At 44.7% G+C, this 72,089-nt stretch overlaps 2 long non-coding RNA genes across 4 annotated transcripts; one reads left to right on the top strand and one right to left on the bottom strand.

Annotated features, from left to right (window-relative positions):
• Positions 1 to 24,058: 24,058 nt before the first annotated feature.
• LOC118350481 (uncharacterized) lies at positions 24,059 to 31,494 on the bottom strand. The gene is made up of 3 exons (XR_004804349.2): positions 27,366 to 31,494; positions 25,268 to 25,584; positions 24,059 to 24,381 (listed from the first exon to the last, which is right to left on the bottom strand). It is a non-coding gene; the product is annotated as an uncharacterized LOC118350481 (long non-coding RNA).
• On the top strand, positions 31,438 to 53,174 carry LOC112658542 (uncharacterized). Of its 3 annotated transcripts, XR_003135770.3 has the most exons (6): positions 31,438 to 32,602; positions 44,140 to 44,248; positions 44,598 to 44,732; positions 45,354 to 45,505; positions 46,787 to 46,929; positions 52,976 to 53,174. It is a non-coding gene; the product is annotated as an uncharacterized LOC112658542 (long non-coding RNA). The 3 variants fall into 3 exon arrangements; XR_004804348.2 differs by lacking the exon at positions 44,140 to 44,248 and having other exon boundaries at positions 31,443 to 32,602; XR_007401401.1 differs by lacking the exon at positions 31,438 to 32,602 and having other exon boundaries at positions 41,820 to 44,248.
• Positions 53,175 to 72,089: the final 18,915 nt, after the last annotated feature.

The raw sequence follows: 72,089 nt of genomic DNA, 5'->3' as shown, positions 1-72,089 counted from the left end.
CATCCGCTGTTTGCAAGTGGTGGCAGGTGTGGGCAGGCCTTCTCAAAGCCTGGGAGGTTTTAATTACCTTGAGGGTAATGTTGAGAGTGTCACTGGTCAGATGTCTTGTCTAACGCTCGCGGAGGACGTGGAGCCAAGTACGAGCACAAGTCCAGAAAATGTTTTCTGATCGTCTGTGTTGGATTCCTGCGGCGGCCGTAAGGGCTCGCCCAGGACGTGGCGCATAAAGCAACAGGAGTTTCTGCTGTCCCAGCTGTAGGGGCCCGAAGCCCGAGTCAAGGTGTCCCAGGACCGTGGCCCCGAGGCTCTGGGAGAGAACTGGCTCGTCTCCTCCTCTAGCTGCCGGCGCTGACCCCGCGCTCCTGGGGCTAGAGCTGCACCTCGCGGGCCGCCTGCGTCTCGGGCCTCCTCCCCTCCTCTGCTCCCCAAACTCCCTCCACCCTCCTCGCAGGGGATGCGCGGGACGGTGCTCGGGGCCCACCTGCCTGATCCAGGAGAGCCCCTTCCACTCTACAGGAAAGATGAAGTGCCCCTTCTTAGAAAGCAATAGCCACCGTCTAGCTATAGAAGGTAATATCCAAAGGTTCCATAAATTAGAAAGGGAATATATTTCTTGGGGACGGGGCTCTGTTTAACCCCTTATACCCTCCCCCCCCACCCCACACTGGTTCTGTCTCAAAAATCCCTGGATAATTGCAAACGTCCGGGAAGATCCGTCAGTTACTGTGAGTGGAGAGTCGAGTATCCGTCTTACACACCCAAGCGTCTCACTGTTCTGGCTCGAGGTTTGTGTCCTGGCACCGAGACCCTCTGCCAGACACGCAGAGGCCAGGATGAGCTTACGGCGTGGGAACAGAGATGTGGCACTGGCCTACGCACCTGGGACGGCCTAGGACCCCGGGTTTTACACATGTCGACATCCACATGGAGAGCCTAACGCGGAGCTACAAGGGTCTTGGGGAAAGAGTAGCCACTAGTTACAGTCTGGTACGCAGCTCGGTTTATTATTTATAAAAGAATGTTTACCACTAAAGTAGTACATCATGCATGACTTAAAGGGCTTTGTTTGGGGGCGTCTTCCTAAGTGAGGTCTGAAAACTGCTCCCCCCCATGTCTTTGGACAAATCGGATATGATGGGTAGCGTGCGTGGCTCCCGAGTGGGTTGTGTTTCACGTATTGACCAGAGAAGGGTTAGGTGAGGAGAGCTGTACATATTCTGTCTCAGAGGCCCCCCCAGGTGCACCCGGACCGCATCCAGTCGCGAAGTGTATGCCATCTGGGTTAGCAAAGTGCTACCTACGGGGAAAGAGAGAGCTCGGCCGAGAGCCTTGGGCTGTTCCTGATTGTGACTTGCATTTCCTCATTCTCTTTGCTGGTGTCCCCAGATGAGGGGGGAGGGAATGGAGAGAGGGAATGCAGGGCACTGTGGGATGAGTCCCAGCTGCAGCCACTTAGCAGGACGAAAAGGACCCCCGGTAGGGTAGGGAGAAAGGGGTTTTCCAACCTCAGGAGAGTCTGCTCTGTAAATGGACAGAAATATCACCAGTCACTAGTGAAGTGTGTGTGTGGTGTTGCTGCGGATGTAGGTTTTCTTGTCTTAGACAAAATGCTGTAGGTGCTGCATTAGACTTGGGGCTTTTGGAGAAGGGATGGAGGCCAGAGAAAATCAGAGAGATGTTTTTCCTCTAACCCAAGAAGGTAAATGAAAGGAGTTCAAGCAAAATATGTTACCTGTACCCAACATCTTCAGCCACGCTTATTGTTCTGCAAATCAGTGTCCTTAAAAATGACTCACCCATGGGGATCCCCGGGGGCTCAGCGGTTTAGCACCACCTTCAGCCCAGGGCCTGGTCCTGGAGACCTGGGATTGAGTCTCGGGTCGGGGTCCCTGCGTGGAGCCTGCTTCTCCCTCTGCCTGGGTCTCTGCCTCTCTCTCTCTCTGTGTCTCTCATGAATAAATAAATAAAATCTTTAAAAAAAAAAGACTCACCCACATTCTACTTCTTTCTCTAAAACTAGACATTCAAGCTATGTTGAGTGAAATAAGTCAATGGAAAAAAGACAATTATCATATGGTTTCACTCGTACGTGAAATACAAGAAATAGTAAAAGGGACCCTAATGGAGGGAGGGGAAACTGAATGCAGAAAAGCCAGAGAAAAAGGCAAATCATGAGAGACTCTTAACTCTGGGAAACAAACTAAGGGCTGCTGGATGGGAAGTGGGTGGGAGGATGGGGTAACTGGGTCATGGGCGTTAAGGAGGCCTTGTGATATGATGAGCACTGGTTGTTATACGCTGGCAACTTGAAATTAAATTAAAAAAATTAAAAGAATAAAAGTAGACATACAGGATATGAACATTGCTGGTAATAGGCCACTTTACATGTTATATCAGAGAACTTTCCATCCAGATAGAAAACATGACTACGTGAGTCCTGGGAAAACCTCTCAGTTACATACGATTTGCTCAGATCCAGAAAATGTCCTGATCAGATCTGTTCTAAACAAAGGAGAAAATTGGAAAGTAAGTTACTGTAGGAAATTATTTCATTTGACAAAACTCATCAAAGTGTCTTAGAAATTTGGCAGAATTGTTAAACTCTGAAGGGTTGGATGATTATCTAATAGTTGAACTAAGTACATGCTTGTGCCACCAGCAAAGTGAAAACACAAAAATGATTTAGAAAACAAAAAATGGGTCAGAATAATACTAATGGAGAAATAAGATTAAATTGAGCTTTATTTGGTATGAACTTAACATTTTTATTTTGACTTCCAAATGGGCACTCCCACAACCCTTTTGGTGCGTAAGCCTCGTATTTTCTGGACTGCAGAAGTCAAGATGCCATTAGAAATGGGCAAATTACGCGGCCTTCCTGCGTCTTGCATACAAGCCCATGAGTGTAATGCTACCAATTTCCCTCCTTGCTTATTGATAGTTAAGGTAGATCCCAAGACGCTCATTGGCCAACAGGGGAGGCCAAGTGGAGAGTTTTAACAGTTATGCAGTTAAAATGAGGAGAAATATTCAAATTGCTCGATACCATTGGAAACAGCACAGGAGGCTCAGCCTAACCTTGTACTAGTGAAGCCACCTTAACTCAGTGACACGCACGGAGACGCCATCCAGAGACCGGTTCAGTCTAAGACTGAACATCTTAGACGTTCGTGGTCGATAAAAGCTGGTGGACCATGGAAGTGGCTTCTAGTTAGTGGTGAAGGAGGTAAGACTCTTATTAGTTCATAACGTGGAACGGTCCCTCGGAGCTGAAGCTGGCGAGTAATGGGTTCTAAGGCCATTTATAGATGAGGTGACTTGGGGCGAGGCGGTGGTGGCGGCGGAGGTGACCGCGGTGGCGGCTGCCGTCCGCTGCCGCCTCCTGACAGTGATGCTCATGACATGCTATAGCATGTTACCACAAATTTAGTGGCTTAAAACAACACAAATATGTCATCTTCCAGTTTTGTAGGCCAGAAGCCCAACCCACCCAGGCCTTGCTGGGCTAAAACCCCGCGGTTGGCAAGGACGTGTTCTTCCTGGAGGTTCCAAGGGTGGAACTGCTTCCTTGCCCTTTCTAGTTTTTTTTTTTCCCCCCTTCCTGGTTTCTGAAGGTCACCCTCACTCCTTGGCTCATGACCTCTCTCTCCATATTCAAAACCGGTTAGCATCAGTCCCTCTGTCCTTTCGTCCATCATTACACCCCCTCTTCTTAACTCAGCCAGACGAAGTTGTCCGCTCTGAGGACTCTGGTGATTGCACGGGGCCCGCTAGGATTTGCGGCATCGTCTCTCTATCTGAAGGTTCATACCCTTAATCACATCTGCAGAGCCCTCTTGCCATGTAAAGGAGCGTATTTACAGGCTCCCGGGATCGGGGAGTGGAAATCCTCGGGGGAGGGGAGATTATTCCGCCTGACATAGCGATTAATCCTCATAGTGTGTCTTGAAGAGATGACTTAATAGATCCAGACGCCAGATACCAGAAGCTGCCTGGTTCCTGTTTATTCTGAAAGCTACTGCTCAGTCATTCCTTCAGTTTTATGAATCACCACCCACCATCCAATAAAGTCCTCCCCCCCACCCTTAAATGAATCAGACTTCGTTTTATTTGCCTACGTAGGAAATTTATGTCACCAGTTGGGAAGGGATACTGAGTTTGAAGCAAAATAATAAATAAAATATAAAAATAAAAGAGCTGCTCTCCATGAGGCTGGTTGGTCAGGTTTGTCACGCAGCCCGGAGCGGAGACGGAGCCGTGCTGCACGGCTGGGTGCCACCCAGTAGATGCGGGGGACTGAGCGAGTGGGTAATGCCCCTTGCCGAGGGTGCTGGGTGGCGGGAGGGCTACATCATGCTCAGTTTGGTCCATGTGGGGACCTGAGAGCCAAGGAACGTATCCCCGAACCGTGACCCTCATGGCAGTGTCGTGTAAAAGATGGAGGTAACAGATTCCTTTGATGCAAAACAAGGTTGTCTCAGAAACGGAAGGGCCAGAGGGCAGAGCAAGACCCCCTGGAAACACAAAAGCTAATGGGAAGCAAACAGGGAGCACGTTTCAGACACGTCCTGGGGCTGGACGTGTTCTGGGCTTGGACTTCGGCAGGAGAGGCTTGCGCAGTCCACACACCCACAGCCGGGCCGCAGGGCAGATACAGGGCCCCACGCACGGGACTTCGCTTTGCACCTGAAAATTTAGATCCTGTTGCAAAACGTGCTGGTGTCTGCAGGGGTGAGAGTTCTTGATATATTGACGAGGCATCTTCTCGTGGGTCCCTGGAAAGGGCTGGGCGGGCGGCCTGCAAGTGACTGATGTGGAAGCAATAAATTAAGGATGAACGAGATAAGCTAGAAAGCAAAGGCTTTTTGAAGACCTCCCCTGCCCGAGCCCTTGGGCAGGTGCTTCCCGTCAGAGCAGCTGACGAGGACGACATCCACGTGCGTGCTTACGTCGACAGGCTTTTCCTACGTGCACCATCACTGTGAGTGAATGCACACACGTAGGTAAGTGTCATGCAGCGAAAACGTCATTCTGCACTCATTGGAATGACTTGCTGTAGGTGTTCTTTTTTTCTGAGTTGATGATTCCACCTGGTTTTAACTGCCAGTCTCTTCCAGCAGTGACCCTGACCTTCGGCCCGACCTGGGCTAGATCCCTTTACTATTTTAGATTTCGTGTTTCACATCCGTAAACAAAAAGACTATTAGATGGACTCCACAGTTCATTCACTCAACAAATATTTATCGGGCATCGTGGCTAGGGGTGCACAGATAAAAACACGTCCGTATCCCTGTATCCCCATGATGGAGACAAGTAGGAATTTAATTTTGTAGAGTGTGATTAGGTTCTGCACACGGGCAATCAAAGGGAACTGAGGAGGTGCCGGGGGCTCAGAGCTGAGCGGTGAAAAGGACAAGGGAAACAGTCTGTCCTTGAAGGTCCTCAGCATGTGTGGTAGCTTTCCTGAGTCCAAGGATTCAGGAGGGAGTTGGGCGGAGTGGGCTTCCTGTTGGGAAGCCTTAGGGCCACTGTGGGCAGGACGCCACCAAAGGAAGAGCACTTGCAGCCTCAGGGTGAGATGCTGGCCGTTGGTGCTGGATGAGAGCTTGAACACTGGCCTAGGGAAGCTGTTGAGCTGACCATCGCTTCTCCCCAAAAACATCCAGTGCAAGCATTTCAAGGTCTGACCTCCGGAAGGCTCCAGAACCCACAAATCTAAAAATAGATATGCCCATGACCTCGCCCCGCTCTGCTCTTGCTCAAAGGTCGACTCTTTTGGGAGGCCTCTGCCACTTAGTCACTTAATTATTTCTTCAACTTAAAATTGGAACTGCCATCCTGCCTTCCTGACATCACCAATGTCTCTTCTTCTGCCTCCCCCCCCTTTTTATGAAGGAGTTAGCATATTCTAAAAATGTTATATAATTTACTTCTCTGTTATGTGCACTATTTATTAAGCATCTCTCGTGCTGGAATGGAAAGCTCCATAAAGACAGGGATTTCCTTTTCCTTCTTTTTTTTCCGATTTGCTCTAAGCCGTACCTGGCACATTGCAGGTGCTCAGTAAATATTTATTGAGTGAACAAGTCAGGGAGGATTTTAAAATGAAAGGCCATGCTGTGTTTAGAGAACAGACCTACAAGAATCTCAGAGGCAGACGCATGGAGATGGTTGAGCACTCGGGCAGGGAGCCGCAGGAGCTGGAAATGCAGGCTGAGGCCTTGGTTGCCTGGCTGAGACGGTGGCACTGCACCGAAATCCATGCTGTGATGGGTAAGAAAGAATCTAGATAGAGATTGAAAACCGGGCTTCTGGCAAGACATCGAAGATCTATGTGTTTAACAGGAACGCTGAGATACCAGTGCGTAGAGGAGACCCTTCCAGAATTCTGAATATTTCATAATCTTCTTGCAGTGTCTGGTCAAAAGGAAAGAGATGCAAAAGGAGAAGATGAAAATGTGACCCGGCTGATGCTACCAAACCAAAATAAAATGTTTAGGGAAAAAGGAAAGGACATATAGGCATTTAACATCATTTTAGAGAAAAGATGAAAGTAAAACAAGAGCTGGAGAAAACCTCATCACTGAACAAAGGAAGAAAAGAAGAGGTTTTAAGGCACGCAGGCTTTGATGGGCCGTGGAACAGGGAATGAGAAATCTAGTGAAGGTTGGAGGATGTCTGACATTAACAGCACCACAAATCCTACAAGGCAAATCTGATTAAAAATATTTTGAAAGCCATTTTTATTCCATTTCATCCATCCCCCCCACCCCCTGTTATACTCACTGGAAAAAAAAAATCACTTTCCTTGTTCTTGGAATTATAAAGCCCTGGGGTGACGGAGCTCATTCCGCCCTTTCTCACTGCAATGCAAAGTGCAATGCAAAGGGCACCCTGGCAAAAAGCACAGGAGATCCCCTCACTAGTCACGGTCATGACGTCAGCTGGAAGGAGCTGGAATAATGACCTAGGAGATGGGTCACTAGCCCGGAATCCGTGAGTGGGTCAACGACCTTCTGAAATTTAATGGAACCTTCCGTGGACACGTATGCCCGTCTCTCCGAGGGAAGGGCCCACGCTTTTCATCATTTTCAAGGAAGCCGTGACAGCACAGGATGCTCACGATGCCTAGTTGCACGTACAGTCCGAGTCCATGGTTCATCGTCTCCGCCTGGGACCCAGGGTCTTCCCCGGACGCGGCACGTTCAGTTTTAAATCAAGGAAACGTCCCAGGGAAAGCGGAGCAGGTTGGTCCCCCTCGTGACTCGTGTGATCATTTATAGACATGGAAACACACCCAGAAGCGAGGCAACGATCTCCAGAGATTCCACATTTGCTGGAAAAGCTGAGGCCTCTGGGTTCCTGCCTTTTCCACGTGAACAGGCAATCCTCAGGTCACAACCCTTGTTCTCTATAGTGATTCCGTTTCTTCCTCCGAACTGTTGAATATGAACTAGCTACCCCGGGCAAAAATATATGGTCTACATTTGTCCATATAACTTCTCTCTATAAGAACATATGTTTTCCATATAAATATAGAACCATAAGTATTTAGAAGGAAATCGGGCCTAAAGCAATAGATGTGCAGAAACGTGGTTTGAAAAGAAGCTTTCGGCAAGGTTCTATCCTGTTTACTTCTTCGGATTCAGCCTTCTAAGTACTGGATCACCGCGAGGTTAATCACGGATGAACTAAAAAAAAAAAAAAATGTATCCTCTACTTTGCTATTAAAAGAGAATAAAATGCCTCCTTTGACTGGATTTTATTGCAGGAACTAATTTTCAACTATAATGTGAGTTTTTTGAGCAAGTTTGAGCACTGTGTAATTTATTGCTGCTGATGGACTCGTCTACAATGGCATCCTCTAAATCACATTTAATGGGATATCGTCTACGTTTTTCAACATGTGGGTTTTTTTTTTTATTCACAGAGAAGCTGTATCATGATAAATATTATCTTAGAGTAGTAGTTTGGTTGTTAGGCTGACATGCATGTGACAGTACTGAGGTTTCAATTATCCACTTGCATCAATCAATCTTTTAGTTTTCAACACTGTTGCCTGCAGTAATGTCACAGCTTTTCTGTCAGACAGAAGAACTTTGCGGGAAATGTTATTCATTACAGCTGCAAATCTGTCACCGTGCCTGGCACGGCTTGTTAATGACAACATTTATTTCAAAGGGCCATGTTTCGCTTTGTTGCAGGAGAGTTGACTTTGTGATCGTAAAGTATAATGAAATGCCAGAAAGATGAAGTGAACAAAGTTTTCCAAAAATATACTAAAGGGATCCAAATCTGTTTTTAAAAAAAGAGAAGACTACATTTGCATTCATAGTTTTATGTCCTTCCTCGTATTTGCAAATGAGCGCCCTTGGAAACGGGAAGGCTGCGTGTGGGTGGCTGCAGAAACATCCCACGATGGTTCTGCTCTCGCGTTGGGATACGATTTCAGGTGGACACCGCTTAAGTGGCCAGGCTTTGGATGAAACACAGAAAACGTTTAGACACTTTGCATGTCTTCTGAAAGCCTTTCACGAAAGCTGTACAAGGACAATAGCAGGGCATAAGGATTCGTGAAAACTAATTCTCACTAATTTGAGTGTAGTATTTTTTAAAACTGTGAGATAAAAAGGGATACGGGTTAGCAAGGTGAGGGACAGAAACGGGAGGGATCTAACTCAGCTTAAATAAAAAAAAAGTGGGTGTTTGATTTCTTAAGGGTTAGACTGATGTATAAGTTGTTTTGAGGTAAAAAAACAAAAACAAAAACAAAAACAAAAAACACGGCTGGTCATAAAACTTCCTGTTGGGCAGGTAGAAAAAAGCCATAGTTCTTTGCATCTTCTTCCATCCAGGGATGGGAAGTGGAGCTTTTTGTCACCTGTTTGGACCAACAGGATGGGAGAAGCAAAGTTGAACTGGTCCCAGGTGTGGGCCGCAGGAGGCCTTGCACACTTCCTCTCGGGGCCCAGCCACAAACCCAGGCCGACATGCTGAGAGACCCTGTGGATCCGAGACGGGCCGTAGTGCCAGCGACTGACGGTGGGTTAGCCAGCTCCCATCCCCGCTGGCAGCCGACCCCGGAGCCGAGTGACGCCAGCCCAGGGCAGCAGACAGAGCAGAGGGGCGGCCAGCCCCAGACGCCTGGATTAAATAACCCCAGACGCCTGCTGTGCGTCACCGTCACCGGCCTGGAGGTGGTTCATTGTTCAGTTTCTTTATCTGGAAGGTGACAGTATTGAGCCAAATGATCTTTTAATTTGTTTCAAGACCTATTTTTTTTGCGGATCGTGTGAACCAAGATGAAAAGACCGTGCAGGAAGATCAAGATTGTAGGTATGAGGTAAACATTTTGTAAGATCTTTGTAAGAAAGATCTACGTGCGTACACATGCTATTACCTAGTCCATCCACTTTTCAGCTGATTTATTTCCCTGTGTACACCTCTGCATGTCACCCATTTTCTAAAAATCTTTATTGCTTTCCCCTCTGCTTGCAGCATAAATTCTCAGCAATTTAGCAGGTGAATTTTGGTTTCTTCTAATTTTTTTAAATTTATTTTAAAAATTTATTAATTTATTATTTTTTATTATTTTATTTTTATTTTTTTGGTTTTGGTTTCTTCTAATTTTATTGAGATGAATTGACATATAAAATTGTATACATTTAAGGTATATAGCAGAATGATTTCACACAGGTAGGTATTGCGATGCCTATTTGTGCTCCCCCCACCCTGAAAATCAAATGTTGGAACCCTCTTCTCCAATGTGATGATATCGAGAAGTAGGGCCTTAAAACCAAGGGGTTTGGGAGGTAATTCGGATTAGATGAGGTAATGGGGGGGATGCTCTTGTGAATGGCCTCAGGGCTCTCATATGAGACACAGAGAGCTTGCTTTCCCTCTCTACGCTCCAGGATGTAAGGATACAACGAGAAATCAGCCATTTGCAATGTGGAAGAGGTCGCAGCCAGAATAACCCAACCATGCTGGCATCCTGATCTGGGACTTCTGGCCTCCAGAGCTACGAAGAAAAAAATGTCCATGGTACTTTGTCATAGTAGCCCAGACTGGCTGAGACATCAGGACATATCGACCACCCGGATACCGGTTCCTTTCTGAATATGCCAAGTCGTCATCCCTTTTTTGCATGTACCTCTACGTCGTTAGCTGTATCCTTCTCTCTATGCTTCACCTGGTGAACAATTACTCATTCCTCAAAGATCACGTTGATCTGCGATCTCCTCGATGAAACCTCTCCTAAGTGTCCAAGTTGGAGATATTTGTCACATGAACGCTTTGGTTGTGGCTTCTACTGCATTGGATTGCGATTTTTTTTTTTGCTTATATGGTTGTGTCTACTCTTAGATTTTGCAATTGTGGAGAGACTTCAGATATGAGGGAGAACAAACAATTACCACCCGCTGTCTAACAAAGAAATACATCTTAATAATCAAATGGGAAGAAAAGAGAAGGAGTTATTGATTTGCCTTTTAGATCCCATATAATTTTGTCAGTATAGATAAGATTCATTTACTCCCTTTTTTCAATGATTTCATTGGTTTGCCTTAAATTACCGAAGGTAAGAGCTAGGAACAAAACAATATATGAAAGGAACAGTTCATTTGGATGTAGAGAATAACTTATTCACGTGGAGAGTAACTTATTCTCCACATGCTTACATGCCAAATATTCTTCCTATCAGTAGAAATATATTAAAGGCTGAAAGAAATCTAAGGTACCTCTTGGTAGTAGTAGGTGTATACACGCAGAGGGTACCTTGAAGCCATTTAAAGCCGGAAGACTATTATTGATCAATTTGTCATCTTCCGAGAGCCTGAGTTACCAAAGCTCCTGAAGCTTCCCTTGCAAAAGAAGTGGACAAGCTGCATAATTGTTGCTTGTTAATTTTCTTGGGAGAAAAACATGAACTCGTGTTGTCTAGACACGCTGATTGTAATCCATCAAGCAATGATTAAAGAGTAATACTATTCTTCATTATACAGAATGTTAAAGAGACCCTTGAATAATAATTAGTATTCTTGAAACACAGAACATAAAGGGTCCCAACCTGTAATGTATTTTCTGTGAAACAAAGGATTCATAGGAACTCAGTGCAAAAGAAAAGTGAGGATAAATTTTTCGTTCTTAAGAAAAAGACAAGGAAGCGACAATCATGTTACAAGGGCCTGATTTCAAGGAATTTAAAATTAGAAATCACGCAATCCAGTCTCGGGAATAGTTCAAATGTAAATATTTCAGGTATAAAACATACACACAAATATATGTACATACATGTGTGGGAACACACACACATAAAATACAACTCAACCCCGGGTGGGTTGACCACACCAACTGCTCCACGACTGAGATCACACGTTCCTTACAGATGCACGGATTTTTATGTAACTATTATCTCACCTTTAGTTCTTTTTTTTTAAATTTTTATTTATTTATTTATGATAGTCACAGAGAGAGAGAGAGAGGCAGAGACACAGGCAGAGGGAGCAGCAGGCTCCATGCACCGGGAGCCCAACGTAGGATTCGATCCCGGGTCTCCAGGATCGCGCCCTGGGCCAAAGGCAGACGCTCAACCGCTGAGCCCCCCAGGGATCCCCTCACCTTTAGTTCTATTCGCATGCCTTTCTATATGTATGTCTTTGGTCTCGTCTACTGGGTTTTTCCCTGTTTAGAGGGCAGTATATTTCTTTTTCTAGGCCTTTTCTTGTCACTGCAGCTGAATGAATTATCAATTTTAATCAATACTTTATTGATGGAAGAAGGAATGTTAGCGAACATAAATTATTGGTTTCTATCATTCCTCACTTACATAGCTTATCCTCTTATGAAGCTAAGCAGCCCCCTCCAAACCTTGCTCAAGTAGTTCCTTCCCATAAAAATGTTCGCATCTGCATCTTGTCGATGTTAATCAACCTCCAGCCCCTCGATTCCTTACATGAACCCTCTGTGAATCTCCTCTGACTGTTAATTTTGTGCCAAACATCACATATTGTTATATGTTTTGTGTTTTCCTTCATTTGTCATTAACTTAATAAGTGCTTATCTCTCCTCTCTTTAAGTAGAGTGGAAAACTCTTGAGTGCAGGTTATAAATCTTATTTATCTATTGTCCTCAGTGCCTTCTTGAAATCCTCTCAGATGCCATGAATGATGCTTAGAAAAATCTATTGATTCTAATACCAAATAGCAGTAGCTGATCTATCAATTTTCCACTAAGATTTTCATAAATCCTGACCATGTTTATTTCTTTCAACCCTCTCCTAATTGTCCCTCTTTCTCTACTACCTTTGTGGAAGTAGGTTTAATATCGTCTGTACGGGGTGAAAAAGGCTTCTCTTCCCATAAAATGAGCAGAAGCCTGTCTGGGAGGAGGCAAAAGTCACAGCACCAAATACAAGGATTGTATTATTAACAGAAAGCTGAAATTTGAAAATATCTATCATATAGTAGTGAGTGGTATACATTGGATTAATATGTACCCAGTGATACCAAGAGTAAGAGCCAGGATAAATAATTTGTTCGGGCCTCCTCCGGATATATCCAAGAGTCTGTTGGCTGGTTCCATTGCCTCATATTTGAAAACGCCTCCCGTTAAGACAGGACTGCATCAGGATCTGACTGAATGACAGTTATCAACTGTCACCAGACCATTTAAAAGTGAAGTACACTTGCTGCCAACTGTCAGTGCCAGATGCAACAGCAAAGCACTTTACAGAGTGCTGACAAACTGCATTGATATGATTTCTGAAGAGTCTCAATAATTTACGCTAATTAGGAGTGGGCCAGTCTGAAAAGTGAGACGTCTGAGTTACTACGGAATCTTTATAAAAAATGCAGTCGCTTGGGTTTTAGGCTCAGAGAGTGGTGCAGACTTGGCTAAAGAAGTCATCCAGGGTCGTTGATGAGCAGACGGAGGATTCGTTAGCATATTCACCGTGTGCTAAAAACAAATGGAGAAGCGAAGATGCGGAAGTGACCAATATAACAGAACCAGAAACTTCAGTGATCTTCCATAGGTTGAAATATTGGGCTACTTCAGGAAAATGAAATCCTCTAGGCCCACATCCATAGCTTTTTATATAAATATGCTCTTTGTAAGAGATGCCGAAATATTGGCCATGTAGGGATTGGGTAGGCCACAGTCAGATGGTGAGGCTACTAACAAAGGAGGACAAAAAAGATAAAACCAAACAAACTTCCGGCTTTTCTTACCCAGAAGCTTAATGTGAAGTAACAGTATCGTAAGGCCGTCTCCTGGGAAATGGGACTGAGTTATGGGAACAGCAGAGTACTGTCTTCTTCCATATGGAGGTAACGGTCTTAGCCTCAGCACTGGGGAGACCTTGGAACTAGAACACTGAGACTGGTTTGGGCTGCCGGGGAGCGGGAGAGACTCTGGCCCAAGAGCGTAGGCCCGGAGGACAGGACCCGACAAATGAGAGGCAGGAAACCACGGTCTACAGCGCAGAACCTGGAGACATGTCGTCTAGGCCTGAACAAGTCTAGGGCTGATCATCTCTCCCGTGTGGGAGAGTCAGTCTGATGTCTTATCGTCGTCTCCCCAGGACAGAAGCGGGACAACCGAGTGAAAGCAAATGAGGGACAGATACCATCAAAATATAAAGAACTCTCTAATCGTTTGAGCCATTTGAAGTCGCAGTAGGATGCCTTGGGGAACAGTGAATTGTCGACGATTGCGGTCATTCAACAGGAATGCTGGGGATATTACAGAGGACGTCCCGTCACGGGCTTCGATCCTGTCTGCCTACGAGTTAGAGTTGTTACAATAGTCTCCATGCTTAACCCATTAGCCAAACACGCACGTGGCAGGGTTCTCTTGGTCACTCTATGTTTACCCCAGCCCTAGAGCAGGAGCGTCTGGCTTCATAGTCTCAGTTTCTCCTACTTTGCCTGCACTTTTTACTCCTCTCCTGCCTGTGGGTGAGCTTAGCCCACCTCTCAGAGCCCGTCCTACTGCAAACTCCTCTACCTGGTAGCTGATGTAGGTTCGTTGAGGAAACTAGAAATCCCATTTCAGAATCCAGTACCAAGATGTTGCTCAATTCAGCTTTACTCATAATGTCCTTGTTATTTTATTTTTGAGCTTCTACCGAGCAGGAGAACCGCATGTGGTTGAGTGTCAGCTCTGTTGCTGGAGTGGCTTGTTTAGACTCCTGTGACATTGGGCAAGTTACTTAACATCCCTGTACTTGTTTTTATTTTTGTTTTTGTTCTTTTCACCTGTAAATAGGGCGTAATAGAAGTACTTATCTCACGGCTTGTTGTGATTATAGAATGACTTAATTTATGTAAATCACACTGAATCAACTGTCACATGCTAAGCGTTAGCTATTATTAGTATGAGTTGGACTCAAAAATTCAAATTTGAGGAGAAACTGTTGTAGGTAGAAATAAAAGAGACTGTGCTTCAGGTGTGGTGTGAGAGGCCAGGGTTCACGGAGAAAATAGCAGTGTCCCAGGCAGACAAAGGTGGGCTGGGGAATGCGAGTTCCGTACAGAATGGAAACAGTTCCGCCGTTTTTCCATTCTGGGAACTATTTTCAAAGACATGGGTGCAAAGGGACGCGGCATATTCGAGATGAGAGCACAGGGCACAGGGTTGACGAGAGCGTGAGATGAGGCTGGGGAGGCCCAGCAGTACCGGTCCCCGGAGGACTTGCCACACTTGGTCTTTGGGGAGGTTGGTTGGTTGTTAGCTGTCCCAGTAACACAGCAAGAAGGTGTGGAGACCGTAGCTTGGCACACTTTCTCTGTACAAAGCTAGACATTAATAACTTCAGGCTCTGCAGGCCGCTTAGGTCTCTGTTGCATATACTTTCCCCCCAACAATTAAAATTCTAAAAATCATTCTTATTCAAAGGCTGGACATAAGCAAGCATCGGGCTGGATCTGCTGATCCTTAGAGTGAGACCTTTGAGTCCCCATGGTGTATCTACCCTCGGAAAAGCTGCCCGCGGCAGAACGTGCATGCTGGGAAAGGCCTCGAGCTGGACCATACGCCAGGTAACACTGATGCTGGCAAATTGAGGGCGCTGGAAGGATTTTATAGCAACGCTCTAGTTTGAGAAAGGAGACGCTGACCGCAGCGTCAAAGATGGACTAGATGATGAAGGACCATTTGGGGGGCACTGAAGAGTTTGGATGACGTCATCAGCCCGTTCAAGAAAGTCAATACCCCTGGGACTCTGACTAAGAGGAAACAGGTGTCAGGAGCTAAGCAGGTCAGTCCTCTTCTTTCCTTCCTCCTGCCCGCTGCTCCGAGGGCGATTTCTTCTCTCGGCCTTCCCGGAGTCCAGCTTGCTGAGTCAATGCATCTATTGAGCAAACTATTTTTTAACTTCATTGCTCAGTAAGGCTTTTCTTTTTTTTTTTTTTTTTTCATCTCTCTTTCTGACTGGGCTTGCATCATCTAATAAAGTACTCACACTTCATATTTATTTATTTATTTATTTATTTAAAGATTTTATTTATTTATGCATGAGAGACACACACACACAGAGAGGCAGAGACACAGGCAGAGGGAGAAGCAGGCTCCATGCAGGGAGCCCGACGTAGGACTCGATCCTGGGACTCCAGGATCATGCCCTGGGCTGAAGGCAGGTGCTAAACGCTGAGCCACCCAGGGATCCCCATTAAATCTTGCCTCAGTTCCCTTTTCCAGAGAACCCAGGTGAAGAGACACATGGATGATGAAAGAAAAGCTTGCAAAGAAGTCTGAGAAGAAGGTCAGCATGAAGGGAGGAGTAGGAGAACATGTGTGGGAGTTGCGGAGAGAACTTCAACGAGGAAGGGATGGTTGGTGACAAAGGACACAGGTTTTAAGGGAAGTTCGGGCAGTTGGGTAGTTGGGAGGTCACTGATGATCTCGGTGGAACAGCTTCCTTGGTGCGGCGGGGAGAGTCACACTGCAGAGGTTTGAGGCTGAACAGGAAGTGAGGAAATGGACACCAATGGCCTGTGGACCTTTCTTGATAAAACCTAGCTTTGAAGGAAAAGAGAGAAAGGGACAATAGACAGTAGTTTTGAGGAAATGGAGTTTAGACATATATTTTTGTTTAGAGTTTTTAATGGTAAAGAGTAAATGTGTTTGACTCTGGGAAATGAACGAGGGGTGGTGGAAGGGGAGGTGGGCGGGGGTGGGGGTGACTGGGTGACGGGCACTGAGGGGGGCACTTGACGGGATGAGCACTGGGTGTTATTCTGTATGTTGGCAAATTGAACACCAATAAAAAATAAATTTATTATTTTAAAAAAAGAGTAAATGTGTTTATACTTAAGGATCAACACAACTAGGAAAATCGTGCAGCCACTCTTAACCCATCAGTGGCCATCCAGGTCCAGGCCAGCCTGAACTTTGGCTCTTCCTGTCGCCTTTTCCCTGCTTTATTTTTTTCCACTTTACTTCTCTAGATATAAGCTATATGTATTTAAAAGAATATATTTTTATTCTATGTCTCTGCCCTTTCAAATGTAAGCTCTCTTGGGGCAAGGACTCTGGCTTATTTGTTTGTCTTGTTTATCCCCAACGCCTAGAAGAGTGTTGACCTGCAGGAGGTACACGGCATTATTTTTGTGTAATAAATGAATCTGGCACGTGTGAGATGTACGACTGAAAAAAATGAAACGTCAAAAAAATAAGGTGAATCAATTTTTTTTTAAAAGTAGAAATAACTAGGACAAATGCTAAAATATTAGATGAATATGAGATTTATTGAGCTAAGCCTGACCTTCAGGATTCCAGAAAATGAAGGCCAGATTGCTAAGAAGATTCTTATAACTGGATGTCAGAGTCAGTAAACGCACCTTTGTACAGTCTGCGTGACTTGGCTGGTTTTATTGCCCAAGCGCGTTTGCCACTCCAGGGTCTCCATGAGCTCCTTAAAATGCGAAAGCCCATGCACCTAATTTTTAACTAAGAAAGTAAGGAATTGGGATCCCTGGGTGGCGCAGCGGTTTGGCGCCTGCCTTTAGCCCAGGGCACGATCCTGGAGACTCAGGATCGAATCCCATTTCGGGCTCCTGGTGCATGGAGCCTGCTTCTCCCTCTGCCTCTGTCTCTGCCTCTCTCTCTCTCTCTGTGTGTGACTATCGTAAATAAATAAAAATTAAAAAAAAAAAAGAAAGTAAGGAATTTTGGGGAGTGCTGTATAGTGGGGAAAAAAGGGAGAGGTGGGGAGGGCAGGTCAAAAAGCCCGTCCACCTATGCATTTTGCTCGCAAAATTATTTTGCAGGCTGTGCGTTGAGCAATGGACTCCACCTCGGCTTCAGGGCTGGGGGGCAGTTGGGGTCACTGTCCAATAAAGGGCTGAGAAACCCAAGGGGGAAGGCGCGTGGGGCATGTAAATAAAGAAACAGGTGTACAATCCCTGGCCTTACAACTTCGAATTCAATGAGTGGGCAAACATTCCACGGGGAGAGAGAGGTCGTGAGGTACAGTCTTCCTCAGAGTGGATGAGGCAAGGACGACCTCCCCCCCTTCCCGAGCTCCGGCGCTGCTGGAATCCCGTTCACCGGTGGGTGGTGATCGTATCAGCTGTCAGCACTGGCTTCTTACTTACCTGCCAGGCCGGTGCTGCTCCCCCATCTGAGGACAGAGCGCAGGTGACCCGTGGCCCAGGGGTCGCGGAGCGTTGGCGGCTCGGCCTTGATGCAGCGTTATTCATACGTGGGGATCACTTTTTCTCCTCTTATATACAGATTCATTTTGAAAATGAAGGAAAGGTATAAGAAGCAGATCCTCATTTGCGTTCCCCACCGAAATGTGGGGTGTACCCTGCTGGGGTGCCTCTGAGCGCGCGTGCACGAGCACTTGCCCCCCACGCCCAGCACACTCACCTTGCGGGGTCAGGCTCGAAGTGCTACGGGGTCAACCCGGTTTTTACTTTGGGGTATTGGTCGGGGATGCGGAATGCGGGGAAACAGAGCTTCCCACTGGGAGTTAAAACTTAGGCGCGCACGCAACAAATGAAGAGGCGAGATAATCTGCATCAGCGGGGATAATTGTATTATAATAGGGAGATATTGATGGGTCGATTAATATTTTGGCAAGTGGACTTTCTAGGCTGTTCTGTAGGTGGCCATATGTGTTAGGGAATATATTAACTTTTATGTTTCGGTGTACAAAAGGGACAGGGTTGAATTGGTAGAATAATTAAAAAAGAAAAAAAAAGGACCAAGAGCTTGATCATCAAGAAGACACTGGTCATTAAGAAAAGAGTTTTCGGTCAACAAGCTCTTTGGGAATGATATGGTAAATGGGAAGATGAACAGACGTGGAATTCGGGAGACTATGAGAGAGGGGGGGCGATTAGAGTAACGTGGGAGGGTCTGTGCAGAGGTCCCGTGGGCAAGGATTCAGGTCAGAGGTGCCAGGGCGGTGACGTCGTGAGCACTGGCTTGCCTGCTGTTGTCACCTGGTACTTTTCCTGATCGGCATAAATAAAGCAAGCATTCCCTTACCTGCCTTTCTTACTGACCTAACTACTTGGAAGACATCCAGGAGCGGCAGATGAGGGAGTTCGCGTGGACTAGCACTTGATCACGTAAATCTCTCGATGTTGCAAGCTTTTTTATTTTTAACGGTTGCCAAGAAACTCACTGTGAGATTAAACCATAGTGTATTAAGTCCAACCGTTATTGATTGTCATTAAAAAGCGTGGTAGGCAGATAACGGGCCTCCAAGGAGGTCTGCATCCTCCTCCCGGGAACCTGTCAACGTGGGAGGTTCCACGGCGAAGGGAAGGTAGGCTTGCAGAGGAGATTACCCGGGATCATCAGGCTAAGGCCCAGTGTAATCATCAGGGTCATTGACAGTGGAAGGGGGGGTGGGGGGGTCTGACGAACAGGTCGGAGTCCGTTGGCCGGGTGGTCTGAAGATGAGGGAACGGGGCCTAAGCCAAGGAAACCAGGCAACCTCTGGAAAATGGGAAAGGCAAAGACAGGGTTTTGCTCTTAGAGCCTTCAGAAAGGGCCCCGCGTCTTGACCTTGGCCCAGTGAGCTCTGGAGGTGGTCACACGTGTTAGGGAACATGCTATTTCCACGTTTATGTTTTGGTGTACAAAAGGGGAAACGGTTAAATTGGTAGAATGAAGAAAAAAAAAAAAAACAAAAACCATGAGCTTGATATTTAAGAAAACACTGGTCATTAAGGGAAGTGTATTTTGGTCAACGAGCTATGGGATGCTGACCTGCGGAACTGCAGGATCAGAAGTGTGTGCTATTTTTTTTCTTTCAATATTTTATTTATTTATTCATGGGCAACATAGAGAGGTAGAGACACAGTGAGAAGCAGGCTCCATGCAGGGAGCCCGATGTGGGACTCGATCCCGGGTCTCCAGGATCAGGCCCTGGGCCAAAGGCGGTGCTAAACCTCTGAGCCACCCGGGCCGCCCCAAGTGTGTGCTATTTAAGCACCAAGGTGCTGCTCGTGCGTCAGAGCAGCAACAGAAAACAAATATAAGGTCGAATTTCAGGTATCCGGGCGGCTTTCCAGACTGCGGTTTAGATGGATCCAATTCAATTCTCACCCGTCTTTTAAAATGTAAATTGTTCCACTTTACAGCTCTTCTTAAAACTCGCAAGAGGCTCCAAATTGCCCTTCAAGGATAGAATTTAAACGTTTGCAAAAAACGTACAAAGCCCTGCATGGTCGTGTCCCTGCTCACATAGTCTGTAGTTCCTGCTCCTAGTCCGGCCTATCCTTGGCCAAGTTCCTTCAACGAGCCAACTCTCCCCCCCCCCTTTTTTTTTTTTTTTTAAGATGTTATTCATTTATTCATGAGAGAGGCAGAGACCCAGGCAGAGGGAGAAGCAGGCTCCGTGCGGGGACCCCGATGCAGGACTCGATCCCGGGACCCCGGGGTCACGCCCTGGGCTGAGAGCAGACACTGGAGCACTGAGTCCCCGGCGACCCCCAGCCCACTCCTCCGACCAGGCAGGTGCCTGTGATGGGGCACGAGGACATGAGGCCCCAAGAGCCGAGGCTGCGTCCTCGGTCCACTGCTGGGCTCGGTGGCCTTTGGCAACCACGCTGCCTCTTCCCCTTCCTCCCTCCGCTAGGAAATGGGGTTGAAGACGGTTTCCTACCAGAGCCCGTGGCACAAGCAGCTGCTGGGCGCAGCCACCCGGAGTGTGGGTCCCAGCCCTGTCCTGGGCGCCCCTGCACCTGCCCCTGCACCTGCGCAGGTGGCGTCGCTCCTCTGTGAGGCCTCACCCAGCACGTCCTCCAGGGTGCTTGCGGGATCTATCTCGGGAGCCGCGGCCTGAGGGAGAGGGCCCCCCTGGAGCTGCGGGCCAGGCCCTGCGGGCGCCTTGGATCAGGGAGGGGGGGATGCGGGGGTGAGTAGGGTGGGGGGTGGGGGAGAGCTGCACAGCCACGGCCTGGAGCGTGGCCAGGGCGGCGGACTGCGTGGGGGGACCCCCGCCTGCACTCCAACTTGGGGACCAAGCGCTGCCCCAGGCGCTCCCGATGACAAGTGGTGATGGAGGCGACAATTCTGAAGCCACAGGTTGTGCCTTTTGAGGGCAAAGGAAGGACCTGCTGCCCACGTGGCTGGAGGCTGATGTCTGCGCAGGTGTGGGCTCCCCGCTCGTGCCCACCTGTGCCTCCTGAGCCCCCCGGCGCCTGCATCTGGCATCAAGCACCTGGCGTCAGGGCACCTGGCACCGGGGCACCTTGCACCGGGGCACCTTGCATTGCGGCACCTGGCATCAGGCACCTGGCAGTTGGGGCACCTGGCATCAGGCACCTGGCATTGGGCACCTGGTGTTGGGGCACCTGGTAGTCGGGGCACCTGGCATTGGAGCACCTGGCGTCGGACACCTAGCGTCGGGCACCTGGTGTCGGGGCACCAGGTATCAGGCACCTGGCATTGGGCACCTGGCATGGGCACCTTGCATTGCGGCACCTGGCATCAGGCACCTGGCACCGGGGCACCTGGCAGTCGGGGCACCTGGCATCAGGCACCTGGCATTGGACACCTGGCGTTGGGGCACCTGGCAGTCGAGGCACCTGACATCGGGCACCTGGCACCGGGACACCTTGCATCGGGGCACTTGGCATCAGGCACCTGGCATTGGGGCACCTGGCATCAGGCCCACAGCGTACCTGCACCAGCGCCTAGGAACTGGACCCCTTTGGGCGGCAGCGATCGCGTTTCTAAATGTAGCCCTGGGGCAGCCCGGGTGGCTCAGTGGTTTAGCGCCACCTTCAGCCCAGGGCCTGATCCTGGAGTCCCGGGATCGAGTCCACGTCGGGCTCCCTGCATGGAGCCTGCTTCTCCCTCTGCCTGTGTCTCTGCTTCTCTCTGTCTGTCTGAATAAATAAATAAATACATATTTAAAAATAAATAAATGAATGAACGAATGCAGCACTGGGGGCTCCGCCACCCGAGCCTGGGACAGGCCGCGGGCGAGTCTCTCACTGCTGACTCGGGACCCACCCCGAATGGGGGAGCGATCTTAAGACTTACATGTATTTTTATTGGAGTTGCATTTGCCCACACAGTGTCCCACCCAGTGCTCGTCCCGTCCAGCGCCGCCCTCAGGGCCCGTCCCCCTGCCACCCTGTCCCCCCACCCCACCTCCCCTGCCCCCACCCCTTGTTCCTTTCCCAGAGCTACGAGTCTCTCATTGAACCCGGTTCCTATCTGGGGACAGTTTGGGACGGGAAGATCAAGTGACGGGGCAGCAGATCGAGGGCCAGGGGTTCAATCCCGCGCCAGAGCCACCTTTGCAGACTGGAGGAGGTGACGCCGACGGCGGGCCCTAACCCTAGAGCTCTTCTGGGTCCTTCCTCCGGCCCCAGTCTGTAGCCCACAGTCTGCTCAGCAGTCGGCCGGGGGGTGTGGAGCCCATTTAAGCTGAGGTTGTCGCTGCGGCCTGCAGCGGGTCCTGCGCAACCCGGACCCGGTCCTGCCTGGTCCCCCGGGGTTACATCCCTGCTCCTGGGTACAGCTTGTTGTCTCGGGGCCGATGTGACCACGTAATGGGGAAGTCCACGTGGGTGATGCTCAGCAAGGGGGGATTTTGTGTGCTGGGGGCGTTTGGCTAAGTCTGGGCCCACCTTGCCTGGCCCCGCTGGGATGCAGCGCCTGACCCCGAGGCGCCGCTTGGGGCGGCTGACTAGCTCCACTCCGCACCCCGGCCTCCAGCACAGCCGAGCCGCACGCCCAGCGGTGGGACTGGCATCGTGAAGATGGCGAGTGACTGCGGGCAGCCTGGTGTGGGGTCCCCGGAGTCTCTTCCTTGTAAGGCGGGGGTTGGAGAGGGAGCGCAGGTGCATCGACGCCCATCGACGCCCATCGACGCCCATCCACCTGACCCCCGCGCCGATCGGTGACTCATTTGGAAAACCAGCAAATCCTAGAGTGGTTGTGATAACCCCGGAGGCAGTAGCTAGGATTGTTGAGGATGTAAGCTTTTTAGGGGACGTGGCTTGTGTTCAAACCCCTGCCCAACAACCCCTAGATTTCACGACTTTGGTAAACCCGTTTAGGGTCTGGGAGCCCCAGTCGTTGCGTTACCAAAACGTAGATGAGACTACGTAGCAGCAGGGTGCAAACGGGACCGACGTGTACGAAAACCTTAGCTCGTAAAAAACACGAGTTGGTTTAATCTTCATAACTAGATTAATGAAGACACTAAGTAAACGCTAACTGTATTAGTGATGATAATAGTAATTGCTGTTGTCAAAATAGTGTGGCGTATCAAAAACCCTACAGAATCTGTCAGAAAACTTCAGTGTTCGCCTATGTAACATCGGGCTCACACAGTTACAGGGGGTATGAAAACCAATAATAATGCCAGAAGTAACGTCAAAATCATGATACATGGGGATCCCTGGGAGACTTGGCGGTTTAGTACCTGCCTTCGGCCCGGGGTGTGATCCTGGAGACCCGGGATTGAGTCCCACGTCGGGCTCCCTGGATGGAGCCTGCTTCTCCCTCTGCCTGTGTCTCTGCCTCTCTCTCTCTCTCTATCATGAATAAATAAATAAAATCTTAAAAAAAAATCATGATACATGATAATATTGTATGTAGCAGGTAGTGTTTCAGATCCTTTGCAAGTTTAAACTGCTTTAATTCTCCCCACAATCCTGTGGTGTGGGTAATAATCTTATCACTGTTTTGCAGCAAAAGAAGGGTAAAGGTGCGTTGCAAACTGTACACCCCACAGGAATGTTAATTGCTATCACTAGTCGCATATTTCAAAGTTTCCTCCCTACTCTTTTTATTTTTTTATTCTTCCAATAACTTAAAAAAGTAATTAATTAATTAATTAATTGGAGTTCGATTTGCCAACATACAGTATGACCCCCAGCGCTCATCCCGACTCTTAGGTCTTTAGCTCCCTGTGATAGCCCACGTCCTTGGTGGTACTTGCTGGTGTATTCACACCAGCTGTCCACGATAAAAAAACATGCATCGATTATTTCACCGAAGCAGAAACACCACCCAAAATTTCCCCGCCACTGACTCTCTTGCAGGTGTCAGGTGGCACCGGCTCTTTGCCGTCTTCCCCTGGCGCAGGCCCCGGCCCAGGCCCACGGGATGGGAATGGCCCCTGCTGACTGACGGGAAGCACAGCCAGGCCTCAGCTGTCCTTTGCCATGTGTCACGCAGGTGGGGTCCAGGCAGGGCAGTGTCAGTCACAACAGGGGGTTCCGTGGTGCTGCGGTCACTGCAGTCGGGGATGTCCACCAGGGCGAAGACTCTCACCCCCGACTTGGTTGGGAGGCTCCGGGGCTGGGAGGAGGAGAGGGGGGAATGCATGCAGGCCGCGTCCCCACGGCTCTCTCGCGCCGCGGACGGGTGACGCCGGGACCGGGTCCTGGGTTCCTCGTGGGTGACGGGCTCTGGGCCCGCAGCCGCCGCGCCACAACCTCTGCTGCCACCTGTTACGTGCGGCTCGTCCAGGATCCGCTTGGCGAGTGACTTCTGGGACTTGGCGAGCAATTGGGCCGGCTCTGGGCAAGCAGCCTCGATCTTCATGGAGTGGCAAGACGGACCCCGGCCCCACCTCTCGGCTCAGAAGAGAGGGTCGTCTACACCCTCTCTGAAAGCTCAGAGGACCCTTATGTTGACGTCATTTGAAAAGTACCGTGAGTTAAATAAATGATGCTTGGACAAGACCGGGAGAAAACGCTTATTATGATAAATTTTACTACTCTTTGGACACTCTAATTTGATAATATTTCCTTAATTGCTTAATGTTGCAATAATGCACTTCCTCCTCTCATTTTCTCATTCGAACGGCAACCACGGATTGGAAAACATTTCTGGGAATCCACTTGCATGATCACGTATTGTCTCCGACTGTAGATGCTGTTTTTAGCAAGATGGCTATTAGGAAAGGAAATATTTTGAAATGAAAGGAAAATATATAGGTACACTACCCCTAAATCTAGAAAGGTACGTGTGCTTTACTCTTCTAGTAACATCAGAAATTCTTGTACTTTCTCTGATACACATTATCGCCTTTTTTTTTTTTTTTTGGCTTATTTTTGATGCCAAATTTCTCGTTTTATCTAAGAGTGATTTTTCCCATTCACAAGTTAGGACGGCAACTGCTAACGGGGTGGGCGCAAACGGTTTTAAATAAACGATTTTTACAAAGCCTTTTTGAAGGCTTTTCTTCAATTCTAAAAAAACATACTGATTTTCCAAATGTAACTTGCAATTCTGTGTCAATGTTTAAGTAAGAGAGTTGATCATTTTTTCTTTGAATTAATAGTTCCTATTGTCATTTTATGGTCTGTTGGTTTAACGGTGATTTTCTAAACCTTATCTTTGGTGAACGGATATTGTACAAATGATTTTTTTTCCTTTGCCTATAATTTGTTCCAGATATTAATCCCTGATACCACACCAGGAAATTTCTGTGTAATGTAAATTTCAGTGTTAAATTATTTATTGCATATAAATTTTCTATCAGACGGGGATCAGCACACTGAATCCCCTAATGCTGGTCTAATAGAAAGTTAATGGCTTATTCCAACTGATTTCGCGAGAACAAAGGGACGTGCTAACCTCGACGACAGTGTGCAATTAGCCAAACACCCAGGGAGAGGTTTTCTATGGTCCGCATGGAGTCTGCAGAACTACAAAGGTAGCAACTCCTTTCTAAGCCGTATCCTTATTGGATTATCACCATTAAGCCCGTGGAGAGCTCGAGCTGAACGTCAGTAACACGGCGGGGGGACAGTGTCTTCTGAGACGGGCTGCCCACCTGGGAGAGGGTGCTGCGCTCCCCGGGAGTGCACCCGACGTGACTCCTCACGGGTAACCTTGCTCTACCTTTCTGGTTTAAAGACTAGGCCGGAGGAGGCAGCACGACGACGACGACCAGCGACGCAGATTCAGATTATTGGCTCTCGACTATGATTTTGGCAGGGACTCCCCGGCCTTCGGGTGAGTGGAAACGCCGGCAGCTGCTTAGGGGGCAGGATTTGAGCCCCGACTCTGACTTCGTCCAAATGAAAGGCTTCTGCCCTTCAGAAGACATCGTTAGGAGAACGAAAGGCAAAGAACAGACCCATGTCCCTCCTGGAAGAAACAATTCAACGATATGTGATTTAAAATTAAAACAACAACAACAAAACACAGTCTTCCACTCCATGCATTTTCCTCTTATCTTACCAGTTATCGCCGTTTTCTTGCCTTATCGGTCTCATTACCTTCCATCTCCTAGTTGAGTCTTGATGTTTCCTCGTTCAGTGATGTGACAGAGGCTTACCGAGCGTGTTTCCCGTGCCAGGCACTGTTCCCGGCAGGTAGGTCAGGGACCAGAGCACCAGGACCTCCCTTTGGAGGCTGGCGTTCTTGAGGAAGACGGACCCTGCTCCGTTCCGAAACGAATGGCAAAGGGACTGCGTGGAAGGTGCTGCGAGAGACAAGTGTGGGGCGCTGGGGAGAGCCGCAGAGCGCGGACTTGGTCTACAGGGGTTGGGGTCTCACGGAGGCGGTGACGCTCCACGTCGACTTCCAGAAGGGGCATCCTGGACTCAAAGTACGCTGCCTGTCTCTACACAGATGCTCTAAACATGTTTCCGAATTAAGGGGAGCATTTCCTTGCCTTAAATACGTTAAATATGCTGTTAATAGTTGTTTCCCCACCCCTCAAGGTAACTTCCGAATACTTAAAGCACTATAGGTAAATGAAGCAGATCTGATCAGATTGAAATTACGTTTTTCTTTTTACTTTTGGGTGTGTCTTTCTCTCTCTCTCTCTCTCTCTCTCTTTTAAAGATTTTATTTATTTATTCATGAGAGAGACACAGAGAGAGAGAGAGAGGCAGAGAACCAGGCAGGGGGAGAAGCAGGCTCCACGCAGGGAACCCGACAGGGGACTCGATCCCAGGACCCTAGGGTCACGCCCTGAGCCGAAGGCAGATGCTCCACCGCTGAGCCACCCAGGGGCCCCTGTGTGTCTTTTTCTTAGTTGAAATATATGTCTCTTTATTTTTTTTCTTTTAAAATCACCATAAACCCATGACAGATGATAGTTGAAGACCGATAATTGAGGGAGAAATGTTCAGGGATTTACTTTATTAAGGAGAATGCCTAAATTGCGTGTTCACTTTCCATGGTTGTGCTGATTAATTTTAACTTATTATTATTATTATTATTTTTTTTTTGAGACTGGCATATTCTTTTCTTATGCATTTTCCCCTAGAGCCCAAGAAAGGTGGGGCTGGAGAATCAAAGTGATCATAGGACATGGAAGACTCCTAACTCTGGGAAACAAACTAGGGGTGGGGAAAGGGGAGGTGAGCGGGGGGTGGGGGTGACTGGGTGATGGGCACTGAGGGGGGCACTTGACGGGATGAGCACTGGGTATTATTCTGTATGTTGGCAAATTGAACACCAATAAAAAATAAATTTATTATTAAAAAAAAAACCAAAGTGATCATAGGAGCTTAGCCTCTGTGGACACCATTATTCTTCCCAAACTCACACTTTTAGGACCAGCTGATTTCTTCCTCCAGCCAATGGGCCTACATTTGGAGGCTCCATGGAGCAGGTCTTATGTATATACATTTTCTTCCCCTCACTTATATGCCTTGTTCCATTTCAGATATTTTTCAAATAGATTTCATCTCATATTTACTCAAGATCAATATTCCACTCAGAAAAGTTAGTTGTCTCTTGCCTAATACAGACATAAATACATTTAAGAGGTTATCTTTCTGAAATGGCTGTTTGAAAACCAGAACTAAAGCTATTTTAGATACGGCAATAATGATTTATTTTAAACATTGCTTCCAGAATGCTACATTTTCTTTTCTCTAGCATACTTAAGTGCTCAGTCCCACGCCGTAACTCACTTGGAAGATCAGATTACAGAGACTTTTGCTGTGTAAATTCTGAAAGAGCCTTTGGCCAAAAGCAATAAGACCGGACTCGATCTGGAAAGGGCATCAAGAAAAACAAGGAGGCTTATTTAATACTTTTCTGCACCACAGCCTGGAGCAAGGTGAGACGGCATTAGATGTTGCTTCCATTTTACCAAGAAGGAAGAGAAAAATCTTGGGAAGGTCTATGGCCATCAGGGAGGTTGGAGGGGCGCCACGTTTCTTTGCCTCCCTCCCTCCCTGATGAGACTGACATGCTTTCCTACAAGACACCCCCCTCCCATCGCCCTCACAAACAACCCCTGTGCTCCCACCCATGCTTTAGGGAGCCCTTGTTGCTGAAAGAGGTAACTTTATTTAAAAAAAAAAGATTCCGTTATTGAAGTGTAGTTGAAATGCAATGATGGGATGAGCCCTGGGGGTTATACTATATGTTGGCAAATTGAACTTTAATAACAAACAACAACAAAAAAGAAATGCATGTTAGTTCCCTGGTGATCGCACAGCTTCTATGTAGGACACACCCTGGAAGGGCTAAGTGAGTCGCCCTCTGCGCCACATAACATTAGTACGTTCCGTACACGTCTTTACAATATTACTGACTATATTCCATATGTTGTACTTCTCATCTCTGTGACTACTTCATACCTGAAAGTTCACACCTCTTAATCCCTGTTACCTATTTTACCCACCCTGCCTCCCTCTCCCGTTCCCTCTGACAACCGCCAGCTTATTCTCTGTATTTATGAACCTATTTTTGCTTTTGGTTTCTTCGTTCATCTGTTTTCTTGTCTAGATTCCAAGGGTAAGTGAAATCATATGGTATTTGTCTTTCTCTGTCTGGTTTATTTCACTTATTATGATACCCTCCAGGTCCATCCATGGATCCTGTTGCAAATGGGAAGATCTCATTCTTTTTTTTTTTTTTTTTTGTATGGCTGTGCAATATTCTATTGCATATGTGTATCACATCTGGATCCATTCATCTATTGGTTATTTAGGTTATTTCCATATCTTGGCTATTGCAAATAATACTGTACTAAGCTTTTTTGTTTGTTTGTTTGTTTTCAAATTAGTGTTTTTTTGTTTTCTTTGGGTAAATACCCAGTAGTGGAATTGCTGGCTCTTATGATAATCCCATTTTCAATTTTTTGACGAACCCCCAAACTGCTTTTCCACAGTGATTGCACCGATTCACATTCCCACCAGAGGGGCACCAGGGGTCCCTTTTCTCCACATCTTTGCCAACGCTCATTATTTCTTCTTTTTTGTTACTAGCCATTCTGACTGTGTGAGATGATATCTCATCATGGTTTTGATTTGCATTCCTGTGATGATTAGTGATACTAATCACTTTTTCTTGTGTCTTCTGGACATCTGTATTTCTTCTTTGGAAAAATATTATTCATGTTTTTTAAACATTTTTAAATTGTTTAAATTTAAACTGTAAAATGTAAATCTTAAAAAAAAATCCCATTTTTAAATTGGATGATGATGATGACGATGACTTTGGTGTCAAGTTGTGTAAGTTCTCATGTCTTTTTAAATATTAACCCTTTATCAGATATATCATTTTCAAATATCTTCCATCAAGTAGGTTGCCTTTACATTTCCTTGATGGTTTCCTTTGCTGTGCAGAAGCTTTTTATTTTGGTGTAGTCACAATGGTTTATTTTTGCTTTTGTTTCCCTTGCCTCAGGAGACCTATCTAGAAAAATGTTGCTTTGGCCAATGTCAGGGAACTTTCTGCCTCTGCTCACTTCTGGAATTTTTATGTTTCAGATTTCATAGTTAGATCTTTAATCCATTTTGAGTTTATTTTTGTGTCTGGTGTAAGAAAGTGGCTCAATTTCTTTTTCTTTTTCTTTCTTTCTTTCTTTTTTTTTTTTTTTTGTAAGTAGCTGTCCACTTTCCCCAACATCACTTATTGGAAAGACTGTCTTTTCTCCATTATATGTTTTTGTCCCTTTTTTCCCCATAGATTAATTGACCACATAGGTGTGAGTTTATTCCTGGACTCTCTGTCCTGTTCCACTGATCTATGTGTCTATTTTTGCGTCAACACCATACTGACAAGATTACTACATCTGTTAGTATATCTTGAAGTCTGGGATTGTGGGACCTCCAGCTTTGTTCTTCTAAAAGAAGTAACTTTCCTAGCCCTTTGGCATGCAGGCTGCTGGAAAAAAAAAAAAAAAAGACATTGAGAACATCTGGACTAGGGCACCAGCATAGAGGAATCAGAAATGTGTAACAGCTCTCTCGGCTCTGGCTGCATATTAGGATTCTCCGAGGAGGTTTTAAAAGATGGTAATGCCCCCTAGAAATTTTGAGTTAAATGATGTGGAGTGGGCCAGCTATTGGTACTTTTAGGAGTCCGCTTGTAATTTCCACTCTGTGAGCAGGGTTGAGGAATCAGTGATAGATGCTCATCATTATCCTGTCATTTAGATTTTCCATAGTCTTTGTGACCAGTAGTCTTCTAAGCAAGATACTCCTTCTAAACATCCCCCCTGCTCAATTCTGCTCATTGATCAGATTCATACTAGACCCAAGGAAATAATTTAGTGAGTCATTTGCCACCTCTATGGACCCTGGCATAACAACCGCTCTGATTATAATTGCTACGGGGCTGGACAAGTGATGAGCCAAGACGCTACATCCCCCGTTAACACCATTGAAAGGGCTGCATTGTAAGGGATGCCAAGCAGTGAGGCCCAGCTCAGGGTTTTTGTCTGAATGATCAGCTTTTTTCAAAGACTTTTGCTTATCGAAGAAAAGTTTTTCTTCTCTCATAGCTTGAAGATGCTTGGGAACTTGGGGTGGAGCTGCTTAAGATTTGTGCCTGATAAGGCTGTAGCTCTGGATGCTAATGAGAAAGAAATCTTAGCATCTTTTATGGACATCTTTGAGTTAGGAGTCCAGTTAGTGAAGCAGGATGGAGACAGTAGTGGCAATCAGCTCAGAGGGATCATAGGATGGTGAGTGTGGAGAGTATTAGATTGTAAAAAATAAGACCTGGGTTCTAATGATTTCTGCCACAGACGAGCCTTGCTGCCTTGAGAAGTTCCTTTGGGTTTGGGGGCTTTCTTTTCCTTCACCAAGAAGGACCTGGGATGATTAGATGATATCTAAGATTTTTTTTATAGCTCTAGTATTATATAATTCTCCAAGTTCTATTGGTGGATGTTTATCTATTTACACATATAAGGGGAGATGTTAGAGGAATAGACCCTCTTCAGCTCTTTTAAGGTGGTCAGAGCACATTTCGAGCTTGCATTTAGTCACACGTTTACTGAGCATCTACTGTGAGCAGAGGGTTGTGTGAGGGTTAGGGATTGAGCATCCAAGGAAGCCATTTATGGTTCCTGCCTTTCCCAGACTGGCATGGCATGGAAAGACAGAGGAAACCACACAAAAGGCTGATAGAAAGCCAGCTCAGATGAACGATTTGATAGCGGTGCAAAGATCAATAGGGGATGTCAGAGGGAGAAATGAAGATCATCCAACTTCATCACGGTAATTAAGGATGGCTTTACAAAATCCCCTTTTGTTCCTTGGAGGTATTGGAAGACAGCAGTGGCTGTAGACTCCTCTGGGAGAGGCCCGTGTGCTCCTTGTTGGTAAGCCCTGCGGTGTCAGCCGGGCACCTGTGTTGGCTGGGGGCTCAGTACACGCTCCTCTTGACTGATCACAGAAGAGAAGTTATTGCCTGCATTGTCGTCAAAGCTACTCCGTCCAAGAGCAGCATTAGCAGTGGCCTGGCACCCGCTGTATAGATTTGTCATCATATTATAAGGAGCAAAGCCATTTGGCAGCACCTCGATCTAGGCCTCTCTGCGGCTCTGCGCTGGTTCTCAAATTAGACGTGAATAATCGAGCCAGCGTGTTCCGATGGTGCTGTCACAGGTCGTGTGGGCCGGAACGAGGGTGAGCTGATCATCAGCCTGGAGTCTGGGTGAGCAGCCTCCCGTACCTCACACAGCTTCTCTCCTGCGGCGGCCGTCACGGAACACCGGGGCATCGAGCTCCGTCACGGGCCGAGCTCACAGTGCCAGGAAGGATTCTGAACAGAATGTACCCGAAGAAGCTGGTGGTGCCTGTGAGCGCCAAGACGAACAGATTGTGCTGCAGAGGGTGTTTAGGAAGGGCCATTAAGACAACTTAAGTTATCGAAAGGCTGTGACAGGAGATTCGTGATGCGTGACAGGAATAGGCTTAGGTGGTGGAAGGACAAAGAAAGGAAGTTGGGTCCAAAGTCAAGTAAAGATAGCAGAAGGGCGGATTCTGTGCTTGGGGTATCTGGAAGAGTCTGAAACTCAGGGAAATGGGATATAGTGCTCACAGGCCACTTTTCTTTGGGGCTGAAAGGACTGGGCCTACAGGACGTCTGCATCAGAAGTCCCCTTTCCCAGCAGGTGCTGTGTGGGTTCCAGCTCATGGGGAGGGCTGGGTGTGGCCAGCGGGGGGGGGGGTGGGCATCACATGCAAGAGAGTGAGCATGGAGAAGGCTCACTGTAGACCGGGAGCTGGGGAGGTGTGGTCCACAGGGGAGGACCAGAGGTCAGAGGACAAGGTCTGGACATTCTGGATATTAGCTCCAGAGGGCCCAGTTGGGGTCTTATTGAGACCATAAATCAGCAGGATGCACGCAGGTTTTTGAGGCATGAGAACTAGTGTTCGATGCTTCCAGGGCCGCCCAGCATCTCTTTGCCCTGCTTCTGACACAGCCTCCTGCCCTGGCACACACTGCAGCACAGGGGGGCACCCTGGGTAGACAGCTGCACAGCAAGGATGTGGATCCGGGTTACTGCATAATCTTCTTTTCCTGAGAGAGGGCAGCATTCATAGTGACTCAAGCTTGGAAACTAAGGAATGCCAGAGTATTAGAGATGCAGGTGCATCATCAGAGATGGAGGTTCATCATCGGAGAGGGAGGTGCATCATCGGAGGTGCAGGTGCATCATCGGAGAGGGAGGTGCATCATCGGAGGTGCAGGTGCATCATCAGAGGTGCAGGTGCATCATCGGAGAGGGAGGTGCATCATCGGAGGTGCAGGCGCATCAGGGACACGCGTCGTGAGCAGCTCTTGTGAGCCAAGGGTCACGTGAGGGTGCGGGACGGGGCATACAAATGAGGCCCCCCCTGGTCCCAGGACAGCACCCGGGCGGGGCAGAGGCACCCACCGCGTGGCCGACAGAGGCACTCAGGTGATTTCTTCGGGGCGTGGGGCTCATTGGGGGAAACGAGGCGGGGAAGTAAAAGCCCCGAGCACATCCTGCAGGTGGTGGAGCAAGCAGGTGGCCAGCCCGGCCCGGAGACCCGCTCTCCATCGGGGAATCGGGAGGCGCCGCCGTCCTGGGGACGATGGCTTTGACCCATCCCACCCTGCTTTGTCCCCAGGTGGCCACGCCACGGGGTCCCTTTGCTCATGCTTGAGCTCCCGGGTCACAGGCTGACTCGCCGGGTGGGAGCGAAGCTGGGTCGCTGGGTGGGTGCTGAGCGGCGACCCCCCTTCTCCTGAATGTGAGGACGCCAGGCTCCCTCCGTCACCCTGGGCCCCTCGGAGCAGTTGCTGGGCCGGAGAGGGGGGCCTGGCCGGTGACCCAGGCGGCCCCCGCGGCTGCTCCCCCGCAGGCCTGAGCAGGGGGAGCCCGCACTTAGCCCAGCCCCTCATGGTCGCCCTGCACCTGGAAGTTCCAGAAGCCCTGCCCGGGTTCCTCTCCGACTCCGGGACTAGGTGGAAACTGTGGTCAACCCCTGGTTTTTGTTTTTTTTGTTTTTGTTTTCTAGCAGGACACGTACACACAGGACCCCCCCCCCCCCCCCCCCCCCCGTCCCTTCATCTGTCTCTGCATATATAGAGACAGATAGTTCTGGGCATGCATGTATGTGCAACTCTTCAGCAATTTAAGATCCAACTTAGAGTGGAAAAGCAGTTGCCCACGTACCCTGGAAATCGCAATATTGTCTCCTTTGTCTTAAAATAATCAGAGAGCAGTTGACCCTTGGACAAACAACAGGTTTGAACCGCATGGGCCCACTTATATATAAGTGGATTTTTCTTTTCTTTTCTTTTTTTTTTTTTACACTACAGTCCTGTAAATGTATTTTCTCTTCCTTATGATTTTTTAAAATATTTTCCTCCAGCTTACAATTTTTGTAGGAATACAGCATACAGTGCACATGCAAAACAGGTGTCGATTGTTTATGTTACAGGTAAGGCTTCTGGTCCACAAGGCGCTGTTAGTAGTTGGGTTTTGGGGGGGTCAGAAGTCATATATGGACCGAACAGGGAGGCAGCTGTTCCTCCGTCATGGTCGTGCCATCATAGCCCCAGAAACAACCTCCGTTCATTTGTGACCTTGACAGTTTAATAAAATGGATGATACTTTCTGATCAAAAGAAAAAGAAGAACAAAAGAAACCGTGGACGCTTCTGTATGTCCTACAATTAAAACTTACTCCGGGTTAATCGCATGTTTATGATGGAGTTTGTTCGTTTAATAAGTTGTAGTTTTATAATATGGGAAGGAGAAGTTATTTCTCAGGACAACACATCTAGATTTTTTTTTTTTCTGAAGAGATTTTTCTACCGTGTGCTACATTTATGTCCCTGCTTTTAAAATCATTTTTGAGGGATGCCCGGGTGGCCCAGGGGTGCAGCATCTGCCTTGGGCCTGGGGCATGACCCCGGGGTCCCGGGATCGAGTCCCACATCAGGCTCCCTGCATGGAGCCTGCTTCTCCCTCTGCCTGCGTCTCTGCCTCCCTCTGTGTGTCTCTCATGAGTAAATAAATAAAATCTTAAAAAAAAATAATTTTTGAAATTACTGGAGGACAAAAGCAAAAATACGGTGCTCACTGGGAAGCGTCGGAGGGTTTTGCATGCATGGAGCTGCCTTTCCAGCTGTGACTCACCTGGAGTTTGTCCGCTGGACCTTCTCTTCGAGCCCGGCGCACCCTGGAGGGACCGTGGGGTCGCAGGGGGCCTGAGGGGGACGAAAGCAGGCATGATTTTCTCTGCTCGGCAGGGCAAGGGTGGTCTCCCCTGCCTCCCGCCTTTTACCTTCTCCCCGTAAGTCATGTCCTGGGCGGGTAAGAGTCCAGACGACTCGGGCTCATTTTCATGGCTGGAAGAAAACGGATTTAAAATGGTTCTTTTCTTGCTCAAGCTCGGTGCCTATTTATTCATTAAACAGAAATCAACAGTCTTTATTGTGACGTTCAGTGATGAATGTTTAATGCCCTGAACAGGAAAACTGTATCAGAGGTGTCGCTGCTGATCAAGCCCCAATCAGAGCCTGGGGCGCTCAACACGGACACTAGGGGCCCCCCAGGAGTTCTGCGAGGCGGGGTGCAGGCTCTGCAGGACCCATCCCCAGCTGCAGGCCTGGGCCAGGTGAGCTCAGTGCATCCCTGGGGGTCCCTGAGGTGGGGTGCGGACCTGCCGCACCTGCAGGCCTGGGCCAGGTGAGCTTTTTTTCTCTCCCTCCCTCTCCTTCTCTCTCCCCCTCCCTCTCCCTCTTTCTCCCTCCCCCTCCCTATTTAAACCACCACTTGCCTTCCGGGAACAGCCTACCCCAAGGCACAGACACTCCCCTGCAGTGATCCCAAGGCTTACGTGTGTGCCCAACCCGCACCCGGCCTCATTTACACATCTGTATTTCACATATGTCACACTTTGCGCACAATTTCAGTCTCCTCAGAAGGACATAATCACAGATTTTGCTGTTATTTCTTCATTTTTCTTTCTCTTTTTCCTCCCAATTAGCCAATGCTTTTGCAGGGGCGGCGCTCCCGGTGCAGGCCATGGGCCCCAACACCCCTCGATTAGAGGGATCTCAGGGGGTAGCCCCTCAGCCAGGGGGCTCCCGGCTGTGCCTTTTCTCCTCATGCTGCTTCATTCAAGGACCTGAGGTGGTGCAGGCAGGGAGGGGGCACGGCGGCAGGAGCTCTGCAGGGGCCGTGCACCCCGGGGCTGAGCCGTGTCCTGGAATCACAAGCTTCTTGCTCCTCATTCCTCAACAGCATTGGGTGTTTCATTGGGGCCGTTAGGACCATATCACATCATCGTTTTAATTTGCATTTGTAGGAGGAAAAGATTGCCTGTCTTTGCGTGTATTTATTTGCCTCTTCGGCCAAAGACGTATTTTCCTCTTTCATGTCTGCTCGCTTTTTTTTGGTGTTTCTATTGAACTATCTGTCTTTCTCTCATGGATTTGTAGGCATTTTTCAGACCTCCAGAACACAGACTCTTTGTTGATTATGTAGATCGTAAATATTTTTTTCCTTCCCTGGTTGTTTTTCACCTCTTACTAGTGCCTTTCGATGAACAAGTGGTCTTCATTTGAATATAGATCATTTTCCTCTTCTTTTTTTTCCTTTCATGACTAGTGACTCTTGTGTTCCGTTTGAGGACATTTTGTCTGCTTCACCATCAGGAAGCTACTTCCCTCTGGAAACCTTGTCCTTTTACCATCTACACTTATATCCGTGATCCATCTGGAGATAACTCTTGTCTGTGATGGTAGGTGGGAGATGATGGTGTAGAGAGGTTTTGAGCGCATTTAGCAGATGGATATCCAATTAGATCCAGCAAGACTTTTATGGAGAAGGCTCTGCTTCCCACACTTCCTTGCACCATCATCTCACTGATCACCACCATGAAGTGGGCAGTATCTGTGCGGGCTGGCTGCTGTCCTCTGTTTCCTCGGGTAACTTACTTATCACGGTGCCGGACCATCCTGCCCTAACCCCAACTCGCAACCTGAGCCGAAACCGCACGTTGGATCCTCAGCTGACTGGACACGCGGCCGCCCCAAGCCTAACTTGCTTTAGCAAGTGCTCGTTTCTTCCTGTAGAGCCAGAGGCGTTTTCCTCATGGTGGAAGTCTAAGAGGCCTCATACACTAGGTCTCAGGGTTGATGGCTGTTGGCAAATCTCCCCAGGTAGATAGTATATTACACGTATAGTCTATATAAGTCATTTTTTATTTCTAGAACTTGGCCTGAAACATAGTTTTATATATTAGTTCTGCCCCATTGCCATGTTTTCCTGTTCCAGGGGTGACAATTATACCTATTTTGAGTCCTCCTATCTTTGCAGACTCTGAACGATGGAGTGTCACAGGGCTCCGTGCTTTGGGTCTTCTTTCATGTTCTGCCAAGACCTAGGGCCTAGGGTTTCTTGCCTGCTCCCACGGTTTCAAGTGCCACGTAAATGCCACAGTGCTCAGAGTGGCAGCGCCAACCGTGACCTCGCTACCCAGGGCTAGACGAGTGCGTACAGTTACCCTCTGACACCGCTCTTGGATATTTAATATGCTCTTCAAACATAACGTGTCCAATGTGAATTTTTTTTTTTATTTCTGCCCCTGATTCTACGATGGGGTGCCCTGACTCAGAGAGTAGCAACTCCAGCCCGCTTGCCGGTGCTTCAGCCAAAACATTGGCCTCCTCTTTCTTTTCCACACTCACATCCAATCGAGGAGGAACTTATTCTCTCTTTGGAAACCCACCCGTGAGCTCTGCTTCCAGCACCACCGCATTCTTCCAAGCAATTGTCACTTTTTTCTTTAATTACTGCAGGAGCCTCTGACTGGCCTTTTGCCCCCTATGTCTGTTACTCTCTCTGTTGCCTGACTGATGCTTTAATATACAAATCATCCCACGTACTCGCTCAGTTCAAGATCCCCCCGAGGCTTATCCTTTCATTTTTTGGTGACCTTCAAAGCCATCCCACAGCCTATGTGGTTTCTTCTCTTAGTTTACCTCCTTTCTTCTGACATACCTTTATGATTTATGCCTTCACTTGACCCAGATCCCTGATCAAATCTCTCATCTGTGAGGCCAGAGTGGTCTTTCCTGATCATCTGCACCCTCCCTAGCATAGAAGTCCTCCCAGCTGTTTCTACCAAGTCCTTTACCTGTCTTACTTTTAGGATCCATCACCATGTGGGGCGTGTGTGTGTGTTCAAGGGCAATGCCTGCCAAATAGTGAGACCTTGGTAAACGTTGGTTGAATAAACAAAATTGCCTTTCCAAAATGCATATTTTAATTAAATTTTTAAAATATAATTTGAAAAGACATTTGCCGACCTCAGTGTGGTGTTCTATGACGTCGACTCATTTTGATTTGGACTGGACTGAGCAAATCACTGAGATCCAATAGAAAAATGCTTTCATTCCCTAAAATGGTTTTCCTCTCTCATTCAGATAGATGCCTCTAGGTTAATGTGAGAATCTGGGTCCATATCTGAGGAAGATACTCTTACTACTTAAATCAGAATTCCGAGGAGCATTGAGCTCACTCCAGTAATACTGACAAGATTTGCAAAACAGTAGGTTCCTCTGAGAGAATACTATTCATAGTAAGAGATTGTAAATTTTGCATGTGAGGTAACAAATGGAAACTATTCCTTAGTTCTTAATATTGCAGGAATCCCGAGTTTGGAAAATATATTTGATTTTTTACATTCCTCTTTAGTAAGATCTCTTAGCTCATTATTTCTACTTTAACCTGATGCTCAATAAGCTGTTCCTTGTGTTTTCTTAATTTGAATCTCTTTTTGATCATCATACTTCATGGTTGTTGATCATCTAGTAAATATAGATGAAAAGTGTTGTGTGTCTTGTAGGAATGCTGATACTAATGTGGGCCGATTGCTGTCTGGATCATATAAATAAGTGAAAGTGCTGCATAAGTCAAAATGTGCTATATATCAATGTTGTTAAGTTTGTTAGGATTACAATAATTATCATTGTTGTTAGGGATAAGAACTTTGCTCAATAAAGTCAGGGGTACGATCAATAACATTTCCTATTTTTGAAGACAATCAATGTAAACTTAACTAAGAGCTCTTCTCTTGCTTACCTAGCAGGAAATTCAATCTGGCCATTGCCTCTCCCTTCAGCCAGAATTGTGTGCAAAATTTTTTAGGTCTTCCTGAGAGAGTCGAAGCACTGAGCTGGGCCTACCAGTCAATGGCAACTAGTCAAACAAACTGGTTGCTGATGCAACTACAGATTCCTTCCTGGTTGGGTGCTTTGCTGCCTCCATGCCACGCTGGGGGAGGGACCCTAGAGGGGCCGGGAGCCCACGTGCCTGGAGTGCAACATTCCCATCCTGTAAAACAGAAGCTAAGTCCTCTCCATTGAGGCACAGGTATTTTATCAGTTAGAACTCAAAGTTGCTGGAATGCATCTGACTCTAAGCAGCTTAAACAAAATGGGCACATTATTATTATTTTTTAAAGATTTTATTTATTTATTCATGAGAGACACAAAGAGAAAGAGAGAGAGAGGGGCAGAGACACACCCAGAGGGAGAAGCAGGCTCCTCACAGGGAGTCCGATGAGGGACTCGATCCTGGGACCCCGGGGTCACGCCCTGGGCCCAAGGCAGACGCTCAACCCCTGAGCCCCCCAGGCCCCCAGATGGGCACATTATACGGCAATAAGCAGCTTACAGAGTTTCCAGAGGGGCCAGGAAAATGAGTTTAAATGCTTCGCGGCCGGATAAATGCCCATCCGCAGCAGGGGACCGTGCCCGTAGGACGGGGAGACGTTTCTGGGCTACACAAGTTTATCTTTCAATTTCCTGTCTTCTGGTGGCGCAGTGACAGTCGAGGGCAGGCATCCACCGGGTCATACGAAGGCGCTTCCCATGGTTTACCTTGTGTCTGTATCGATGAATTTCGGGCAGGATTGAGGCTCTGCTCTGCTGCCTTTCTGGGCGCCCTTCGATGGTTTGATCGATGCCGCCAAGTGTCCCTAGTTGTCAAGGGGGCAGCAGCGGACGTTCTGCGGAGTATCTGGTGCACCGAGCAATCTGCCTCGGGTCGAGCAGCCTGAGATCCTTGGTGCTCCTTCAGTGATGGAAACAAAATGACTGTTTTATGCAGATGCTCTTCATCACCTGCAAGGACAATTCCAGATAACTCCATTTCACGGTCCAATTCCCAGAGTCATCCGAGGGAACGTCTTGCAGCTAGCTGATCTCGGCCGACCAATGAGCCCGGAGAGCGTTCCAGAACAAATGTGCTGTAGTAGCCACGCGAAGACCTTTTAAAGGTTGAAGCCACTGATTTGTAGCTGCTACCCTGGGGAATTTTAGGCCACATTTCTTTTCTGTCTAATGGAAAGCTGTGGCTTTAATGATGCAAGTGGTCACAGGCTCCAGTGGGTGCAGAGCTGCTTCCTTAGGAGAGTCGAGGCCTCGCCTTGAGACACTCCTGTAGTTTCCATCCTGGAAAGGTAAAGTGGCGAGGACACTTGAGGTACTTCACTTTCTCAGGGAAAATGCCAGCCTTTTCTAGCGACAACTTCTTATCAGAACGACATACGTGTCTTTTCAAATAACACAGAAGAGTCTTCCGGCACTTGCCATTCAGCTACAGTTGTGGCTCCTCTCTTAATTGTTTGCTTCTTTCCTTCCTGCAAGGAGTTTGAAACAAGTTGGAATTAGTTGCTGAAACCTAGGCTTTGAGAATTTGAGAAATCCAGACTTGGGTTTTCTCTTGGCAAGTTGAGAGCCGGGGCAGCAGTGTGGGGGCCACGTTGCCCCCCGGTGGTAGAAGCCGGGCCGGGCTGCCGAGCCGCGGTCCGCGTAGATGAGGCTCAGGTCCCGCTCCCCTCGAGCTCCTGCTGTTCCCATGTTCCTCCCAGCCGCTCGCTTGCTCTCCTCGCCTGTGTCCTGGGCAGCTGAGTTTGCAACCTGTTGTCCTAGCGCACAACCAGTTAGTCCCTCCAAACAGGAATTTTGAGGAATTTCTTTATTTTTTTAAAGCTTACATGTCAAAATGTTCGTATCTAGGTTTTTCTAGGGAAAAGATTCATAGCTTCCATCAAATTTTCATTAGAGCTTAAGATCCATTACTTTGGATGCTCTGTCTCTCTCCCCTTCATTTTTTAATAGTCGAGTTATGAGTGTGTTTCAGTGTAAATGTTTTAAGTCCTTGGAGCACCTGGGGGCTCAGCGGTGGAGCACCTGCCTTTGGCCCAGGGCATGACCCCGGGGTCCCGGGATCGAGTCTCACACTGGGCTCCTCACAGGAAGCCTGCTTCTCCCTCTGTGTCTCTGCCTCTCTCTCTCTCTGTGTGTCTCATGAATAAATAAATGAATTCTTAAAAAATACTTTAAGTCCTCTTTAGGGAATTACGTATAGTATAAATGCTGTAATAGGATTAATACTGATAATAAATAATGGAGAACATGATACTGTCTGGAAGCTAGCTTGGTCTTAAAGATGTTCCAGGCTTGTTCCTCATCTGTAAGTCACAGGGGTCTCAGATTCTCCCGGAGACAGTGGTGAATTGGAGACCTGGACATTTAGGGACATTCTTTCTTGTTCACATCAACTTGGGGGGCTCCTCGGAGTCTAGGGCTCTCCACCTGAGGAAGTGTCTCCATGAACAAATTGTCAGAGGCCCGACTGCTAAAGGGAGGCACACGGCTCTGTCACGGCGAAGGCTCTGCAGCCCAGCAAGCGGGCATCAGCTGCGGAGAGCGCCTTGCGGGGGAAGCTTGAGGGAATCCACGTCTGGTGGAGGGAGACTTTGCCTGCCGCCTCGGACAGCGCTTGCGCTCCATCTTCCCGTGTATTCCCTCACCTGCCTCAGGACTTTTTCTATTGCTTTCTACCCCTCTTCCTCCGCCCCTCCTTCTTAATTCTTCTTCTTTTCTTCTTCTTCTTCTTCTCCTTCTCCTTCCCCTTCCTCTTCCTCTCCTTCTCCTTCTTCTTTCTTCTTCTTCTTCTTCTTCTTCTTCTTCTTCTTCTTCTTCTTCTTCTTCTCTTCTTCTTCTTTTCTTCTCCTTCTCTTCATCCTCTTCCTCCCCTCCCACTCTTCCTCTTCCCACTCTTCCTCCTCCCACTCTTCCTTCTCCTCCTCTTCCTCCTCCTCCTTCTCCTCCTCTTCCTCCTCCTCCTCCTCCTTCTTCTTCCTCTTCTTCTTCTTCTTCTTTTCTTCTTCTTCCTCCTTCTTCTTCCTTCTTCTTTCTCCTCCTTCTTCTTCTTGTTCTTCTCCTTCCTCCTCCTCTTTCTCCTTTTTCTTCTCCTTCTCCTCCTCCTCTTCCTCCTCCTCCTCCTCCTCCTCCTCCTCCTCCTCCTTCTTCTTCTTCTTCTTCTTCTTCTTCTTCTTCTTCTTCTTCTTCCTTCTTTCCTTTCTCTTCATCCTCTTCCTCCTCCTCCTCCCCCTCCCTCTCTTTCTCTACCTCTTCCTCCTCCTCCTCATTCTTCTTGGAATACTTACTATAGCAGACAAATCCTTCATTTAGAATTTCTGGGAGGTAAAGAAATTGTAGTATTGTAAGGTACTGTTTGTATAACATATGTAAAATCCTTAAAAAATGCCTCCAGAAGAAGGCATTGGTATATCTGGAGGAAACAAAATACTGTGATTTGCCTTCCTCTTTGCTCATATTGGAAGCTTTGAGTGACTCATTTTCCCACATGATTGAACACTTGGAAGATTTGGTAAATAATCTGAAATTTCATCAAACCGCTGATAAGAATGTAGCCCCAACATGTCGCTGTGGCAGTTTTGACATTGTGCATTGGGAATGGAAGTCTATAGACTTGTACAGAGAAAGAATGGGCTGGTAAGATCTCCTCTAGCATATTTCTGAAGAACAGCCACTCTAGAGGAAAGCATTTTGGGAAATCACTTCAAAAGTATGGAGCAAGAAAAGGAAAAACTGTGACACACTGTTGTTTTTCATAAATCAGCATGCAAGCTTGATTATTTTATAATTGTTATTTCATTTTTTTTAGCTTTGTTAAATCCTGTTTTGCTCTTTGGCAGAAGGTCTGAGTCAATTTTATAAATATAGTGATAATTGGAACTGTAATAAGTACCAGTGAGTGGTGTTTCTTCAGTGATGGCTTGTGCCCGGAGGTGAATCACTCCACTTCAAATTCTTTGGCACCTTGTGGGAAGCCCTAGCACTACGAGGGCTGGAAAGGAGTATTAAGTGTGTTATAAGCAGAAGGATTTGTTCTTCAAAATGGATGAAGAGAGGTCGGTCAGGATGCCGAACAGGGGCCCTGCATGCGGAAAGGATGGCTGGAGGCTGAGGCAGGGGCAGAGGCTCCCAGACTCACCCCCCCCACCCCCCGGGCACAGGAGCTGCTGTACCACCTGGCTCAGGTGTGATATGGATGGAGTTGAGCAGAACTCAGTGGGCTCAGTGCTCCCCATGTCCTCCGGCACCGCCGATTCTTACCCGGCCCTTTGTGGAGCTCCAGGGTGCAGGATGAAAGGCAGCTTGGCTCCTATTATCAAACTCCAGATTCAATTTTAGGGTACAATGCAATGAATTGGGCTGGGATCAGTAGTACTAATGACAGCTCTTAGAAAAAGATGAACTTCTTCTTACCATCGTAAAAAAATTCGATTTTTATAGTACCTAATAAGATAGTCTTATTTTGATCTGTTTATAGGATAAAAATATGCATATATAATGTAGAGATGAAGAATAGGGATAGAAAGAAACGAGAAGCTAGAAGATCTGTTTTCTAGGCCTACTTGGCTACTAACCTATGACATCAAGCGTCTTCAGACATTACTGTACACCTGGGGGTATTGTTAACATGCAGGTTCTGACTCAGGAGGTCTGGAGGGGGGCCACTCTAACGAGGTCCGGGGGATGCCTGGCTGGTCCTCAGTCCCCACTTAAGACCATATGATCTGAGTCAAAGGCTTGAGTGATCTCTGTCACTTGTCACTTCATATGAAATGTCACCTTCTCCCTGGGGTCTTCCTGGCCATGTAGGCTAAGGGGGGGGGGCACTTCCCACCCTATCCCCTTAACTGCCTTCACTTTCTTCATTGCCTTTACTCCATAAATGCTTATTTATTTATAGTTTGTCTCTTCCCAGTAGAATGTAGTTTCCATGAGGCAACAGCTTTATTTATTTACTTTTTTAAAAAAAATTATATCCTGAGTGTATGAAGGAGTGCCTGACATATACAGAAGCACAGCACAGAATGAATGGATGAGCTGATGGCTGAATGAATGAGTTTTCCCTTCATCATGGAATGTGTGACATCTTTGGAGTCCAGGGCCTTTTGAAAGATTAAACAATTCCACCTTTGATCTAAGCGTATGCAAGAGCAGTGGGGGAGCCCTCGACATTCAGTTCGTCACTGAATTTGATGTAGGCTACAGGGCGTCTGCAACTATGAGTTGCAAAATTGTACCCTATTTTGCAATTTCTGTTGTGATAAAACTAATCCTAGGAAAATCTTGGCTGGAGACGTCAGACGTTCTTAACCTTCCAGGCCTTAAAAGGTGTGGTTTCTCAGGATTACATGGGTAACTGGAGCTCCTCCAGGATTTCTTCCATTTCAGCCAGTGCCAGAAGATAGGAGGCCCCTCTGCCCTTCTTGCTTGTGGAGTTCCCTAGTCCCCAGGCTGAGGAGATCTGCCGTCGGGCAAGCTGAGTTAGAGTTCCAAACAAGGGACGCTCCTGAGGGTGCAGGCAGGACTGCAGCTCTCAGCAGTGGAAGGCGTGGTTTGTAAAACACAACAGGCAGAGGACAAGGGTAACTGCAGGTCAAGGGCTGATTGCTTCGTGCGGGGAGAAAGGAGGCGGGGTGGGGGGGTGGGCGGCGAGGTTCTCCCCCACCACAGCATTCTGAGCAATAGTGACTTTCATTAAAGCGATCGTCCTTGTTTTACTTGCCTATCTATAAAAAAATCATCCGTGTGAACACATTTTGAAATACTTTTTTCCCATCATTTTCAGGACCAAACCTCACATTTTAAAGTATTCCCCCCAAGAAAGGTCCCGCCTTGGGTGTGTGGCAGGGCAGCAGAAGGCGATAAGCACCAAGGAGACACAAATGACTAAGAAGGTGGCCTTCAATACTCTAACTCCAAATTTAAAACTAATTTATCTTAATTAAATTAATTAAATTGCAAACTGCTAAGAAAAGATGTGACTTGAATTAGTGTTTGTTCTTTTTCCTTGCCAAGAGTGAAAAGGCAAGTAAGTTAGTGTTAGTTAAAATCTAGATGATTTAGGTAAGTTAGTCAAGCAATAATTTCAGCCAGAAGTTTGGCCACTTCTCTTCAATTCCAAGGTATACCTGCTAATCTTCTCACTCATGGAGAAGCAAATTGTCCAGATTTGTGGCTGATGTCTTCTACGACAGAAGCCCCTACCCCATTTCTCACAAGAGGCTGTCTCAAAATGATGTCCAGGTATTGCGTGGTGGCTGCGGGGAAGTAGGAGGAGAAACCCACGGTGGGGATGCCAGCTGGTGATGGCGCTGCTGGGAGGCACTTTTTCTTCTCTGAGAAGCCCGTTAAACCGCAGGGACTGGAGAGCTCTCCCAGGTAAGCCCTCTGGATTTATTGGGACGGAAGCGTAGTCTACCTGCCAGACTGTAAAATTCCCACACGTCGAGCTTTATTGCCTACAGATCTGAACTAGAGGTGACACGGTATTGGCATCTTCTTCTAACATGCATCTGTTGAGAAATGGAAAAGCAAAGAGCCAATGCTCATGAAATGATCGCTCCGCCAAACGTGGCCGCATCCTGTATCTATGAAAAAGATCATTAATGAGAGAAGTCAAAGATGTCAAAGATAACAGGGCGATAAATGAATTAATAAACTCTTCTCATCATGAAAGTCATGAGGGTGGTGGACCCGTGCGAGGGGAGTCCTGCTTTGTGGATGAGGTAGTACAATAGGGTCAAGACCATGTCCTTGAAGAAGACAGCGGTTTTGATAAGGGGAAGTACACGTACCTACACTAGAGATGCACAAAAGCATTTTTTTATAACCCATAATGACAAAATGCTTTTAGAGACTATTTTCTTAGGTCTAAAGTATTATTGCAAAATCATGGCTGTGGGGCTTTACCAGTGGTAGCGTTTTAGTCATGCAATAAATATTGCATAAAATAAAATAAAGGATTTCCCCTAAATATGCAGAGGTCACTTATCTTTCTAGCTTACTTCATGGGGCTGAGAGGAGCTTGACAAGTACCCTGAGATGCTTGGTAAGGAAGGCTTCCTGCAGTGGTTGAGGTAGTCACCGTCTTGGGCCAGAAGCATACACCTCACCGTATAAACCAGGACTGAAGAGCTCCTAGGACTTTAAAGGTACGGTGGCAGGTGACTACCATATGGGGGCTTGTGGGTCACAAGGAAGGGATTCTACCATTGGTGTAGTAAATTAGGCCATAATATTTGAACAGCCATGAACTAATGGATAATCACCAGCTAGCAATAGTGAAAAAAAAACAAAACAAAAACAAAACAAAACAAAAAAAACATGTAACAATCGTTTGCTGTTGACTAAATGGCTATACTCTTTTATTAATTATTTGGTTTAGTGTCTGACCAGCCTGTTTCCCATGATGGCACCCTTTCAGAAGAACCAGGGTGGCTGAAGTGATATTTTTCCACATTGTGACAGATGTTTCTAGACAAATAGGGTATTTTACACTGAGTATACAGAAAGCATGGCCAATATTTGGATACACAGAATGGTAAAATGAATGAAAATGCCCTTTTAACCAAATGGATAGACATCCTATTAGATTCTTTTCATTAAATGGCCAAAAAGCACGTGTCACATCTGGCCTATTGTTCAGTCACTTTCCAGTCAAGTTCTTAAGTGATTTCCTAGGCCATGAAATGCATGTTGAAAGGGGTCTTTTTCACTCTGCTGTGGCCTCTCCTCTTGAGCTGACATTACACAGTGCACATCACTGTCACTGTCACAGCATGAGCTGGATATTTTGGGCAAAACCTCTTTCATATGGATGTCAGATACTACTGCCAGCATTACATGTTCAGAATTCAGATCTTGTATTCCAGAAAGGATTTTTTCCCCCTCTTGGTTGTATTGACTCTTTAAGATTTGTTGTTAAACCATCTTCAGTGGGCCCTATAAATGGTGAATTTGTGAAGAAGGTTAATATTAATAATTTCATTTTATGGCAAATCCACAACGATGGCTTGGTTAGGGAATGCTGATTATTTTAACATCTTAGGATCCAAGATTTTTTTACTTGATATTCATTTACATATTTGTGTGTGTATCATATATATTATATATATCATGCTTATATAGAAAATAATGATAAAAAGCATATATAGAGAGATACACAGGTTTTGTTTTGACCACCATTTTCCATACAAACATCTTTTGTTCTCTTCTCTCTTATACGGTAAATGTCTATGTTAAGCATATTACCTTGCATACAACCTAGGAAAAATCAGGCACCTCTGAGGTATATAATCAGCTATAGCATAATTGGTTAGATACATTGAGGGTAATTTTTTATAATCTTTCTGCATTAAAGATCAAAGTCCTGCCCATCAAGTTAACAGAACTCAGAAACGTTGGCAAATACATTAACTGGTCTTTTCTTTCAGGTCTGATTTTGATCATGGAACGTCAGTCTTAGAAGTAAGAAAAAAATATCCTACCTCTGGCATTACTTACAGCCTTGGAGAAGGCACCTGACTTCTTTTTTATTTACCATGTCTATAAGAAGTTGGATTTGGAAAGGTTCAAGGTAATATTTTGCAAAGAAAGTGTTAACATTTGTTTAGAAAAATTATAAAAGACATTTAGGAGAGAAAAAAATGTTTTGGGGCTTCTTAAAGCTTTTTATTCAGACCCAGGATGGAATTTTTATTCAGGGTGGGATTTCCTTCTGTGGGGGAGATGACTAGATGAGAAACATTTCTTTCTCCCACCCGGTTGCCATGAAAAAGACTGACTGATACGGGGGCGTTACAAACTCGAAAGGGTTACAGTCAGGAAATGCGTGCTGGCGTGGTGGGTCTGACGGAGCCTGGGATCTCAAAACGTAAGTGGCAGGTACCTGGGAGAAGTGTGGGAAGCGGAGATGTCCAGCTTGGTTTATTGATAGTACGGGACGTCTCATAAGGCAGACAGAGCAGCATCTAGAACCTTAATCAGGCCCCATTCTGCCATGGAGACAGGCTGACACATGGTCAGTGTCCGAGACGCAGCAGCAGGTACCAAGGACTAAACCATAGCATGACAGGTGCTAGGCGAGGGTCACTGGAAAGTACTGTAGGTTTTTACTGATGTCACTCCAGGCAGATTATGAAGGTTGCAGCGGAGGAAGGGAGAGATGGAAATCCTCTTCATACTCCTGTGAGTTTCTTGGTGACGCAGGTTGGCCCATGGAGCATCTGCATTATGCTTTTACCCCGGTACCTACCCCAGTGCCTGACATTCAGTATGTGCCCCGAAGACATGTGCTGTTGAAAGAAATATCAGATTATCAATACGGATGAATGGTGTGAGTTTGATCTTGATAAATGAGAACCATAGATCATACTTGACATTCTGAGAAAAACATTGTTTTGGGTTGGTTCACCATGACAGTATAATGAGAAAAGCATATATTTTTATATAAAAATAAGTATGAGTATTGTCTATGAGACAGTAAAAATAAAGCTTTCAATACTTTGTTGATGACTTGTATTACTTTTTTAAGATTTTATTTAGTTATTCACAGACACACAGAGAGAGGCAGAGACACAGGCAGAGGGAGAAGCAGGCTCCATGCAAGGAGCCCGATGTGGGACTCGATCCCGGGTCTCCAGGATCACACCCTGGGTTGAAGGCAGGCACCAAACCGCTGCGCCACCTGGGGCTGCCCATGACTTGTATTACTTAAGGATTTATATTGTATTTATAGTAATTAGTGGGCTTGTTGCAATTAAATGCTGGTTTTGATGCATAGACAAAATACACAATAAATATTTATAAAAAAATAAGTGAATGCAATTTATAATAGGCTGTTCGTACCATCAATTTAATCTATAAGTATGTGAAATAATTATATTAATAGAATTATCATGGAAAAGATGGGGAATATAATAGGTAATATCTGAAGAATATACACTGTCTTCTGACTTAGTCGCAGGGTTAAAAAAAGTAGCAGGAAAATAATTTTGCTCATTCTGTCACTCTTAGGCAAAGCTAAGATATTTATAGTTTCCTTTTAAGAGAAGAGTGTACTTTTTTTATAGTGCAATTTTTATAAATGATAATTGTAAGTTTTGATAAAAATTAATGAATTCTAAAAGAAATGATCTCCTCCAAAAAATCTGAGTGTAAAAACAAATTTCTTTTTGTCAAATGATATTTTTTAGAGTGATTGCAAATTAAAATTTATTCTCATGTTAAAAATTGGGCCTCTGAATGTAAAAACATTCATAGGCATAGAAAAGGAGAATGTATTACAAGTATAAAATTTCGGAATGAATTCTTTATTTTCGAATGTAGCGTGTATGATAATTGTCATTAAACTCAAATATTCTATGAAGAGGACTAGAGACAGAGGCTGTGTTCTTTTGGTTCTGAGGCCTGGAGAGAAGGAAATGTAGTCTACACGTCGCCTGATTTTATCTCGTGTCTCTTTTATCCACAGCATTTACATTTTTTTGTCCTTCCTTCTAATTGGGCTTGTTTATCTCATGTGCTAGGTCTTCATGGTTTATTCAGCAGCTCTGGTGAGGCCTGTTAAGGGTCCTGATTTGTTTGCTTAGCACACTTTTGGGAAGAAAAAGAGCCACTATGTTCCAGCAGACAATACAGTCACCGTTTAAAAGGACGGTTCCACACAACCTGTTTGCTCTTAAAGCGTAGATCTTCCCTTAGTGACTCTGCTTTCTCCAAGGTCTGTCTACAAGGGAGGAGGAGAAGCCCGCCTGCTTCAGATGACTCCGCGGAGATTCCGATTCTTGACGTTGTCTAGTAGGAAGGGGACCTGCGGGGCAGGCCTGGGCCCCTGTAGCCCGGGTACCGCGCTGGAGCCCTGTGGGACCTGGGCCCCCTGACCCCTGCAGGCTCACCGAGCCCAAGCTCCCTGGCCTGGCCCCCGACCCCTGCAGGGTCACCGAGCCCAAGCTCCCTGGCCTGGACCCCGACCCCTGCAGGGTCATGAGCCCAAGCTCCCTGGCCTGGACCCCGACCCCTGCAGGCTCACCGAGCCCAAGCTCCCTGGCCTGGCCCCCGGCCCCTGCAGGGTCATGAGCCCAAGCTCCCTGGCCTGGCCCCCGTCCCCTGCAGGGTCATGAGCCCAAGCTCCCTGGCCTGGCCCCCGTCCCCTGCAGGGTCATGAGCCCAAGCTCCCTGGCCTGGCCCCCCACCCACATGCCAAGTGCCCCCTGGTGCAAAGCCCTGCGCTCCACCCGGTGGACAGTATGGAGAGCACTCGAGCACACGAGTGTCTGCAACTCAAGCCTTCAGTCCCGTGGGCCCCAGCCTGTTAAAGATGAAGATCTCTTTATCTTTCTTTAGATTTAAAAGATTTTATTTATTCATTTGAGAGAGAGAGAGGGAGAGCTCGAGTGCATCTGCACATCTGGGCAGGGGAGGGCAAGCAGAGGGAGAGGGGGCCACGGACTCCCCCCTGAGCAGGGAGCCCAGCTGCAGGCTCGAGCCCAGCACCTGGAGACCATGGCCTGAGCCACAGTCAGACGCTTCACCCCCAGAGCACCCAGGCCCCACCTTTTCCTTCTTTAGAAACAGCCGGTGTTCATTGACTATATACCGTGTGCCGGGCCCGTGCGCTGTCTCCGTGCTGAGTTCTTCATGCACACTATCTTCTCCTGGGGGGGGGGGGGGGCAGGGGAAGTGGACAGATACATGTATTTATTATTTTATTATTTTTAAAGATTTTATTTATTTATTCATGAGAGGCCCAGAGAGAGAGGCAGAGACACAGGCGGAGGGAGAAGCAGGCTCCACGCAGGGAGCCCGACCTGGGGCTCGATCCCGGGATCCCGGGGTCATGGCCTGAGCCAAAGGTGGATGCTCAACTGCTGAGCCCCCCAGGGGCCCCAAGATATATCTATTTTTTAAACTATTTTTTAAAATAGATATAAAATTCATCATTTTTTAAAGATTTTTTTTTTATTAAAGTTCAGTTTGCCCACATATAGCATGACACCCAGTGCTCATCCCACCAAGTGCCGCCCTCAGTGCCCGTCACCCTGTCACCCCAACCCCCCGCCCACCTCCCTTTCCACCACCCCTTGTTCGTTTCCCAGAGTTAGGAGTCTCATCATTTTAAACACTTTTAAGCGTGCATTTCAGTGGCATTACGTGCACAGTGTTGCACGACCATCACTGCCGCCTACTTCAAATCTCCACAAAGCCACACAGAAACTGTTCTGATTCAATAATTGCTTCCCCTTCTCCCCGCCCCAAGCCCCCGGGAGCCTCACGTGTGCTTTCAGTCTCTGAGCATTTGCCTGTTGGAGATACTTGGTAGGAGTGGGGCTGCAGAGCATCTGTTCTTTTATATGTGGCTTGTTTCATGGGGTCGAACGTGGCTGAGCCTCGCTTGCGCTGAGGCGTGTCTCAGGACCTCCGTCCTGTCCCGCGCGAGCAGTGCTTCCCGTGTGTATACTCTGCATTTCGTTTATCCAGTCGGTTGATGGACACTTGGGTTGTTTTTCTGTCAAGCTTCCAGTTTCTGCAATCGTAGACCGAGTCCGTGCCCTGATACCTCATCCCTTCCCAGAGTGACAGTGAAGCCATCCTCCCTCCGTATTCTCCTTCGTCCTTATTCCATTTAGAATCAGCTCTTTGCCCCTTTTTATTTCTCGGCTTTTGCTTTCTCTCTCTGCTAATGACTATCCTAGCCTATGTGTACCTATTTTTTTTTTCCAGAAGGCATAATTTCAGTGTGTTCACAATTGAGTTAAATTTCTTCTAGGATTCATTGCAGTGAAAATATCAGTGTAGATTTTTTTCTCTCAATTCATTGATTGATGCTTTACCATTTCCCCCCAGATCAAAAGGAATTACAAGATCTTTATATAATTTACCGAAATAGCATCCATCGTTTGAATAATTACTTGACCTCTTTGTTGAGTTTATTTTATTACAAATACATTTTTAACATTTTACGAGATCATTCTAACTATGCTGTATTTACTAGAGTCAAGGTGAGGCAAGAATGACTAAGGCTGTGCCCATGGAGGAAATTCCTCTATAGTTGTTGAAGTTTCTATAAAGCCCTGCTACTGAACTAATTTTACAGATTCCCTTTACTGATATCAGTTATTAATAAATTGGATTTAGAAAAAAAGTATTCCATATCCTTTATTCTCAGGAGAAAAGAAAATAGTTTAAACCAGGAACACCAATGAATTAAATTTAATGAGGACATTTGTGGCAATAATGATGGAGTGTCAAGGTCTCTAAGATGCGGCGTGCTAGCTATTTTTCATTCTCTTTAATTTACACATGAAGGCTTAAAGAGCTGTGGGCAAGCTCCTTCAAAGAAAAGAACATCACTGCTGAACCAAAGCTAATGCAAAATTATTTGAAAACTAGAGAGTCCTTTTAGCACACAATAATAGAGGAAAGCAGAGCTTTTATATTACAAAATATAAGCTTCTGTTTAAAGGATTTCCCCCTCTTTACCGTTCATATCAAGTACACCCAATTCATTTTTTATTCAGCTCCCAATTTTTTAGGCTGTGGTGGATCAGTGGGTCATGTGGGAGTATGGTGAAAAAAATGGTATTAAAAAAACAATCTTGGGATCCCTGGGTGGCGCAGCAGTTTGGCGCCTGCCTTTGGCCCAGGGCACGATCCTGGAGACCCGGGATCGAATCCCACATCGGGCTCCCGGTGCATGGAGCCTGCTTCTCCCTCTGCCTGTGTCTCTGCCTCTCTCTCTTTCTCTCTGTGTGACTATCATAAATAAATAAAAAATTAAAAAAAATAAAAAAATAATCTTATTTATTTTATTTTATTTTATTATTTTATTATTTTATTTTTTTGCCCAAATATTTTTTTATGAATTTATTTTTTATTGGTGTTCAATTTGCCCACATATAGAATACCACCCAGTGCTCTCCAGTCAAGTGTCCCCCTCAGTGCCCGTCACCCAGTCACCCCCACCCCCCGCCCACCTCCCCTTCCACTACTCCTTGTTCATCTCCCAGAGTTAGGAGTTTTTCATGTTCTGTCTCCCTTTCTGATATTTCCCACTCATTTTTTCCTCCTTTCCCCTTTATTCCCTTTCACTATTTTTTATATTCCCCAAATGAATGAGACCATCTAATGTTTGTCCTTCTCCGATTGACTTATCTCACTCAGCATCATACCCTCTAGGTCCATCCACGTGGAAGCAAATGGTGGGTATTTGTCGTTTCTAATGGAAAGATGAATGGATAAAGAAGATGTGGTTTATGTATACAATGGAATATTACTCAAAACAATCTTATTTTAACAATAACAGACTGGATATCGTTTAGTATTTCTTATATTCCCATTCATTTTGTGTAATGACACGCACAAAAAGTATGTAAATATTATCTTTAACAATCTTTGGGTGAGTGAAAGGATAGAGAGTTTATGCTACTATAAATTATAGTTGGAAATCTGACGCTGAGATGGTCTATACCTGTCAGGGAAACCAGCACAAAGAACAATTAATCCATCCTTTTGATTGTTTTCATAATCAATACCGATTTCTGTGGTTTCATTGACCCGGTCACAAATCACATTGAATCTTAACTTGGAAAAACCCAACACTTTACTTCTCCCTCTCTCTTTAGCTGACGCCTTTCCAAAGGAGATGCTCACCAAATGTTTGTGAAAGAACAAGATGAAAGACGACCGTGTGACTTGATGTCATTTCCCAGAAAAAAACAGACAACATGGCCAAATGGCACTCTATGGTCCAATGCCATTTGGACTAATGATTTATTCCTTTGACTTCTTTTTTAAGAAAGTAAAATAAACCCCCAAACAGCATCGTCCTGCTGTGGCACGTCTCTGTTAAATGCTCTGTGCTTGCTCAACAAATCCTGAAGCAAAAATGGAAACCCTGTGTTTATGAGTGAAATTATAACTACTGTTCGTGATAAAAACATATGGAGCAGGAGTTATGAACTGGGGTTCATGGGTCCCCAGGATGGCATGGTGAGAGTGGGGAGATTCTGGGTGACTGAGAAAACTGAAATGATTAACAAATTTTGGAGCATATTTTTCTGGGATGGGGAGACTTAACACTGATTGAACTGCTCCTATTTGCTTAGAGCTCTTCTAGCCATTTTATGAGTTTTTACTCCCTTTGTCCTCGTGACAGCCCTAGGATGGCAATGTTCCCATTATCTTCCTATTACAGATGAGAAAAATGACATACAAAGATTTTATATAACTTGCCTAGGGCGTCTCGACAACTGAGGGGTCAAGCCAGCATTTGAACCCAGAAGTCTGGCTCTAGGATCTATGTTCCTAAGCTGCATATACACTGTGCTATCTCTTGATGGAGAATAGGTTTTATAACTTTTTTTTTTTCAGACTTTCAGAAGAATTTGTGACCTAAACAGCATACATATCTTCTAGAGTAGAGGAGACAACCGAACCACAGAAATGCTGCTTTCATTAGACACGCCATGGAGTACAGCCCGGGGTAGGGGTGGGGGGTGGGGTTGTCACCACTAAGACAAATCAGATGTAGGCACCTGTGGTCACTTAGATGTTAGGCATTTTTAAGGTCTGCTGATAAGTACCAACCATTTATTAATTTAATCTGGCTCCCCAGGATGTCGTATTGCATACTGTCAATGATAAAATGGAGAAAATAATGATAAGGATCAAGATTCCGACAACGTAGGTAAAATGAGTTGAGCAAAATCTGGGGAAAGTTGAAATTTAAGTAGAGACCATAGAACAAATAAAATACATTTACTTAAATTGAGCCTAGAATTCCTGTTGGTCAAAGCAAAATGCAAAACATGATCAGTTCCATGATTCACAGTTTCTAAGAAAATCTACCACTCCCTCAGATAATAACACATCGCTTTATGTGAAATCGGTAATACATTTTATTTGAGTGTATAGTGAATTTTTTTTTCAGTGGCATCTCTCTGATACATGTCATAGCTGGTGATGGACCTAACTGTGCCCCCTCAAAGTTCATGGACTGAAGTCTTAACCCCCAGTAATTCTGAATGTGAATTCATGTGGAACAAGGGCCTTCAAATTAAGATTAAAGGTCAAATTAGTAAACCTCAATCTGATATGACCAGTGTACTTAAAGGAATAGGCTATAAGGACCCGGACATGCCCATGAACCGGAGAGATCCCGTGAGGACATAGTAAGGAGACGGCCGTCTACAAACCTAGGAAAGAGGCCTCAGAAGAAACCAAATCTGCAGACACTTTTTTCTTGGATTTGTAGCCTCCGGGGCTGTGAAAAAATAAGTTTCTGTTGTTGAAGCCACTCAATCTGTGGTATTTTGTTACGGCAGCCCTCGATGACCATATAAGTAGGTTCCTTAGAATACTTGATGGTAATCTATGCTTCAGCATCCATTTGGTTCTTAAAATATTTTGCATGGCAGCTGAGGAAGCAGAGCCAAGTTAGATGAGGACTCCCCAGTGAAATTCTGAGGACCCCCAAACAAGGTAGTCTGAGCACAGCGCCTTTTCTACCTTTTCTAAAACAGCTTCATTTGGAGATGAGATTTAGACCATTTAGAGGAATGGATGAACTCTCTGTGTGTGTGTGTGTGTGTGTGTTGGGGATGTATTTGGATATAATATACTGCTCTAGACAGCACTTAACTGCATGGTAAAAGCATAAAATAAAATATAGTTTCTATACCACAAATTAAAACTTAGGACTATTGGGCAAAAGACTTGATCTTTGATGGAAATGGAAAGGCCCTACCAAGGGTTGTGTCCTTTCGTTCATGGTCACCTTGGCTTCGAACCACAGGGCAAACCTCCTCAGGAGCAAGAATTTTTATTTGAAAGAGTTGTGGCCCAAAACTGACACATGAAAAAAAAGTAACGAATGACATGTGAATGTTTAAGTTGCACATCATAAGTTTGAAAGGGACATTTTCAAGGCAAGAGTGACCAGAATCACCATGACCAAGGAAAATCCCATTAACGTAGGCATATAAATGCAAATTTAAAAAACAATTAAACATAATGGTGATTAAATGTATAAAATGACTCACCATGATAGTCTCATAGTAATTTATGAATAATATTATAAATAATTGCATTTTTTATACCTCCGTTATAACATATGTCTCCAGGACTGTAATTAGTTGTTGGATTGGTTGTGCCCTCACTACTGTTACATCTTTGAGAGCGTGAGTTTCTATTTCATTTTCTTTTCTATCAGTGATGCTCCATATGTGTTTGCTGAATGAGTGAAAAAAAAAATGAACAGATGAATAACTAAAATTTGTATAGCAGTTGGATTCTTAAACTTTTCATATATTATATCATTTAATAATTAACAAAAAATTTTTCATTACTTTTTTCCCTCATAACATGAAATTTGATGCTATTTAATTTTTAAAAAGTAGCATTTTGGAAGGTGATTTAAAAGATGAGAAAGTGTTCTCAGTCTAGTGTGAAGGGCTGAATACAAATAAAAGGATATAGCCAGAGGCGCCTGGGCGGCCCAGATGGTTAAGTGTCTGCCTTTGGCTCAGGTCATGATCTTGGTCCTGGGGAGTCTGCTTCTCCTTCTCCCTCTGCCTCGCCCCCCTGCTGTCCTCTCTCTCTCTCTCTCTCTCTCTCTCTCTCTCTGTATTTCTCACTGTTTCAAATGAATAGATAAAATCTTAAAAAAAAGGAAGTAGCCAATTTATTAACTGTGGTTATTACCTGGATGAAAAAATTCATTGTGAAATTCCTCCTTTACAGTGAGGTTTATTAAAAAAAAATAACACATAAAATCTACATATAACATTTAAAAAACTAGATTGTCTTTATTTTATTTTATTTATTTACTTTATTATTATTATTTTTTTGATTGTCTTCTTTTTAAAAGTTTCAGTGCATAGTTCTATGAGGTTTTTTTGGTGGGCATGTAACCACAACAGTCAAGATAAAGAATGCTTCCGTCACCCCTCAAGTTCCTGTATATTCCGTTGTAATCATTCCTCCTGACTCTAATGCTCACAGCCTCTACCGACCACTGATTTCTTTTCTTACAATTTTACCTTATCCCCTAAGATCACACTCTGGAATTTTACCAGGTTTTGAGTCTGGCTTCTTTCATCTAGCGTAATGCTTTTGAGACGTTGATGTGGTTACATGTACCAGTAGTCTTTTTTTTCTAGTTGTGAGGTACGTGTACAATCTCTGTAGTGTATCTCTTGATTTTGTTGTGAATGTAAAAGTGCTCTAAAAACAAATATTCTTTAAAAAAGCCTAAGAGTGGAGATGCTTAGTTGCACGGTCAATGTATATTTAACTTTAAAAGAAACTGCTCCACTTCTTCCCAAAATGATTGTGCTATATTGCATTCCACTTGGCAAATATGTGAGCGTTCTCGTTGTTCCATGTCCTCATCATCACATTGGTATTGTCAGGTTTCTATTGTGGTTTAATACATCACATCTATGTAGTGATATCTCATTTTGGTTTAAATTTGGATATCCCTAATGACTACGGTATTGAACACGGATTTCACTTCATGTGTTTATTTGCCATTTTGATACCACCTTTGATTGAACTGTCTGTTCAAGTTTTTGCCCATTTAAAAAATTATGGTCTTCTTTTTATTTTATTTATTTATTTATTATGTATTATTTATTTATTTATTTATTTATTATTTATTATTTATTTTATTTTATTATTTTATTTTTTTGATTGTCTTCTTTTTAAAAGTAATTTCTATGCCCATGATGGGGCTCAAACTCATGACCCTGAGACCAAGAGTCACATGGTCTACCTCCTCAGTCAGCCAGGTGCCCCCTAAAAAATTAAATAGTCTTCTTATTATTTAGTCTTTATGTAGCACATAGCAGATATGTGTTCATCAAATGTTTTATTCTAATCTGTGGCTTTGTTGGAAGAGGTCATCAAGAGGATGTGGCTGCTGGTGAGCCAGATCTGGGCCCCTGGAGGCTCCTCAGCCCCTCACCTGTTTCTGGAACGTATTCACTTGCCTTCTGGGCTTCCTGGAAGCTTCCACAAGGATGCAACCTTGGGATGGTGATGTGTTGTTTAGACCCTCTGGACAGCATATGTGACTGAACCCAGGTAAAGCCTCTGTATAGAGTTTTAAGATTCTGGCGAACGTGTGCGGAGATCTACTGGTTGGTAGTCCTTGAAGACCAGCCTTGTAAGTAAGTTCCCTTGCTTGTCAAACCTGCCACCTACCAACCTGGAGTGGTCTGCCTCTTTGCTTTCTCCTTGCCTCCATACGTGGGGCCAGACTACAAACCAACAGGCTTGCATTTTTATTTTATTATTAGTTTTGGAAAGCAGAAGGATTTTTTTATTTAAATGAAATTCAATTTGTCAATTTTTACTTTTCTGTAATTGTGCTCTTTATGTCATGTATATTTTTTGCCTAGCTTAAGGTGACAAAATTTTTTTCCTGTGTTCTTTCTAGAGATTTTATATCCTGGGTTTTGAGTTTAGGCCTATGAAGTATTTTGAATTAATTTTGGTGTATAGTGCAAGGTTCATTTTTGTACACATGGATTGCTAATTGGTCCAGCACCATTTATTTGTTAAAGAGATGACATTCACCACAGGGTAGCCTCGGCACTTTTGTCTAAGATCATTTAACCAGAGCCATATGGGTCTTTTCTGATCTCTTTATTTTATTTCAGCGATCTATGTGTCTACCCTTTTGCTTTTACCACACTGTCCTCATTACCGGAGCTTTCTAGTCAGTTTTGAGACCAGTTAGTGTTCTGGACTGAGTGTTCCCACAAAATTCATAGGTTGAAGTCCTAGCCTCCAAGGTGCCTGCAGTAGGAGACAGGGTCTTTAAGGAGGTCGTTAGGAGTAATGAGGTCCTAAGGGTGGGGCTTTACCCCAACATGACTGGTGTCCGCATGAGAAGAAGGAGAGGTACCAGCGATGGACGTACATGGAACAAACAGCGTGGGAGGACACCGCAAGAAGTGTCCATCTACGAGCCAACGGAAGTCTCAGGAAAAACCAAACCTGTTGGCAGCTTCCTCCTTAGACTTCCAGCCTCCAGAACTGTGAAAAACTAAATCTCAGTGTTGCAGCCGCCCAGTCTGTGGTATTTTGTTCCGGCAGGCTGAGCTAAGGCACATCTTGGTACCGAGATGTGGTGTGGTGCTGTAACAAGTCCCTAGAACTGTAGGGGAATCTCTGGGATTGGAAAACGGATAAATGCTAGAGGAGCTTGGAAGCTGGAAGGCGTTTTTGTTAGAAGAAGTCCAGGATGCCTTGAAGGGACTGTTGGCGGGAATAAGGACAACATTCTGGTGAGAGCTCAGGTGGAAATGAGGAACGCTGACAACTGGAGGAACAGTGATCCTTGTTCTAAACGGGCAAAGGGCTTCGCAGAACTGTGCTCTAGTGTTTTGTGCAAAGTTGAAATTGCAAGTGACAGCCTTGCCTATTTTTTCTGAGAAGATTTCTAAGCAAAGTGTTGAGGCCATGGCCGGGTTTCTTCTTGTGGCTTATGGCACAATGCAGTGGACAGATGACTTGAGGGAGCTGATAAGGAAAAAGGAACCAAAATGTGGAGATCTGGGAACTTCTCACCTGTCCATGTTGCAAAAACTGAGAAAGCATGTTCTGGAGCGAACACCAAGGGTATGACTGGACTATCACTTGATAAAGCAATTGTAGGGTAATGCCAGTGGTAACGTTGCAAATTTGGACTAAAGGGGATGGAGAGGGGACAGAATGAAGAAGGCTATTGGACTTCTTGGATTCTAAAAGAACTATTATTATTGTTATTCTACTCAACAGAACTCTTCAGGTGCAAATGCAGATGGATGTTTTTCTTTAAGAGAAGGGAAGATTGATCCCCAAAGCATTTCTGAAATCACTAGGGCTTCCCCTCGCAAAACAGGCTCAGAGCACACAGGCCTCGGAGGGCACAGCTGTCTCCTTCTGGATCAGTGCGCCAGGCTGCCACCACTCAATGCCTCAGGACCAAGAAAATAAATTTCTGTCTTACATAGATTGATTTTCTCTTTATTGTGGGTCTTTGGCATTTGAAATTCGTTTTTTCCCCTAGGTTTGTTGGGAGGGACATTTTGTTTTTTCTATTTGAGATTCACTAAGTTTATTGGGTCTGTCGTTTAAGGTCTTCTTTTATTTTTAGAAATTTCTCACCATGATCTTTTTTAAACCTTCCTTCTATCTCATTCTCTCTCTTCCTTTTGAAACTCTAATTGCGATAATGCTATCCCGTTTCATGTTGTTTCACAGCTCGTAGGTAATCTTTTCTGTTCGTATTTATGTTCGTGCAATTTCCATTGACCTATATACTCAAACTTACTGATTTTTAAAAACTATATTCAGTCTACTGATGAGCCCAGTGAAGGTATTATTCATCTCTGTTACTGTATTTTTTATTTCCAACATTTTCATCTGATTCTTTCTTGTAGTTTACTTTTTTTTTTTTTTCTGAAATGTCTATCTGGTCATTCGTGTTGCCTGCCTCACCCATCATAGCTTTGTAAGTATTGATCATAATCATTTTAAATTCTCTGCCTGATAGTTCCAATAACTGAATCAACTCTCAGTCTAGTCCTAGTGGATCTTTGCGCCTCAACAATTCTTTTCCTTGACATTTTGTATATCTCTAATTTGTGACTAAATTCCAGAAGTTGTGGCTGGAACAGTGTAGAATTAGGTAAATAGTGTTAATGCCTACAAATGGTTTTCCTCTTCTACTATATTCTTAGTGTAGGTAGTTAAGTCCCTCTCTTGAAGAGGTTTTGTGAGTTTGGGCCTTGATGTGGCTGTGGTTGTCTTCCCTTAACCATTAGCTTCAGATGCTTCTAGTGTTACCACGTGCTTAGAGTGAACATTTCTCTGTCTTCCTCAGACTGTGACCTTTCCTGTGCGTCTGGATCTTTGAGCATTCTCCTGCTTCTCCCTAGCGATACACTGCTATTGGTTTTTATTCTTTGATAGCTCGTCTCGACTGGAAGACAAAGGGAAAGAGGGTCTCTGTTTTCTGCTGTAGTCTCAGTCATAGGCAGGCTCTGTGTACTTGGGTTTCAGGGACAGGACTGTATCAGCGTTCCAGCCACCTGTCTCCTGCGTGGTTCCTATGTGGGAGTTTCCTGCTCCTTTGCCTGCAGTAGGAGGGCCCTAGTAAATAGCGACATAGAATCCTCGGCCCAGGACTGTTTCCTGCTTCTCTTCCAGAGATATATTAATTTTTTTTATCCCTTTTCCCGCTGTAAAGGGTCTTCGTTTGTATCCTGTCCCTTAAGTGGCAAGGTTTTCGTTTTGTAGGGACGATCAGTCTGCACAGGACTCTGGTTGCTCCTCTCCTTTAGGGCCGTGCAAGGAGGGGAGGCTTTATCCAGCTTCCTGTTCTGTCCCTAATCTCTTCGGGAATGCTCAGCAGAGGTGTGTGCATTAGACCGAGTGCGAACTCCTCTCGTAGCTGTAGAGCCCAGGGCTTCTGTACTCACACACTATTTGGCTTCTATAAATTTGTTAATAATCTTAGATGAGTGGTTATAGTTTACCTCTATGGTTCCTTGGGTCTTTAACTCCTGAGTTCTGCCCAAGGTGGGCCAACTCTCAACTTCCATTGTTCCTTTGGGCATCTACTTCTGCTTAGATTTCAGGCTATTTAGCTTCTCTGAGTCTTCAGCTCTCTGAAGGTTGGGGAACGGTTTGTGTGGGCCCGCCTATGCAAAAATCAATTGGAAAACAATTTGCTTGACCTTGAGTTTCTTATTTTGGAAACAATAACAAACCTCAGCTAGTTAACGATCATATGATATCTAGACATTTATTAAATAAAAAAATAATTTATGTCAGATAAAATTGAAAAGGTTTTGATTTGTTTTTGCTTTGGATATCTTTTAATATATAATCTGTCTTTTCTTGTTCTTGAATCACATAATGAATATTTTCTTGTTACCGACTTAAATTTCATAACATTCTTTAACGCTACTCTTGTGTTTGGAAAGGAATCAGTTATTAAATAAAACATTTACATTTATAATATTAATGTAAGAAATGCTATGTACTCTTTGCTAATTAGCAGAGTAGTACACAGAGTTGTGATTTTTTTTTTCACTACAGGCATTAGGATCTATAGATTGATTAATGGAAATATTTACTTATTTGGAAAATGAGACTAAGATTTTTTTTTTTTAATGTAAGATAAGAAAGTGAAGCTAATCATTGATGCTTTTGTTTCTTGACTGAATGACATCATTCATTACATATAATATTCTTTGGGCTTATAGCCATACACCCTAACCACTATCATTTTGTCTTTTAAATATTTCATTTGAAATGTAATGTTCAATTATTCAAATATAATTTGTATTTTTACTCGATATTTCTGGCAACTTCATAGCTCCATATAGTATTGGTGTCATAATCTGTCATTGCTTCATAATAATAAATTGCAACCAGCCATGCAGTGATTTCTTAAGGATACTAAATATGCACCTTTATTTGTATTTGTGTCTTTTTCGGGAGATTCTGGAAAATACTTTTTTTTGGACAGTGTAATTAAGGAATATCTAAAAAAAGTCCAACTGGAATGCCTTAGACTCTCTTAGGAATCAAATAAATCAGCAAATCTTCAGGTGGATAGTGGAAACGAAAGATAAGAATACTGTAAAATACTGATTTAAAGTTTTTACCTTGCTTAATGCAGAAGATTTCACCATATACAAATACTACAATTCTGAAACTTCACATACTAAAACACATACCCTTACATTTTACAATGCTATCCGAGAGATTCACTTGAGGGTCTAGAAAATCATCATCAGTTTGCTATGCTTGACATAGTAACATTGCTCGTTTCTTTATAAACATAGTTCTTGCTGCCATTTGTGGCTAATGAGCAGTCAACAACTGAGGAACCACTGCACATTGAACCCTTGGCAGTCCTTCCAAAGCATCACAGGTGGCTTGGAAACACAAGTACAGGCCAGAAAATCGAGAAAAAAAAAAACCCACCTCTCCATTCCAGCAGGAAGGAATATGGCATCACCTATAGAAATAAGCAGCTTGGGTAAGATAAGGGAGCTAATTAAGGAAAAAGTTAAACCTACCTTCACATGTGATTGACTCATGTATTACAGGAAAAGCATAGTCTCTGAGTTGGTATCTGAACCATTTATATCATTTTGATGAGTCTCTACTGTGGCTTGTCTGTGAAAGCAGGTCTAGGAGGAGCCATGTGGAGCTTTGCGCAGGTAACTGGGGTGATGATAAAAGGGGAGAACATCTCTTGCGTGGAGAACAGCACTGTGACTTTTTCGGATCGTGGTCACCGGGCCCTGGTTCAGCGCTCTGGGTTTGTGTCAGGTCAGAGAGAGAGACAGAGACCATATTAGAGGATCTTGGGTCATCGGGCACATGCAAAGATGCCCCGAGGACTACCCTGCATTCCTCAACCTTTGCAACACAGAATCCATAGGACCTAATGTTCTTTCAGGAAGATGCTGCTACTCTAGAGGTTTCCACTCAGGCAAGGATATCTGTGAAGCTTCTCAGAGCCTAAAAGCAGGAGACTAGAAAAAGCTCCGTTGAAATACTCCTGGGGGTTCTAGAAATAACTCAATGAAACCTCACAGTAGAACAGACTAGAGAATCTCCATCATGGTAATGAGGGCCATTTCAAGTGAAATTTGGGTTATTCGTGTGACCCCAGTGGGGAAAGTCTTAAAGTCTCCTTATCCATCAGATTTTTTTTTTTAAAGAGGGAGGTGGGGAGGGGCAGAGGGAGAGGGAGAGAGAGAGAATCCTAAGCAGGCTCCCCACCCAGTGTGGCCTCCGACGCAGGGCTCTGCCTCACGACTCTGAGATCATGACCTGAACTGAAATCAGGAGTTGGGATGCTTAACTGACTGAGCCACCCAGGCGCCCCTGCATCAGACTTGATCTCAAGTGGTCACTTCCTCAGATAAGCCTTTTCAGAATTCCTAGGCTGGATGGGGTCTCCTATGCATATTCTCAGTGTCGTTTGTTTTTTGGTACTTACCAGAGTTTGATTAATAGTTTTTTGTTAATATTCTTCCTACCGTTAGACTGTAAGTTCCAAGAGGGAAGGGGCCACAAGCCTGGAGCATAGAAGATGCTCAGTATTTGTTAATATAAACAAATGAGCGAATGAATGAGTGAATGGCATTTTTGCTTAAGCAATTCCATATAAAATTTATTACTTCTTTACTCAATATTAATTAGTTTTTGGAAAACCTGTTCGAAACTTCTCGGGGGCATTTCTCCTCTCTAGATTTTATGTTGGCTTCTGAACCCACACTCATGGTAGAGAGAGGCTTCATTCAGCCCCCGCTGAGGAAATCATAGTCTGATTACAATGTGACAAAGTAACTGGTGGAAACAGTAAGAAAATTCAATCAACAGATTAATTTGAATAACTGATGCCAGATAGCCAGTTGGTTTGATTTTTACCCCTCGCTGAATTGACTTAATTAACATCTTGTTTTCATACTGCGTAGCTATCTCTACGTTTATTGACACACAAAATTATCATTTACAGTAAGCAAATGATCTCCTCTGAGAATTGGAGTTTGGCTGCCCTGTTACTCTATGCACTTCTGATTAGGATTTCTAACTTCGTTTTCTTAACCTTCCCTTAATGATTTTGCTCTTGTTGGTGCACACTAAAATTTTTATCAGTTTATACTGAATGTAGAATATCTTGTTTCTAAATTTTAACACAAATGTATGTTTTATAATGAGCTTTGATAGTTTTAAATACAGGAAGAATTTATAAGTAGACAGCGATGAGTTGTTAAGAATCAATTCTCTTAGTTTTTTAATTTTTTTTTTAATTCTCTTAGTTTCTGATGGCCTTAGAAAACTTGATGCGGTAAGCTATTCATGTCTATGAAATCATGCTATAGATAACATTATTTTTCTCAATATTACTTTTCATTTATCTTTTTACACTTTTATTTGGTTAGAATTAACGTTCGCAAATAATTTCACTAACATCATATGGGTCTTACTTCACAAGAAGTTATAATAACAGTAGACTAGGTCATCTTATTCGTCCTCTGATGATATTTTTGAATAGTATTTCATGCTATTGATTTATAAGCTGTGGTATTCTAAAATAACAGGGAATCCTGCTGTCCCATATCATAAATGAGTATGAGGTAGCACAGGAGGGGTGAAATTCTGCAAATTGACATGTTTACGGGTCTAGTTAAGGCAGGTAATATAAACGAAGGCAGCCAGCTAGAGGTGGCAAACAGAACACTTGTTTTTTTCTTTTCTTAAATGAGGCCCTTGTTGTTTGGCTCCAGTGGAAATGTAGGATGCAAAGACCTTCAGGCTTTGTGCTTCTGGTTCCTTTTTTGTTTTACTTGCAGCTAAGAAGTGAATCTTAGTTTTTTTTTTTTTCTTTTTTCACAGCTTAAAATCAGATAGATGGATGTGCAATCCTGGTTCTGCTGCTTAAAGCATTTATCTTAAAGACCATCAAGGTCTAAGCATTCATTAAATAATAGCTATGAATAGTAAAACTAACATAATAGCTGTTCATGGTAAAAGTAGAAAAAAACCTTGTAAATTGGATCGACCTCCAACTCCTGTATTGCTCAAGATTTTTTTTTTTTAAAGATTTTATTCATTTATCCACAAGACACACAGAGAGAGGCAGAGACACAGGCAGAGGGAGAAGCAGACTCCCTGTGGGGACCCCAATGTGGGACTCGATTCCGGGACCCTGGGGTCACGCCCTGGGCCAAAGGCAGATGCTTAACCGCTGGGCCACCCAGGCGCCCTGCTCAAGATTTTTTAAAACAAAATGTCTAACTCTATACCTCGCCTGAGTGTGGGCATATATGTGTTCATGTAGATATTAGAAAATTAGGAAAAAAAGTTAACTAGAATTTCTGCATAGACATAGATCAGGATAGGGCAAAAGCAGAAAGACTAATGACAAAGAAGCACGTGTTCTGCTAATTCTGCGAACATCCTACCTTAGAAGTGAAGTAGCAGCTCCCACCACTCCCTCAGAATGCGTTCATTTGCCCATGTGTGGTTTCCTGAAGGATCTTTCTGAGTGGTTGAGACTAATCTGATGAGTTAAGGCCTTAACGGCATGTGATTGTGTGACACGTGATCTCTTCCACGCAGCTTTTGTATTTTAACACAGGCCTCCAACACCTTTACCCGGTGGAGTGTGTAATAAGGTTAGAGTAACCAGACACAGGACCTCACTCCTGGGAGGACGCAGTAGTCGATGTCTTTGGGTAGACTTAAGAAATTTAGGTACGAGCAACGTCAGGGCCAAAACATTGAGAAGGAAGACATTTCCATCCCCTTCAAATCTACATATGTGTAGAGTTCATTAGTTAGAACTCTATCCTAGATTGTGTATGTTATATCAAAAGAGACTAATAATTTGAATTTTCAACCAACTGTTTTTAACCAGTTGTGTTGCAATTACAAAAGCAGATGAACAGAAGACAAAAAAGGGATTAATGAGTTAATTTCTCTTCTTCAAGCTCCATTTTATGCTTGAGCACATCGTTATAATCTTATAACAGGGATCCCATCAGCTTTAACAACCGCTATTTTGGAATTGTTTTCAGTGGCAGGACCTCTACTTTTGACAGAGTCCCCCAAGATTTTTTGGAGTTCTTAGGGGATGCCACACCTGCTCACAAATTAACCCTCTGTGGTGTATACACTTTCCTTCTACTCTAGCTTTTTCCTGATACTGAGGCCAAAGACGGCTATGAATCTGTGCCCCACTATTTGCCCTGGTGGCCTGCATCTCACTGGGACCATTTCTTGGGTCGTGCACTGGCTACCTTCACTGGGTACCAGAGTCACCTCTATGCCCCGCTGCTGCCTCCTCTGGGCACAGTATCTTTGACAGGTCCTGCTCGCATCTTCACTCATGAGTTGAGGCTTTGGGGGTTCTGCAGTGTTTCCATGCTCTTTGGAGTCCTCGGACCCTGGTGTGGGATTACATTCTCGGTTGAGAAGAGTAGATCACTTCTCTTCGCTGTTCTTTGTGCTCCAAAATTTCAGTTTTAGATGAAATCATCCTTTCAAATTTCAGTTATAGATCCTCTTCTCCTTGAGTCTATACAAGGTTAAACTGAAGAATAGACTCAAATGAGGGATCATGTCTTGGTTGGAAGGGACAACCCTTCTAACAACAAAGAGTTTATTTTGACTACGTCTGTGTACCTGACCTCTCTTTCTTTAGGGAATGTTCTCTTTTCTGGAGTCTATGTGTTATAATTAGACCCGTGGCAGCTACCCTGCTGACTACCAGACACAACTACACTCGAGCAAGGGCACAACTTGCAGTCCAGCTGGGCTGATGCACATCTTCCTTTGTGTTTTTTCTTGGTGCCAGAATTGGGTCTCTGTGCTTAGATTTTTCTCATTGCAACTGTGTGAACCTAGAAAACTTGGGAGCTCATGACCCTAAAAAAAGCTCTTTCCTCCATTTATCAAGATCCATCAAACTATTTTCAGATAGACAAATGACCACCAAAATAAAAGTATCTGCTAAAAGGCATAGAGTCTAAGACCAGGCATGGAACTTTAATGGAGAAAATAAAAGACCCAGAGGAGTCATTTTTATTTCTTCCATCCATGAATCAAAATAGAATCTGCACACCATCTAAAATCTTATGTCTTAACTTTTAAAAGAAAGCTGAACAGGACAAACCTCACTACTGCTGTGTGATATAGTATTGATTGCCTATAAAACAGCCCTTCTGTCTTCATCCATGTAACAGAACCTCCATATTTTTCAGTGGGAATGAGACCAGCACCACGGAACACACTGCTTTCAGTTGATCATGCCTCCTCTATCCCCTTTCGGCAGCGACTGGCCTAGGGCTAGACCTATGACCCAGTCCCAGTCCAACGAGGGAAATTAAAGGGAAGTATTCTTTTAGGAAGGTATGTTTCTTCCTTATTGAAGAGTGGACACATATGAGGAAGGCTCAGTCTTAGTGTTTTGACAGCGTTCATGCTTTCTGTGTTCAGAAATGGGCATTTTAGGGTCAAGTATTTGGAGCCATCCCGGGCATCTTGGGATTAGCTGGAATAGGCCGTAAGTAGCAAAGGCAATAGGATCCAGTGGTCAGACTCATCGAGCTGCTGAACAAACCCCCAAATTACCAATCCTCAAGTTTTATTTTAAATGAACAGGAGATATCCTTATGGATTAAGTCACGGGTTGGCAAATAACAACCTGTAGACCAAATCCAGTCTACTGTCTGTTTTTGCAAATAAAGTTTCACTGGAACACAGTCACCACATTCATTTACGTATTGTGTATGGCTCCTTTCTCTGCAATAGAAGAGCTGGGTAGTGGTGACTGAGCCCATACGGACCACGAAGCTTGAAATATTTACTACCTGCCTGTTCACATGCAAAGTATGCTGCTCCCTACACTGAGCCAGCTTTAGCAGAATTTTCTGATTGTCACATGAATGGATCTGAAGGGATAAAATCTTACCTCTAAAACATCTGCATTTGTTGGACTAGCGACCACATTTTTACACTTATATGCCTGTTAAAATTTGACAAACTCTTTTCTAAATGAAAAGCAGATTTTTAGATGGGAAAGATAAAGTGTTTAGAAGCTCATGTCTACATTTTAATTCATCCCTAAATTCCAGCCAATACTTTGCCCTGAGATGAAATCATCATCTTAATTGTAGCCCAGTAAGATGTAAAATAACTTGAATTTTCTTTCCAAATGAGATGTTTAATGGAAATGCTTTAAGGCCCCAAGCTCCTGAGTGAAGCACTATTGTCACAGCTATTTCAAAATGACATTTATGCAGACTATGTGAAATGTTCAGAGTCATTAAATAGCGTCCTATGACCACTCATTTATCCTTCCTCAATCGTGTAACAAGAGACCTAATCATGATCAAGTCCTAGTTTAAAAAAAAATTGCCTTTTTTAGCCGACTGCCCTGAAGCTTAAATAAGTCCGATTGCTACACATATGCTTAAAAGGACTTAACACCAATCTCTATACCTATGAACTCAAGAATTGTAAAGTGGAATGAGCTTGTGATGTTTCCTGGGGATAGTCCTTCATATGAAGCTAATTAACTAGGGCTTAATGTCTCCCCCTGTTTTCTAATGTATGGCAGAAATATACACTTAAAATTAATAATTGTAATGTCCTAGTTGGACTGTGGAACGGGGCTTGGTTGTCTTTTCCTCTCCTGTAATTGCAGAGGGTGGAGTATAGACAGTGTGATGGGCTGCCGCTCTCCATATTCATCCTCCCTCTGCTAATCTCACTTCTACTCTTATGATTAAACTGTATTGAAAGATTTCTTCCATGATTCAGGAAGATTGTTTTTTAATATTTATTTTAATATGAAAGAAGGATATGCTCATTCATCATCAGAAATGTTGTTAAAACAGCACTTCTTATCAACCATTGATGATGAATGGGAAGATCTTTTCTTAGCACAGGAGAGAATATTACACAAATCTTTTTGAGTCTTGCCACAAATCTCTCTTAATAAAATTCAGCTCATCAGTTTGCAGAATAAGAATGTGTCTTCAGTCATAAAAGGTGTAGTGACAATGGGAGATGTTTCAGACATCTTTTTTTCCCTCTCTGTGCTTAGGCTTATGAGCAGATCACAGGCGCAGCTGAAGCTCTATTTGTTTTTAACAGAGAAAAATTTGGGATGATAAAGTTTGTTTTGAGTGGACAGCCTGTCATCTCGTCATACAGTCTCTGATATCTATTTGTTATCAATTGAATATGTGAATAGCTGTAGATATTGGGAGAGGTTACAATGGAAAAAGCAACCGACAAACAACATCGTTTTAGTAGATAAGCAGGTGATAAATAAAAGACAGTGCTGTATCCACCAAAATGACTATGTTTATGGCCTGTTCGGCAGTTACTGAGCACCTGCTGTATGCTGGGTTCTGACAGACCACAAGGTAGAGCTGTGCACAGAGCCATGCTCCTGCTATCATGGAACTAACATTTAACTGGTCCCACGGGCCTTCCATTTGTCACTTGAGAACATAGTCAATAAACACAGTCATATTTTCAAGCATCCAATAATTCTTTATAGGTTGGCAAAAATATGCCTTCTTATTTTTATTAAATGAGTTATTCCCTTTATCTGCAGGGAAAAAATGATGAGGTGCAGATTTGAATTAGATACCGTGGTCTGAGTGATTTCATTGGCAGCTAGGTCATCCTAAAAGAAGGATCTAGGAAACTGATCTTGAGGCTTAGAAGCTTTAGCACCTCATGAACCGGTGCTGTTTCAGAACCTTTGAACGTATCAGTAGATCAATTCTGTATCATTCACGGAGGTCCCAATGCTATCACTTTGTGTGCAGCTGGCAGATACGCATAAAAGTTCAGGTAATGCGTGATGCAGATGGAGAGTAAGCAAGAACAGTCGTCACAGTGCGGAGCGACACACCATCCCAGGCCACCAACACTGGCCTCAGGAAAACCATGTGTCATTTCAGGGATCTCTTCTGAGTCAGATCTTTTTTCTTCCAGCTAAGAAAAAAAAGTGCTATGGAAAATAGAATATTTGAATATTGTTGGACTTGCAGAAGAGATTTAGGCAGATCTAATTGTCTTCGAAGTCAAGACATGGGATCCTTTGAGGTGCTTAGGATCAGGATGGGATCTTCCTTCTAAGTATCCATCGTGTCCTACCTGCATCTCTACTTCCTGCAGCACCATCTGGCCGGATGTAAATGTTGCCTAGAATGTCCTCAGATGTAGCATTTTGTTTAAAACCTACTCTTATAACCAGGGAATAACATAGTTTTAAAATACAGACTGTAATGAAGCTTCTAGTGCAGAACGAGTCCAACTGGATAGACTATCAAATTCCTTCCCATAGGTGTACAGTCTCTGTAATGGAAAGGGAGGAAAAAAAACCCCAAAGGATATATTGAACACAAATAATTAAATAAATAATTATAAAAAGGCATGAAATTAACTTTACATTGCCATGATTTGCTTTTAAAACCTTTAGAATATTTATGAGGGATTTCTATTTATGTGGATAGGCTGTATGTAGTTTGTGTTGTGAACGATGACTCAAAGTCCGTCTGTATTCATATGGCAGCATGTGAAAGTGTGTGAGGTAATATCAATCAGAATGTAATATTAGCCACAGTTTACTACTTAAAATTTGAATCCAGTAGCTAAATAATCCAGGTATATAAATATTGGTCCGTAAATCAATCTAGTTAACTCAGATTTTCTCAAACCTAGTACTTTTGACCTGTTGGACCACATAATCCTTTGTTGAGTGAGGCTATTCCATGTGTTATAGGTATTTAGCAGCATCCCTGGCCTCTACCCAGTAGATCTTCCCCAAGAGTAACAACTAAATTTTCCCCAGATATGGCTAAATATCCACTGGGAGGAATATTACCCTTGGATGAAAACCACTGAGTTAATTGAACCTTTTTTTTATTCCACGTTAGTGTTCACATGTTGCTGTAGCAAGCATGAAAGAAAGAGGAGTAGTGAATGGGGTGCAGTGATTAATCAACTGTTTGTGCTTGAAGAAAATAACTATTTCTTGAAGTATGTTAGCAATTTCAAGACTGAAAGTACAAAAATTCAAGCTTAACATTAAAACTAAGAAAAGCATAGTTAAATCTTATTTCTATTACTGGGAAGGCACTTTAGGTTCTTGTGCACTATGGAAACATTATTAATAATATGGTCACCATGATGTAGATATGTAAAGATGGAATAGATTTAATCATGAAATTGTGTCCCAAAATATAAAGGTAATAGTTTCACGGTCTTCTGCACTGATTAGCACAAATATAGACTATTATGTAAGGTTCTAGAAAATCTATTGAATTTAGTATACTTCTGTCAAGTGTAGAGAGATTTCAAGAGAAGACTACCAAGTTAAGAAAAATTCTTAAAAACTTGTCTAAGACATCAGATTGGGGATGAATGTGGACCAGGAGATGCTTATTTATTTGTTTGTTTATATGTTTTTATGATTTATTTATTAGAGAGAGAGAAAGCAAGAGTGCGGAGATGGAGGGCCAGTGAGAGAGGGAGAGAGGAACTCAAGCAGACCCCACAGTGAGCGTGGATCCTGACTCGGGGCTCAATCTCACAACCCTGAGATTATGATCTTAGCTGAAACCAAGAGAGGGCTATTTAGATAAAAATAGATTTAAAGTTAGAATGCAATACTTTCTCTCATTAATTTAAAACTTGCATGCAGGAGAATGAGTTTCCTTGCATTGTTTTTCTCCAGAAAGTGGACTATTGGAGACATGGCGTTGTTACAATGTAGGACAAGTCTGTTCCACTCGGCCTGGCTGGCTCCTCATCCTTCAGTTTCCATGTCACTTTTTAAAAATATTCTCCCTTGGTTCCTTTATTTAGGTTAGATTCTCCAATAATTTCTCTTACAACACCCTGTCTTTTACTTCATGGGGCCTGTGATAATAGGCAATGAAATATTCATTTGGGTGATGACTTGTTTAACATTTGTTGATCCCCCTGAATGTAGACCCAAAGAAAGCTGGTATTCCGTCTCATTGGTTCACCACTGCAACACCCGCAATCACTTGGGGTCTGGCACGTTGTGTGGGTTCAATGTGTATTCCATTAGTTAATAAGTAACATGAGTACTGTGTTTAAAACAAGTTCTTTGATAATAAAATAATATGCTGGGGCACCTGCATGGCTCAGTTAGTTAAGCATCTGCCT

Source organism: Canis lupus, chromosome 12 (assembly GCF_003254725.2).
Source record: "Canis lupus dingo isolate Sandy chromosome 12, ASM325472v2, whole genome shotgun sequence".
In the NCBI taxonomy this organism is placed as follows: Eukaryota; Metazoa; Chordata; class Mammalia; order Carnivora; family Canidae; genus Canis; species Canis lupus.
The sequence above is the reverse complement of the archived record's forward strand: the minus strand, read 5'-3'. Positions and strand labels throughout refer to the sequence as shown.